General features: G+C 39.0%; 2 protein-coding genes across 2 annotated transcripts; both read right to left on the bottom strand.

Annotated features, from left to right (window-relative positions):
• Positions 1-37,833: 37,833 nt before the first annotated feature.
• LOC127102466 (uncharacterized) lies at positions 37,834-43,434 on the bottom strand. Its single transcript, XM_051039834.1, has 2 exons — positions 39,742-43,434; positions 37,834-38,496 (listed from the first exon to the last, which is right to left on the bottom strand). Exons 1-2 carry the CDS (start codon positions 43,432-43,434, stop codon positions 37,834-37,836), a joined length of 4,356 nt encoding a protein of 1,451 aa, XP_050895791.1.
• Positions 43,435-56,461: 13,027 nt separating this feature from the next.
• Positions 56,462-59,495, bottom strand: LOC127106950 (uncharacterized). Its single transcript, XM_051044244.1, has 6 exons — positions 58,911-59,495; positions 57,736-58,268; positions 57,429-57,487; positions 57,172-57,270; positions 56,894-57,070; positions 56,462-56,786 (listed from the first exon to the last, which is right to left on the bottom strand). The coding sequence occupies exons 1-6, from the start codon at positions 59,387-59,389 to the stop codon at positions 56,745-56,747; spliced, it is 1,389 nt and encodes a 462-aa protein (XP_050900201.1). The 5' UTR covers positions 59,390-59,495; the 3' UTR covers positions 56,462-56,744.
• Between the last annotated feature and the right edge of the window lie 9,919 nt (positions 59,496-69,414).

Raw genomic sequence — 69,414 nt, 5'->3', positions numbered from 1 at the left:
GGAGCATCCATCGGCAATGGGTGGTGGTTCGTCGAAACTGCTATGGTGTGCAACCTTCCCGTGGTGGTGTGCAATTCCACTTCTCCTTTTTTCTCTTCCTTTTTGTATTGTTTTATTTTGGTGTATAGGTTGTTTTTAGTGTGGTGGAATAATTTGTGTGTTTCGATAACCAGAGAGAGTATGGTGTGGGTGTTTATGATGATGATGAATTTGTAGGTGTAGTTTGAAGATGGAGATATGGTTTGAAAATGGTGTAAGGAGTTGATTTTGAAGAGGAATGTGATGATTCGATTTGAGAAGGAAATAGAGGGTGGTTTTGCTTGTTTTTGTGTCTCAAGTTGTGTATGTAAATTTCCCAGTTTTTTCACTTACCTATTATGAAGGTACAAATATATCACTGTGGATGGTTTTTTATGTATGAGTTTATTCAGGTTTTTTTAAGTGTGTAATACTTGTGTGAATTTTTTGGAGAAAAGGTGTAGTATATGAAGGTTATAGTTTGATTTTTGTCATGAGAGTCGTTTGGTAGTAGTTGTATATCCCAGAAATTAATTGGGCGACTGAGGTATGAAACCGAAATTTCTAACTTAGTCGAGATACCTATTTTTGGTCGAGATGGTCATATAGGAACCTCAAATCGGCACAAATAGGCCGACCCCTGATGTCAGATAGTCGAGCTTCTTAAAGTAATTAAGAGGCAGGCTAAAGTAATGAAGATATTTGAGTTGCTACTTATAAAACAAATAAAATACCAGGTCATAGAAGGCTCAGAGGCACTCTCCTGGACGATATAAAAAAATCGGTATAATAATTATAAGGTATATACATCTCGGGTTCTAGAAGGGATAATAAAAAGTCATTCTTCGGTTATGAAGTTAAGAATTGTCAGTTACAATAATCTTCCATAAATTATGGAGTGTTGTGATATCCATCAAAGGAACGGTTGTAACGGTTACCACACTAATGACCATCAAACCATACTTGTGTCATAACAAAATAAAATAAATAAGTCTCTTGGGTTCCTATGGGGAGGGGAGTAACAATATAAATAAGGAGGGTATGGAGACTAAAAGGGGAATCTAGACGATGAATAGAAAATTTTACCTCAGACCCCTACAATTATATCTATACCTCTACATTTTGTTAAAAATGTCAATTTTATCCCTGTTTGTTTTTAATCAATTTACCATTTCACTTTTAACCATTCAATTAAGACTTCTGAAAATTACATCCTTCAGCCTCGTACCGGAACACATTGGAAAAGACTTCCAGTATGTATTTTTTCTTAACCGGAACACTTTGTGGAAGACGTCCGGTTTAGTGTGAAATGTGTTCTGGAACACTTTCTTGAAGAGTTCCGGTTTAGTTTTAAAAAAGTACCATTCTGAAACACTTAACATATGTGTTCCAGTTAACACACTAATATATACCAGAACTCTTTCCTAAAGATTTCCAGTGTGTTATTTATGTGTACCGGAACTCTTTTATGTAGTCTTCCGGTTTGAATTGTTAATTTTTTTTGGATAATTTTTTATTGTGCAGATATGGAAATTCTTCCCCAAATATGTGTAGATACTTTTGATGCTTTTTCAACTACTCCAAGATTTGGTACACGAGAAGAAGTGATAAGATGGATTAAAGAGGTTGGAATCCATAATAAAGTAATCGTTATTATCACTCGTTCGATATTGAAATAGGCAAGAGAGAGAAGTAACAAATTAATATTTGATTGTGATAAAGGTGGGAAATACAGGGAAACTGATAGTGGAACCCAAAGTGCGACCGAAAAATGTGGATGCCCATTTAAAATCAGGTTGACTACGGCAAAAGATGGGTCTGGATGGAAGATTAATGTAAAATATGGAGTCGTAACCATGGTTTACCTGATAGATTAGAAGGTCATTCCTTTGTTGATAGGTTGACCACGGATGAGAAGCAACATATCGTTGATTTGACAAAGAGATATGTACCACCTAGGCACATATTGCTTTCCTTGCAAGACCGAGATTTAGAGAATGTCACTCAGATGACACAAATATACAAGCATAAGAGTATGAAAGAAAAAAGAGATAAAAGGTCCTAGTAGTGAGATACAACATTTGTTTAAGCTTATTGAGGATGCAAGCTATGTGTATTAGAGTAGAAAAAAAGATGACTCGGAAGTTGTGAGAGATATATTTTGGGCCCATCCCGATTCAGTTAAGTTGTTGAATATTTTTCATATTGTGTTAGTTATGGACAACACCTATAAGACAAACAAATATATACAACCTTTGTTTGAAATTGTTTGCATGACATCAACCGAGTTGACTTTTGCTATCACATTTATGTATATGGAGTCTGAGTAGACAAAGAGTTTTTGTTGGGTGTTGGAGAAGCTTAAAGAATTATTTGTGAAGAAATATTTGTGTCCACAAGTGATTTTGACAGATAGAGATCTTGCTTTGTTGAAAGCAATTGAAATTGTGTTTCATAGGTCGATTAATTTGCTATGTAGATTTCACATTAACAAAAATGTTGGTGCAAAATGTAAGCAATATGTGGCGAATGACATGTAAAGGACGATCGACACTTTATGGATGGAAGTTGCTTGGGCTAGTGATGAGGTTGAGTATGATCAACGGTTGCATCAACTTGAGCATGCATGTGTTGATTTTAATGGATTTATTAATTATGTGAAAGACACATGGTTGGCTCCACATAGACAGAGATTTGTTGGAGCATGGATTAATCGAGTGCTACATTTGGGTAACACGACGACTAATCGGTATGTGTTATATTATATTATGTCATTAAATTTTAATTTCATTTGTCTCATGATCACATAATTGATAAGAAATTAAACATAACTTTAAAAGTTAATACATAAATCAATGTGAACGAGAAATATGCAAAGGTTCAAATAAATCAACAAACTATGGGTCATCCTCTTCAGCATTAACTTGTCTGAGACAATGATGCATCAATGTAGAAACACGAGCCCAATTAGGATCAAATGGTCTTGCTTCATAAACAGGAACTGGCACCTCTCTTGGCGCATCACGATGAGGCGGGACCAAACGAGGATGCAAAACACAATAATACCACTCCAAGTATCCATCATCTATATCATATGGAATGATGGCCAATGTTGTCGGACATATCACAACAACAACACTCTGATGGTAACCAATCCACTCAACATCAATATCATTAGCCATCATACAATCAGGAGGTGGGGTGGAACATATTGCCTGTATCCAAACTGACATATACATTTGTCAGGCAAGTATGGAACAACTATGTCACCCCACTTCATACACATAATTTATGATCCTCGAATGGACACCATATGACGTCGGTAGGTGTCAGTTCGTCCAAAATAGTTCGCAAGTCATCCATCTTCAGGACTTCTTGCTTATAGGACCATCTCATTGCTCGTGGAAGACCAACATTATCAGCTGATTTCCAATTCTCTCCTCTTTTTCCAACTGTTGGAAAGTACTCGTGAATCCAACACTGTTACAATATAAAAACATAATAAACAAAATAAATTAAATTAGTATACTAAATAAAATTAATTAACATATAATAAACATAATTAAATTAAATATCTGTAGGAGAGTAGAATATCCATTGAGCTGCTTGCAACTGAACATGAAAGCATCTGAGGTATCTGTAAAGGGTAACCAATGTAGCTGCTCCCCAACTATATCCCGAACATCTCTCTAAGTCCATAAACAGTAAGAGGTATCGTGCCTCGACAAGCGTAAAGGTCTTGTTGGCAAAAATTATGGAAGCCACCAACATTAGCAAATACACTCTAGTTGCATATGCCCAGCTAGAAGCAGCTTTATGCGCTATGAATAAATCGTATAACCACTCCAACTTATAGTAAGAACCCCTACAGCTACGAACATGTGCTTGTGCCTCATTTTGTGGCACTCCTAAGCAATCAACAACAAGTTCAACAACAACCTCTTCAATGACATCTTGAGGGCTCTAGAGCACACCCCTTATGGGCAAGTGAAGAAGACAAGAGACGTCATCCAGAGTAATGCTCATCTCACCAAATGACATGTAAAATGAAGATGTCTCTAGATGCCATCTCTCTATAAATGCGGATACCAGGTTTGTATCTATCTTCGTTAATCTGGTTCTCTGAAGTGAAGATAACCCAAACCTAGAAACCCAACTCTCCATCTGTTGTGAAAGAGCTAGTGGAACCCTCGATGTCAGCTTAAGCCCGTGTTCAACAACCTTCAACTCTTTCTTTGGACCTCTATCCTGAAAACAATTAAAACACATATTATAAAACACAATATAAAATATTGAAATATTATTCAATATCAAATATATGTCCTTTACTTACCTCACTAAACCATAAATGCCGAGCAACATGATGCTCGTACTTTACCAAAAGAGACATATCGTAGGACCCTCCTGGAAAGCCAATCGGCTCTGCTGCGGATGTAGATACACCATGTCCTAAACTACGATCTGGAATCCAACCGTCTTTGCCTCGTCTTCTAGCCATAATAAAAAAAATTAAAAATAAAAGAAAAACAAAAAAATACACCAGAACACTTCTTAAAAGAGTTCCAGTGTGAAAATCAAACCACAAATCTGAAACACTTTTAATAAGACTTCCGGTGAAAATAATGAAAAACCGTAAATCTTTAAAGAAGAGTTCTAGTTCAAAGTTTGAAAATTGGATGTCTTTTACGAAGAGTTCTGGTGAACTGGAGCGGACCGAAACACTTACTAAATGTGTTTCGGTATGTTAATTGTGAACCAGAAGACTTACTCAATGAGTTTCGGTTTGCAACGACGAATGTGATGTTCCAGAAGTCTTGAAGCAAAAGTGAGGTGAAAATGGAAATTTCAGAAATATAACTTATTTATATGAGGGCATTTAGTCCAAAAAATTATAATGTAGGGGTAGAGGGATAATTGATGGGGTATATGTTTTTAACCTTGAAAATTAGTAAACAACCGTTGATCTTCCAAATTTCTAAATTTGGTTACTTACAGGATCGATCAGATTGATCCTAGGACATATACTAACTGTTTTTAAAATGAATTCTAGTAATCATGAATACTTCGATAGTGTTTGTGGGACTAGTGATTAAAACTTACGCTAAAAAGCTAATATGAATTAAAGAGAAAAATTGTAAAAGAATATGATGATAACCAAGTGGCAACGACAAGTGTTCGAAACAAAGAAATATTAAGACTGTTTGAAATAACGAAGTAAAGAAGACTGTTTGAAATAAAGAAGTAAAGAAGACTGTTTGAAATAAAGAAGTAAAGAAATGTATTTCTGGAAGAAAAGTAAAGGTGAATTATATTGCTTTAAAATAACTAACAATGGTGTAAACAAACGTACATTCTTTAATTTACGGTTCCTCTTCACACTGGTACTTGGTAAATTTTACAGACTCTGTACACACTTTGACACACCCCCAATCCTAGCACTAAGACTCTTTATTTATACTCAATCGAAATAACCGTTTCTAACGACCCTTCAATCATGTCGAGACACATGGCACCTTGCATGGATATAACTATCCATTATGCCCCACATGTACCTTCAACAGTTTCAGATAAGAGCAAAGTTCCCTCCTTTATTTGAATTTTGAATCTCCAATCGAAAACCGTCTTCAACCATTTTAAGAAATATTTCTAAGTTTCTCCAACTGTCTGGTGACGTCAGAATCATCATTACCTTTTTCCTAACCACGTCTCTTCATCCCACAACCGAATCTTTTCACTCACCATGTTTCTTAGACTCTAGGAAATCATAGGTTCAGACATTAATTAACATCTTCACCACACTGCCCAAGGAAGATACGTGTACCACTAACTCGTCAACCATTAATGCTGACTTGAAGCGTTTTCTCTTCCAAGCACGCCTATAAAACCCACAAACTTACCCATTTCACACTTTACGCTTTCTAAACTTCCAAACGCTCTAGCTTTTTCTCTTCAAACAATCTTCAACCAAAAACCCAAATTTCTCTCTTTCAATCTCCAACAGAAATGGAAACTTCAAGCAAAGCTCCTAAAGAAGTAAGTGTAGACATCAAGACCACAACTACCAAAACAAAAGCTCCCAAGAAGATCTCAGAGCTTCCTCCTTTCACTACATTGTCTGCTCCACTAACGGTAGGTAACCAGCAATACATACCAGAGCCTAAAACGGAGGAACAACGCATAATCTATGCTTCTCAGGTACTTATTCCCGTTTTTGTTTATGGAAAAAAATCATGCATTATCTGGGCCTCTAACTGATTTAGACATTGATTCTAGTAAGCTTAGAGAATATTTCCCCTCTTATCACAAATGCAAGCCTACAGGGCAAGCAAAAAACCCTAGGATTGGAATCACCACCACTGAAAACCCTAAGGCTAGTGAAACCGTAGATTTAAGGTTTATGAACAATGGATTCAGAGTTTTCCACGCTACACCCACATTCAAAGACCCCACTGATTATTTAGATTGATTAAAGAAAGTAGAGAAAGCTAAATCTCAGAACTGGAAAGACACAAGCATTTATGACCTAATCATGTTGTCGAAGATAGAGTTGGAGTATAGCACCTCTATGCTGATTTCTTCATTGTACTTTTGGGATAGTACACAATATACTTTTCACCTTCCTTGTGGTATGGTCACACCGACACTCTTCGACTTGGCTGCTATCACAGGGCTAAAACCTACTAGACGTACCTACGATCCTGAAATTGATGTTGCAGACACCATAGCCTTTTCGACCTCTCGAGCAGCATATTCGATGCACATCGCCTATTATCATGACAAAGATACTGACACCATATCCGACGTGGAGCACATAGCTTTCTTGGCCTTGTGGTTGTCTCACTTTGTCTTCTGCTCGAAGTCTTTGCAAGTTGCCAAGAAATATTTCACCTTGGCGAATCAACTACATGTTGGACATGATATTTGTCTATGCGAGATGATATTGGCAAGTCTCTATGAGTCATTGAGCGATGGAGTCGCTCAATTGAAGAATTTGGGCGAAAAAAGGAATCTTCTCCTCTCAGGCCCTTTTTGGATATTGCAACTCTGGCTCAATGCCACCTTCTAGGCTAGTCTACCGAACAAAGGCTCCGTTGACGGAGAAGTTGAAGAGGTTAAAAATAAAAGGGTCGAAGGCATTAGACTAGCTCAGCTGACTCCCAGTGACGAAGGACAAACCCTGCAACCAACTTTCATGAGCTACATAATGATGTTCGCCAAGCGCCATGTTTTCACTTCGAGCATGGCCCCATTTTCTTTCAGAAAGTACGATCCAAAATGGTTTACCAGGACTTTCCCATCTCTATCCAAGAAACAATAGACAAAATCTTTATTGATTTGGGAAGCCTTCTTAACCCCCAGGATCATTAGCCTTCGATTTAATCCTTCAAAGGTTCAGATTACTTTGATCACCTATCAACCCAACCTTGTCGCTCAACAGTTTGGGTTACTTCAGGTTCTTCCAAAATGCATGTATGACAAAAAGGGTAGCCTCCTTCTCTATAATGCAGTCCACAATGAAGCCACTGCACTCAAGCAGATAGCCAGATACACTGGCAGGACCCAACTTACTCCCTTTAACTTCAAGCCTAACTTCCTCTACACTCGAGAGTTTGGGAGATGGTGGACTAAATACTACATTGAAGAGTTCTGTGATGTCCCTTCCTTTATCCAACTTTTTGACAAAGCTTTTCTTCTTGTGCAGGAAAAGACCAGAAAAGGTACTTACACACTTATCAAAGAAATCCAAACTTTTCAAAACTACTTTGAAACTGCCTATAGGCCTGATGATCTTAGTCGAACCATCCGCGAAGTAGCTGTCATGCTCAAAGAAATTTTTCAAAGAAAATGGAAATTCTAAAGATTCCTTCGTACGTTCCTCATGAGAAATGCTATGAAATGGCTTTCAAACTATTTCCCCCAAAATTCCCTCCACTTCCTAATGCTGACTTTGGAGTGGCCCTTGCCCCTCCATTTCCAGGCTGGTTTATTTGTGGAGACTCCATTAAGATACTTCGACAACAGTCCTAGAAAAAAGCTCAGCGGGTGGTTGCGACTAAGCATACTCTAGACAGTTTCAAAGGGCGTCTTCATAAAGGGATCAAAGATGTCCGCATCAAATCAGACATATATGAAGGTGTGACACAAGAGGTTTTCCTCGAAGCAAATCCCTCTTTTAGGCTATTTACTCTTAGCTAACACTAACTGCTTTATGTTATTTTCATTTAGCCATCAGGGTTCCACCTAAGAAACCCACCATCAAAAGACCAGTTGAATCGAAGACTGTGGGAGGTAGCAAGCCTACAAAGGTATATTTTTGCCTTCTCATTTGTTTTTTCTTTTGTTATGTTTAATGATGTTGACATTCCAATTTTTAACTCAGACTGCTCGAAAACCTCCTTTAAGCCCCATCAAAATCCAAAAACTCGCAGAAACCCCTGTCATAACAGAATCTAACGAAGAGGATCTATCGCCGATTCTCGACCTAACTTCTAGGAAGAGGAAGCAGCAATCGAAGGTCACCGACACTTTGAGCCAACCTCCAACAAAACTCCCGAAGAAAAGGCCTTCTGCACTTAATATCCAAGAGCCTACTCCTCAAGAAATGGCAAAGATAGCAGCGGTCCAAAGTGGGAGTGACAACTCCAGCCTTGGGGTCGAAGGTGACAAGGTAAAACAAACTTCACAGTGCCTTACATAGTTTATTTACCGTCTTTCACCACTCATTGTTTCAATTGTGTTGATTTCAGGGTGGCGCAAGTATCGTCGTTCAAACCAAAATCATAACTTCCTCCGCGCCAGCTTCTATAGCAGATGTCTTAAATAGTGCCTGAGAACCCACTTATCGACCATCATCTGAAAAAGGCTCCATGAGTGAGATTAACCAAACTCCTTCTGGTGGCCTTGATACTTCGCCACCCAAGACTTCTACTCAACACTCCCGCACCAACGACTCTGATCATGAAACTGCTTCGATCGAAGAAGGTGCGGCTGGAGTGAACCCATAACCCATGGTGGTGGATGAATTAGTTGAAGATGGAGACAATCCTGGAGACGATTTATACAACGTTGAAGGAACAGTCAATCCCCAGGAGGAATGTGGCAACGTCGAATATACGATGATGGAGGAAGAGAACAAAGGCAACCAAACCCCAGTCCTTGATGATGACGAAGGCTCTGAAGAGAGGGATACAAGTGAAGGGCAGGCTCAGAACCAAACCCTTGTCACTCCAACTATTGCAGTTATTCCAACGAGCGGAGTTTCGACAAGTAGTACTGGGGGGCCTTTCTGCAGAAAGACTGGCTATTTATAAACGAAGCCAAACCCTTAAATATTTGAAGGCTATGTTAAGTTGTAGGGAAAGTTCCTCTAAAAAGCCTTAGCACTGCTTCGGTGTCTGAAGATCAACCTTCAAGCACTCCTGCAGATGAAGTGCTTTCCAAGATTAAAGACAAGATCTTTAAAGGTGACTTATTCCTGCTGCTGTTGGCTGATCCTTCTACCCTCTTAACCTTAAAGGTTCTTCTGAATCAGTTCGACCTACTATAAACTTCCCTTAAAGTTGCCAATGTTATATTGGAGATAGGTACTATGATCAACCAAGCTATCGCAGATCATAAGTTGCTACCTCAAACAGGGGAAATCGAGAAGAAGTCTGGTTCTGAGGCAGCTGCCTGGGATGCTGCCACCGAGTCCACCAACAAGGCGATGGAATTGGAGAAAACTAAACAAAAGAAAAAAGAAAAGATATAAAGCCATGATCGTGATATTGCTTCTTGGAGGAAGCAAATAAAAGAACTTCGGGCAAAGATTTCTGAGGCAGAAAGAAGCAAAAGCAAACTCTTAGAGTTTGATGATGCCTTAATGTCTAAAGAGCTAGAATTCAGCATGGAGTTCGTCGAACAGGCTCGAAAACTTGAGTCTGACCTCAAACTCCTCCGGTCGAAGAGATCTTTATGTGAGAAACACCTGGAGCTTCTTAAAGCAAAGTACCTTCAGATCAAGGCCAACCTTCCTTTCTAATTTTTTAGTTTCCTTTCCATTTTGTTTATTTTTGATGTAATGAGACAAATTTTAATTGTAATGAATATTAGACCTTTGGGCCTTCGAATCAAATGTAAACCATTTTGGCATTTTTACCATATTGGATTTGATTAACTTATATATAACTATCTGTCTCTTATTTTTATCTATTGGAGTATTGGTATATAATTTTTTAAATATTTCCCATTTACTCTCAGAGTCCTCTTGTCTTCATTAAGCTCTTCAATTTCATAGGCACCATTAGAAAATACTTGCAAAATCTGAAAATGGCCTTCCCATTTTGGAGACCACTTCCCTAAGGTTATATCCTTTCGATCCATTGGAAGGACCATTTTCCATACCAAGTCTTCAGGCAAAAAAACTTTTGACATTCACCTTCTTGTTATAACAGTTCTCTACTCTCTTCTTCTGGCGTTTTAATAACTCCAAGGCATTTAACCTTTCTTCATCTAAATCAACTAATTCATCCAGCATCATGCTCCAATATGACTCTATTGGAATTTCATGATGCCTTCAAATCCTTATGGATTGTAGGTGAATCTCTACTGGTAAAAAAACATCATGGCCAAAAGTTAGCCGAAAAGGGGTCAACTTAGTGGCTTCTTTAGGAGAGGTACGACATGCCCACAAAATCTGATCTAGAGTTATGTGCCAATTTCTAGGCTTCTTCCCCACATGCTTTTTAATCAAACCAATGATCAATTTATTAGCTGCTTCGACTTGTCCATTAGCCTGAGCATAATATGGCGTCGAAGTTAACAGTTTGAAACCCATTTCTTTAGCAAATTCTTGCATCTTTCGACCAGTGAATACTGACCCCTAATCTGTTGTGACAGTCTCTAGGATTCCAAATCTATAAATAATATGCTTCTGGATAAACTCGATCACATCCTCCTGATTCACGTTTGGTAAGGGTATAGATTCGATCCATTTCGTAAAATAATCAATGCCCACCAGGATATATCTTTGACTTTTAGATGATGGTGGTTGAATTTCTCCAATTAAATCTAAAGCCCAACCTCTGAATGGTCAATGCTTGATGATAGAGTGCAATTCGCTTGAGGGAACATGTTGTATGTCTGCATTTATCTGACATTCTTGGCATCCCTTTGCAAATTCGATGCAATCCTTCAACATAGTAGGCCAATACATCCCTTGGCGAAATAAAAGCCATTTTATCTTATGACCAACTTGGTGTTCCCCAGATGCCCCACTGTGGACAGTCGAAAGGGCTAAATACGCCTCTAACTCACTGAGGCACTTAAGCAAAACTCCCTCAGGAGACTTCTTAAACAACTCTAATCCCAAAAGAACATAACTTAATGCTCGATACCTGTTTTTTTATCAGCATACGCCGTTGGATTCTGTAGATATACCACTATTGGTTTCCTCCAATCTTCATCTGTCAGATTGTCTACTGCCAATATTTCGAAGTTTCCTTCATCAACATATCCCAACTTTGTCTTTTCTAAGTCTGAAGGGGTTAATCTGGTTGCCACGGCCTTTCCTATGACTTCAATGACTTTTTCCAATTTTTCTTTTGAAATTTTATACCGAGATGCAATCTGAGCCAAATCGTTAGCCACTTGATTTTCCAATCGGGGTATATGTCAAATATTAGCCATTTCGAATCTTTTTAGCAATCGACTGGCTATTATGAAGTACATAATTAAATTCTCCTATATACATATGTATTCCTTTGTGATCTGTTTTATGACTAACTCTGAGTCACCCATTATTTCGACCCGAGTTGCCCCCAATTCCAACAATATTTCAAGTTCGGCTATGAGGGCTTCATATTCGGCCTCATTGTTCGAACACAAACCTTCTACTCTGTACTTGAGTCTTGTTGGAATTTTATTAGGAGAAATAATTAGCATTCTTATGCCTGTTCCATCCTTGTGACTAGACCCATCGAAGTACAACTTCCAAGGTTCTACTTCAAAATAGTGTAGTGCATTTGCATCTATGGAGTGGTCGACTATAAAATATGCTACCACTTGTCCTTTGCAACCTTTAATGGCATGTACATTAAAGAAAATTCAGTTAATGCTAATGCCCATTTCCCAATTCGACTATGCAAAATCGGTTTGGACAACATATGTTTAATAACGTCGAAATGAGATGAAACATAAACATCAACAGGTTTTATATAATGCTTCAACTTTGTACAATAGAAATACAAGCATAAACACAAATTTTCAACTATGTTATACCTAGTTTCTGCATCATTTAAGACCCTACTGAGGTAGTAGATGGATCTTTCGACGCCATTATCATCCTCTTGAGCCAACATGCTCTCTAAAATCTTGTCAGACGCAGATATATACAATCTCATACTTTTATTTCTACAAGGTAACGCCATGATTGGTGGATGACTTAAGTATGCTTTAATCTTATCGAATGCTTCTTGTTGAGCCTGCCCCCATTCGAACCCTTCCTTGTTGAGTCGAAGCAATGGTGAAAAAGCTTGTGTCTTCCCACTAAGGTTTGAGATGAATCTCCTCAGGAAATTGATCTTGCCTAGTAGTGACTGCAATCTTTTCTTTGTTGATGGCGCTTTCGCTTCCATTATGGCCTTGGTCTTATTCTGGTTTATTTCAATTCCCTTTTTGTGGACCACAAAGCCTAAGAAATCCCCAGCCTGCACATAAAAAGGGCATTTTAGAGGATTCATTTTCAGACCATGCTTTCTCATCATTTCAAAAGATAGTCGAAGATGGTCTATATGACTCATTCCTGAAACAGACTTAATGATAATATCATCTATATAGATTTGCATAAAAGTCTCTATAAAATCATGGAAGATCGAATTCATTGCTCTTTGGTAGGTTGCCCCAGCATTTTTCAAACCAAAAGGCATCACTACCCATTCGTAGGTGCCTAATGCTCTAGGGTGTCGCATCTCGAAAAATACGACTCCTCGCGATGGTCGCGGAAAAAATTTACGTTCGAACAGAGTCGCCACCGAACTTTATTTATCCCAATAAAGGGATAGGGAAATATCGATAAAACCTTTAGGTAATGGAATAATGGTCATCGCAACCATATTCGGGTTCGAACAATGAGGGCTTTTTATTGATTCCCTTTTTTAGAATGTGACTGCCAAGTCATTGGTCATTGAAGAACAACCGTCATAACTTTTTTATTTTTCAAGGTTCCTTCGACACTTTAGGATGTGTGCAAAGAATATCATGTAGTTGATCCACATACTGGATATTTCATCTTGTGATTTAAATGCATAGTCAGATTAACTGAACACTACCCTGCCCCAGGTTAAGCATAAGGGTTTTTTTAGATCTGAAAGAAACTCCTACTTCAGGCTCGAAGTGGTTAACTAGGGATTAACTCCTTATCTCTCCAGTGTTTGGGATTTGAAACAATGCCTGTACATCATTAGTAGGATTTTATCCGAAAGCATACAGTCAACAATTATGGGTATTTTGTTTTCGTCATCCTCCCTCAAATCTTTGCTAAAACAAAAGTTATGATAAAGAAAAGTGAATGGGAGAAACACTGATGTCTTTTTTTGTTTTTGATATAAGAGAAGAAAAAAAATGAGCGAATGCGAGATAATTAATTCAAAATATGCACCAGTACTTCATTAATATTACCATTAAAAACAACAATGTTTAAACACAAGCAGCTTTTAACTACAAATGCAAAAACAAATCAGTCCAACGATTGCCAGTGTTGAGGATGTCTTCTTGTCTGAACAGTAGAGTACAGTAGAGTTATCAACTGGGGTTTGCACAAGCTGAGGTTGGGTAAGACCATTTACTGTAGCTAGCATAACATTCTCAACAACTGCAGTCTGCTGAATGTTATCTTCCTTCTTTGCTAAAACTATCATAGCTTCCACAAGTTGGTTTAGCTGATTTTTCATCGAGTCCACATCTCCTCTCAATGCGATATGACTTTGCTCCAACGGATACATGATCTTTCAAGAGCTACTTCAAGTCTGATATGAGTATCGGAAAATCAACTACAGGTTATGGACGAAGGACGAATGAGTTTTTTTTGTATTTATTTTTTGGTGAAATGTGATATGAAATGTATGATGATGAATGCAAATGCAATGATATGTGTATGAGTGTAGTGACATGTTTAGGATCACAAATTCAAGGTGTTCTCATATGGATCAGAATAATGGGTGAATGACAGGTATCTCTGAATAATGGAACCCCATGGGTAGGCTCTACAGTTGGTAGGTTCCTAGAGTCACGAATATTTCTTGAGAACGTCACTGCCGTGACGAAGACTCGTCGGACAATAATATCCTTAAGAAGATCTCGTCTAGGTGAGGTCTTCGTATTATCCCAACAAGGAAAACTCCATGAGGATTCTACTACACGACTCTCGAGTCCAGGGTTCTAACAAGGTTCTCAGAGTCATAGATCGAGGTTGGAAATATTACTGTAAGATAGTAATACGTCCAAGGGATCTCATCTGATTGGGGCTTTCGTATTAACCCAACAAGTCTGAAACTTCGTAGGTTAATACTACATAACCGCCTGATAGAGTGGGTTAAAAGGTCCCTAGAGTCATTGATCCAACTTGAAAATACTATCCTCGTGACGAAAACTCGTCGGACAATAATATCTCAAGAGAATCTCCTCTAGGTGGGGTCTTCGTTTCTTCCCAACAAGGAAGACTCCTTGTGGGCGCCCACTACGCAACCACCAACTTAATCTTATGGTTTTTCTCAGACTCGGGTGGAGAGTCTATCTCACAAAGCACCCCTAACAGAGAGCCCAAAATAAGACATAGTCAATAAATCACAATACAATAATTACAACACAATAATTATAACAGAATAAAAATAACAAACAAACAAGCAAGATTAACACGCAATACCGAAACTGAACTAAATTAGGCTTCACTCTCTTTTGCATGGAGCTTTTCCCCAGCAGAGTCACCATCTGTCGCATCTCGAAAAATACGACTCCTCGCGATGGTCGCGGAAAAAATTTACGTTCGAACAGAGTCGCCACCGAACTTTATTTATCCCAATAAAGGGATAGGGAAATATCGATAAAACCTTTAGGTAATGGAATAATGGTCATCACAACCATATTCGGGTTCGGGAGTGGATTACGTAAGGGGAAGGTATTAGCACCCCTTACGTCTGTTGTACTCAACGGGAACCTTTTAGTTCTAATATGTGTTTCGTGTGTTAATTTATGTTTGTTTGTTATCTTTGGGTTATAAAATATTAGAAATTGAAATGGATGGGAACCTCGGAAAAGGAAAGGGGAGGTTTTTTATTAGTGTGCTCGCGAAGATACAGCAATCTCCTGCCTACGTATCCTTATGGTATAATAAGGAAATCAGAGCATTCGTAGTTCGGGGAACTACGGTTTGTTGGTGTCTTTTAGTGAACATATGTTTAGGTCGCATTCCAAAGGCTAAACGTTGGCTTGTCTACTCTCGGCGGAGGCTTAAGCACTAGTTTGTTGTGCGCATTAGAAAGGATTAAATAATGTTCTTTCTGAAAAGAGTTTTGGTCACACGGGGGTGACAAGTTGGATTAATATGTCGGATGTTTTGATTGGTCGAGATGTTTTTGGTCGGATGACGATTACTCGGATAGTCGAGTAAGACAACTCGTATCCTAACAATCGGGAAAGGGAATAGAAGACTCTAGACCACTTTCTTTTTCCATCCTTAATTATATAAAGGATTTGATAATAATTAAGGTATTTTGAACGGATGACGAATATTCGGATAATCGAGTAAGACAACTCGTATCCTAATAATCGGGAAAGAGAATAGAAGACTCTAGACCGCTTTCTGTTTCATCTGAATATTTATGAAAATAAGGTTGTATATGGTTGATATTTTTTAGAATAAACGACAAGTACTTGAGTGACTGAGTAAAACAACTCATATTCAAGCATTTGAGAAGAGGAATTGAAAACTCAAGACCATCTCCCTTTTCGTATAGTTTTGATTTGAGAATAATTTGACTTATGGTATAAGTTGATGGAAAAATGAAAATTGTTCGACTGACCGAGTAAGAGAACTCGTATTCAAACAATTGAGGAGAGAAGTTGAAAACTCAAAGTCATCTCCCTTTTCATTTAAAATCTCAATTTAACACAATACAATGGAAACAAATTATATTTACAAAGTTCATAATAAGTTGGAAAAAACCAATGATGCCATTATATAATCGGGTCAAAAATTTATGTACACTATAATGTTTCAACAAACAACTAACAACATAATTACAATTTTTTTTAGCAATCGATTGTCAATATAATTAAAATATTAATAATTAATTAACTTAGAATTTTGAATAAATACAAGAAAATAGGCTTTAACTTTGAGGTTTTGACGCAGTAGGAGCTCACGTTAAGTCCAGCTTATGCAGTGTTGATAAATTAATAATATTTACAAAGCTGTATCAATCCAAGATTATTATACAAGCTGAACAGAACAATAATATATTAGTTCAAAATCAATGTAATAGTCCAATTCAAATTACTATGCAAAATTAATTTATCATTCCAATTAATATACTGTAACTAATAGCTGCCAGAATTAATATAATAATCCAAAGTCAACATTCTCATAATCCAATACCTTAAAACCGAATCGGAAGATGACGAGATAAAAAAACATCAACCCAATATCACTTACATCCTAAGCGTGTCCAAAAGCTAACAACGAAGTTTAGTTAGTAATCCATTAGTCTAATAATGAAATTAAGAGACTATTTAAACTAGTCAAAGAAAAATTAGTGACATAATTGGCAAAGGAAGTGGAGGGGCATAATTTAAATAATGAGACTATCTTGAGACATATGCACATGCGGGTATGAGGACCAAATTGCCATATTACTAATCTAATTTACAAACTTGAATAATACATAATAGAAGTAGGAACAAAAATAGAAAACAAGCCCAGGAAAAATAGTGACGTGGGGATAACATCCCACCTGTTTAAACCACTTCTAATTTGGTGATAATAAAATGTTAAAATAAAATTGCAGTACTCAAAAGCAACACTTATTCCTCATCCATTTTCCAAATTTACAATGTACAAAATGGAAAATTACGACTCTGTAAATTCTTTTAAAAAAATGAAACAAAGCTCTTCACGCCCTACCCTACATGTTCCTTTTTGTTTATTCCCCATTCAGAAAATAGTTGGGAGTTTTTAGGGTAACAACAAACTGAACATTTTCGTGACTAATGCAGGATCTATTAAAACTCAACAGAAATCGCAATAATCGATCTTGTTTGCACACTATAATAACGACATTGAACCAATTCAACAGAAATGCTTGAAAGCAACAGAAACGCAGCACAACAATAAATCTAACAAAGCTGACGAACATCCGAATTTTTTTGAGTTAATTTGAAAACTTTTTAAAGAGACGACTTAAAACAGATATTAAACAATGAATAACATGAGTGAAACCAACCGAATTATTATGGTTATTGTGAGTCGACAATGCCAGTGCAAACCGTGATGTTTAAGAGGATCTTTCTCTGATAGTGTATCTCGCAATATTCAGCGGTGGACTTCAGCGCCCAAACCTCGGTTGGACCGTGGAAAACCCTTGGATCGATGAGCGATGGCGGGACGAGATCGCGGTATTTGACGACGGCTATTGTTGGAGCGACGCGAATGTTTTATGGTAGTGGTTCTTAATCTGCGGTTGCTTTGTCGGAATAAGGAGATCGGAAGGATTTGTGAGGAGTAGCCGTTTGAGAGTTGAAGAATAAGGAGGGTTTATGGTGGTGACGAAGGTTCGGCGACGGAGATGTTAACGGCTATAGTCCAAGACGGTTGTTGGTTTTGATGGTAAGTATGAGGTGTCGGAAGTGAAGGTGATATGGTGTTTGGACGGTGGTGTGCGGAGTGTTTACCGGCGAAGGTGATGAAGAAAGTGTGGTGGAGAGGAAAAGCTAAACAACTTTTCTTTTTCTCTGTTTTCTTTTCGTGAGTGTGTAGTAGGGAGAGAGATTCGTGAGTGGGTCTGTGAGGATGTGAGAGGTATATGTGGATCATAAATGAGTGGTGGTGTGTAGTGTTAAGAGAGAGCAAGCTGGATATCATTACCGTTGGAGATATCCGTTGGTACCAGCTGGCAATTTTAGAAGGGATCCAATGTGCTAGCTGTCAATAATTCCTTGGACCAATCTATTTTATTATTATTTCTATTACTATGTTTAAATAAAAAAGAGTTTAGAAATAAATTCAAAATCAAATAAGATAACCTCAAAATAATTGCTTATTTACTTTTTTTTAGCTTTATTGATTATTTTGAAAATAAAAATGACTGAATGCAACTAAAAAAATCGGGCAAAAAAGTGTTCAAAAAATTAAATCGGATGTACTAAAATGATCAGCGCAAAATATACTTATTGAAAAAATACAGCGTTTCTTCAAATTCACACGGGTTAGAAAGCTCGGGCGGGTCAAAATGCAATCGAAACAGTCGCTGGAAAATATAACGAGTATACCAGGTTAAACTACGCGAACCGTAGATTAATACAACTGATGTTTGCAAGTTTAATTTCGAAATTTTTACCCGCTGATTTTGCATGTTCTTGAAAAACGAATTAACCAATTTGTCTGTGTTTTCAATAAATTTATCCTGACTGATACTTTAGGTATTATTCATGATGAAATGCATGTTATGCGGTACATATGATGTAAACTGAAAATTAAATCGAATTTATGAAAATTTAAATATGGCCGGACAAAATTAGGGTATGACAGCTGCCCCTATTTTATTATCTTAAACTAGAAGGTAAGAATGACAACAGTCTTCATACATTCGTAGTGGAAGGTAATTAAATACGAAAAGACCCAAATTTTGTCCCTTGAAATGCAAGGAAGAAATGCAGACACATAATGCAGTGAAAAATACAGTAAGAAAAGGTTTTATCAAAAGGTAAAATGAAATAGTCAAGACTCTCTGGGAATTGTCAGAAGAGTATCTTGGACGTCATAGCCGAGATATGTTAGTAATGGAGTGACATCCCTAGCTAAATCTCAAGACTTTTCCAGAATGCTATAGCAGTATCTCTAAAAAGTCTGGCATGAGACTCTTCATATTGATGAAGCAGCATCTCAACAGTTATAAATGAGATTCTCTGTATCGAGTCGAAACAGCATCTTATATGATAGAATTAAGATATTCCAGCAAGGGAAATATACCTTAATTGAATCTAAGACTCTCCGAGGATATTAGAGCAGTATCTCTAAAAAAATCTGAAATGAGACTCTTCATATTGATGAAGCAGTATCTCAAACAGTAAAGATGAGATTCTCTGTATCGAGTCGAAGCAACATCTTATATGATAGAATTAAGATATTCCAACAAGGGAAAGATACCTTAATTGAACCTAAGACTCTCCGAGGATACTTAGAGCAGTATCTCTAAAAAATCTGAAATGAGACTCTTCATATTGATGAAGCAGTATCTCAAACAGTAAAAATGAGATTCTCTGTATCGAGTCGAAGCAGCATCTTATATGATAGAATTAAGATATTCCGAACAAGGGAATGATACCTTAATTGAATCTAAGACTCTTCAAGGATATTAGAGCAGTATCTCAAAAAAAATCTGAAATGAGACTCTTCATATTGATGAAGCAGTATCTCAAACAGTAAAGATGAGATTCTTTGTATCGAGTCGAAGCAGCATCTTATATGATAAAATTAAGATATTCCGAACAAGGGAATGATACCTTAATTGAATCTAAGACTCTTCGAGGATATTAGAGCAGTATCTCTAAAAAAATCTGAAATGAGACTCTTCATATTGATGAAGCAGTATCTCAAACAGTAAAGATGAGATTCTCTGTATCGAGTCGAAGCAGCATCTTATATGATAGAATTAAGATATTCCGAACAAGGGAATGATACCTTAATTGAATATAAGACTCTCCGAGGATACTTAGAGCAGTATCTCTAAAAAATCTGAAATGAGACTCTTCATATTGATGAAGCAGTATCTCAAACAGTAAAAATGAGATTCTCTGTATCGAGTCGAAGCAGCATCTTATATGATAGAATTAAGATATTCCAGCAAGGGAAATATACCTTAATTGAATCTAAGACTCTCCGAGGATACTTAGAGCAGTATCTCTAGAAAACAAATGAGATTCTTCAAATTGATGAAGCAGTATCTCAAATATTCGTCCGTTGGGGGAAATATTTAAGAAAAGACTCCTTTTGAGGGAGATTTATTGGAAATGCTCTGCAGGGGGAAAAGCTCATAAGAGACTTTTTAGGGTAACCCCTACTTGGGGAGCAATGATTGTAAAGAAAATGCTGGGAATATCATTATTAATCATAAAGTTGAAAAATGATTTCCTGAGAAATAATCCCATGAGCATATGCAGGGTAATAACTTTATTTGGAAATGAGAAATATCCACGATATACATGAATGACCTTGGATCCTGATATTTTAATGTGATTTTTGTATGATGTTCCACTTTAGGTGGGAATACCATGCATGAGATGCATGTAAGTATGTAATTGCTAGGGATATTTGGCTATGCATGTAGGAATGCGAATGATTTTTGTTTTGTTGAAATTCCCATTTTGTGGGAGTGTTATGCATGAGTATGCTGATGATTGATATGACTGTGTTTTTTTGAATTTTCTGTTTGGTAAGAAAACCATGTATGGATGATTCGTGTGATGCATGTGGGAATGCAACTAGGTAATTGGATATTTTTGTAGGGTTTTATTTTTGACTGTCAATGAGGTTGGACTTTATATGGGAACTGCCATATGAGAGCTGGTGAAGGAGGTTGAATTGCCAGATGAGGACAACACTTGAAGGATATGTTACCAGACGTGAACTGGTGAAAATAATTGAAATGTCAGACGGGACTGAATTTGTTTTTGTTTGTCAGACAGGAACCGACTTTTTTAAAATAGGCTACCAGACGAGAACTGGTGAAAATAATTGACTACCAGACGAGAACTGGTATCGAAATAAGTGACCTACCAGACGAGAACTGGTATTAAGAGATAATTTACCATACGAGATCTGGTATTTGGCAAATGATTTGTCATGCAAGAACTGATTTTTGATATAGTTCTCCAGACGAGGACTGGACTTTGGAAATAAATCGTCAGACGGGAACTGGGCTTTTGGAAAAGGTTGCCAAACGGGAACTGGGCTTTGAAATAAATTTCCAGACGGGAACTGGACTTTGAAATAAATTTCCAGGCGAGAACTGGACTTTGTAATAAATTGCTAGACGGGAACTGGGCATTGAAATAATTTGCCAAACGAGAATTGGACTTTGGCGTCAGATTTTGGGTTTCAAGGCTTTTTGATGTCAGGTTCATGTTATGGGTTATGCCTGATAAATGATATGATATGCATGGCTTTATGCTAGAGCAAAGCGACATGACTAATGCATGATGATGATTTATGTAATGATTGGAATGTTTCCAAAATGCCCCTGCGCGGGTATTGGAAGAGGAGGTTTTTTGTAGAAAGGCTTCTGTCAGCCATAAGGTTTTTTTTTTTTTTGGGTGGTAGCATGATTCCCCGACACTCATCTTGAACTCTGCAGTTGATGACGTGTGAAAAAGCTTTCGCTTGAACAGCTTGAAGTCAGGGAGATGACTTGCTCCTGTATGGCTCATCTTGCCCCAATGTGACGGGTCTATGCAAAATGTTTACCTCGAAAGGATTTTGAAAGCAATTGTACCATAATTTGGAGATGGATTGCCCCAGAATTTTGATCCATGAAAGGATTTATCCTTGGTTAACCGACTCTTGGAATGGTTGAATTTTCTGTGCTCTTGAGGTAGCTTGCCCCGATATGAGCGTTGAAGCGACTTAACTCACCCTAATTGAACATTGAAGGGGTCTGCCCCTGGCCAACAAAACCTCTAGGTGATCTGCCCCTAGTTAATAGAGTCCTGAGATGATTTGCTCTGGATCAACTGATTCTTGAAATGATTTGCACATTTATTAACAGATGTTGGAGACTGTTTAAGACTGACCAATTCTTGGAGTAATTTTCCTATGATCAACTTGATGTTTTGGGTGGCATGCACCTGATTCGTGGGTTATGAGGTAGTCTTGATTCGGGTTAGCACCAACGAATGTCCAAGTTCCTCTAATTGTTCCTTATTGTTGGAATTTCCCTGGCGTCAAGTACTGTCTTGCAGTTAAAATTGTTTGTTCAGAAATGGTAATTTTAATGCGATACTCATGCAAGTTTGAAAAATCATTTATTGGAGGGATGTGATAGTGTGTGACGAGTGGACCATGAGTCCAAATGTAATGCTGATTTAGCAATTTAAAGTGTGAAAGACACAACGAGAATAATGACATTGATGTTGAATATTAGCAAATCTTCAGGAGTCGGTTTACACAACTTTACTGTAATATGCTTTCGGAAATAACCCTGCCTCAATTAGGTCTTTTGAGGGTTGTAACGTGGCTTGGTTCATGGTTATTGAAACAAAAGGATATAAGGCTCAAACTTTATTTTAACCCACCCCTTCTTCATGATGATCTCCAATCCTACGTTCAATTAATTCGACACACACTTACTCTTACGAGACTTCAGCAGTGTAAGGTCTTTTTGAAATGACAGTCACTTATTTCGCTCTTTATGGATGTTGGTGACCTTTTGATTTGGATATGGTGATCACTAAATCTTGTTTTTATTTTGTTGAGGGTTTTTGTGACCTCCTTTGATTTTTGTTTTGATCCCTAACTTTTGCATGGACCGCTTTTTGAAGCTTTAGTCCATCGGGATTGCCCCGGTTTTTGCCTAAGTCTCCTTTTGGGGTATCGACTTAGCGGGCTTTTTATTGGTTCCCTTTTTTAGAATGTGACTGCCAAGTCATTGGTCATTGAAGAACAACCGTCATAACTTTTTTATTTTTCAAGGTTCCTTCGACACTTTAGGATGTGTGCAAAGAATATCATGTAGTTGATCCACATACTGGATATTTCATCTTGTGATTTAAATGCATAGTCAGATTAACTGAACACTACCCTGCCCCAGGTTAAGCATAAGGGTTTTTTTAGATCTGAAAGAAACTCCTACTTCAGGCTCGAAGTGGTTAACTAGGGATTAACTCCTTATCTCTCCAGTGTTTGGGATTTGAAACAATGCCTGTACATCATCAGTAGGATTTTATCCGAAAGCATACAGTCAACAATTATGGGTATTTTGTTTTCGTCATCCTCCCTCAAATCTTTGCTAAAACAAAAGTTATGATAAAGAAAAGTGAATGGGAGAAACACTGATGTCTTTTTTTGTTTTTGATATAAGAGAAGAAAAAAAATGAGCGAATGCGAGATAATTAATTCAAAATATGCACCAGTACTTCATTAATATTACCATTAAAAACAACAATGTTTAAACACAAGCAGCTTTTAACTACAAATGCAAAAACAAATCAGTCCAACGATTGCCAGTGTTGAGGATGTCTTCTTGTCTGAACAGTAGAGTACAGTAGAGTTATCAACTGGGGTTTGCACAAGCTGAGGTTGGGTAAGACCATTTACTGTAGCTAGCATAACATTCTCAACAACTGCAGTCTGCTGAATGTTATCTTCCTTCTTTGCTAAAACTATCATAGCTTCCACAAGTTGGTTTAGCTGATTTTTCATCGAGTCCACATCTCCTCTCAATGCGATATGACTTTGCTCCAACGGATACATGATCTTTCAAGAGCTACTTCAAGTCTGATATGAGTATCAGAAAATCAACTACAGGTTATGGACGAAGGACGAATGAGTTTTTTTTGTATTTATTTTTTGGTGAAATGTGATATGAAATGTATGATGATGAATGCAAATGCAATGATATGTGTATGAGTGTAGTGACATGTTTAGGATCACAAATTCAAGGTGTTCTCATATGGATCAGAATAATGGGTGAATGACAGGTATCTCTGAATAATGGAACCCCATGGGTAGGCTCTACAGTTGGTAGGTTCCTAGAGTCACGAATATTTCTTGAGAACGTCACTGTCGTGACGAAGACTCGTCGGACAATAATATCCTTAAGAAGATTTCGTCTAGGTGAGGTCTTCGTATTATCCCAACAAGGAAAACTCCATGAGGATTCTACTACACGACTCTCGAGTCCAGGGTTCTAACAAGGTTCTTAGAGTCATAGATCGAGGTTGGAAATATTACTGTAAGATAGTAATACGTCCAAGGGATCTCATCTGATTGGGGCTTTCGTATTAACCCAACAAGTCTGAAACTTCGTAGGTTAATACTACATAACCGCCTGATAGAGTGGGTTAAAAGGTCCCTAGAGTCATTGATCCAACTTGAAAATACTATCCTCGTGACGAAAACTCGTCGGACAATAATATCTCAAGAGAATCTCCTCTAGGTGGGGTCTTCGTTTCTTCCCAACAAGGAAGACTCCTTGTGGGCGCCCACTACGCAACCACCAACTTAATCTTATGGTTTTTCTCAGACTCGGGTGGAGAGTCTATCTCACAAAGCACCCCTAACAGAGAGCCCAAAATAAGACATAGTCAATAAATCACAATACAATAATTACAACACAATAATTATAACAGAATAAAAATAACAAACAAACAAGCAAGATTAACACGCAATACCGAAACTGAACTAAATTAGGCTTCACTCTCTTTTGCATGGAGCTTTTCCCCAGCAGAGTCACCATCTGTCGCATCTCGAAAAATACGACTCCTCGCGATGGTCGCGGAAAAAATTTACGTTCGAACAGAGTCGCCACCGAACTTTATTTATCCCAATAAAGGGATAGGGGAATATCGATAAAACCTTTAGGTAATGGAATAATGGTCATCGCAACCATATTCGGGTTCGGGAGTGGATTACGTAAGGGGAAGGTATTAGCACCCCTTACGTCTGTTGTACTCAACGGGAACCTTTTAGTTCTAATGTGTGTTTCGTGTGTTAATTTATGTTTGTTTGTTATCTTTGGGTTATAAAATATTAGAAATTGAAATGGATGGGAACCTCGGAAAAGGAAAGGGGAGGTTTTTTATTAGTGTGCTCGCGAAGATACAGCAATCTCCTGCCTACGTATCCTTATGGTATAATAAGGAAATCAGAGCATTCGTAGTTCGGGGAACTACGGTTTGTTGGTGTCTTTTAGTGAACATATGTTTAGGTCGCATTCCAAAGGCTAAACGTTGACTTGTCTACTCTCGGCGGAGGCTTAAGCACTAGTTTGTTGTGCGCATTAGAAAGGATTAAATAATGTTCTTTCTGAAAAGAGTTTTGGTCACACGGGGGTGACAAGTTGGATTAATATGTCGGATGTTTTGATTGGTCGAGATGTTTTTGGTCGGATGACGATTACTCGGATAGTCGAGTAAGACAACTCGTATCCTAACAATCGGGAAAGGGAATAGAAGACTCTAGACCACTTTCTTTTTCCATCCTTAATTATAGAAAGGATTTGATAATAATTAAGGTATTTTGAACGGATGACGAATATTCGGATAATCGAGTAAGACAACTCGTATCCTAATAATCGGGAAAGAGAATAGAAGACTCTAGACCGCTTTCTGTTTCATCTGAATATTTATGAAAATAAGGTTGTATATGGTTGATATTTTTTAGAATAAACGACAAGTACTTGAGTGACTGAGTAAAACAACTCATATTCAAGCATTTGAGAAGAGGAATTGAAAACTCAAGACCATCTCCCTTTTCGTATAGTTTTGATTTGAGAATAATTTGACTTATGGTATAAGTTGATGGAAAAATGAAAATTGTTCGACTGACCGAGTAAGAGAACTCGTATTCAAACAATTGAGGAGAGAAGTTGAAAACTCAAAGTCATCTCCCTTTTCATTTAAAATCTCAATTTAACACAATACAATGGAAACAAATTATATTTACAAAGTTCATAATAAGTTGGAAAAAACCAATGATGCCATTATATAATCGGGTCAAAAATTTATGTACACTATAATGTTTCAACAAACAACTAACAACATAATTACAATTTTTTTTAGCAATCGATTGTCAATATAATTAAAATATTAATAATTAATTAACTCAGAATTTTGAATAAATACAAGAAAATAGGCTTTAACTTTGAGGTTTTGACGCAGTAGGAGCTCACGTTAAGTCCAACTTATGCAGTGTTGATAAATTAATAATATTTACAAAGCTGTATCAATCCAAGATTATTATACAAGCTGAACAGAACAATAATATATTAGTTCAAAATCAATGTAATAGTCCAATTCAAATTACTATGCAAAATTAATTTATCATTCCAATTAATATACTGTAACTAATAGCTGCCAGAATTAATATAATAATCCAAAGTCAACATTCTCATAATCCAATACCTTAAAACCGAATCGGAAGATGACGAGATAAAAAAACATCAACCCAATATCACTTACATCCTAAGCGTGTCCAAAAGCTAACAACGAAGTTTAGTTAGTAATCCATTAGTCTAATAATGAAATTAAGAGACTATTTAAACTAGTCAAAGAAAAATTAGTGACATAATTGGCAAAGGAAGTGGAGGGGCATAGTTTAAATAATGAGACTATCTTGAGACATATGCACATGCGGGTATGAGGACCAAATTGCCATATTACTAATCTAATTTACAAACTTGAATAATACATAATAGAAGTAGGAACAAAAATAGAAAACAAGCCCAGGAAAAATAGTGACGTGGGGATAACATCCCACCTGTTTAAACCACTTCTAATTTGGTGATAATAAAATGTTAAAATAAAATTGCAGTACTCAAAAGCAACACTTATTCCTCATCCATTTTCCAAATTTACAATGTACAAAATGGAAAATTACGACTCTGTAAATTCTTTTAAAAAAATGAAACAAAGCTCTTCACGCCCTACCCTACATGTTCCTTTTTGTTTATTCCCCATTCAGAAAATAGTTGGGAGTTTTTAGGGTAACAACAAACTGAACATTTTCGTGACTAATGCAGGATCTATTAAAACTCAACAGAAATCGCAATAATCGATCTTGTTTGCACACTATAATAACGACATTGAACCAATTCAACAGAAATGCTTGAAAGCAACAGAAACACAGCACAACAATAAATCTAACAAAGCTGACGAACATCCGAATTTTTTTGAGTTAATTTGAAAACTTTTTAAAGAGACGACTTAAAACAGATATTAAACAATGAATAACATGAGTGAAACCAACCGAATTATTATGGTTATTGTGAGTCGACAATGCCAGTGCAAACCGTGATGTTTAAGAGGATCTTTCTCTGATAGTGTATCTCGCAATATTCAGCGGTGGACTTCAGCGCCCAAACCTCGGTTGGACCGTGGAAAACCCTTGGATCGATGAGCGATGGCGGGACGAGATCGCGGTATTTGACGACGGCTATTGTTGGAGCGACGCGAATGTTTTATGGTAGTGGTTCTTAATCGGCGGTTGCTTTGTCGGAATAAGGAGATCGGAAGGATTTGTGAGGAGTAGCCGTTTGAGAGTTGAAGAATAAGGAGGGTTTATGGTGGTGACGAAGGTTCGGCGACGGAGATGTTAACGGCTATAGTCCAAGACGGTTGTTGGTTTTGATGGTAAGTATGAGGTGTCGGAAGTGAAGGTGATATGGTGTTTGGACGGTGGTGTGCGGAGTGTTTACCGGCGAAGGTGATGAAGAAAGTGTGGTGGAGAGGAAAAGCTAAACAGCTTTTCTTTTTCTCTGTTTTCTTTTCGTGAGTGTGTAGTAGGGAGAGAGATTCGTGAGTGGGTCTGTGAGGATGTGAGAGGTATATGTGGATCATAAATGAGTGGTGGTGTGTAGTGTTAAGAGAGAGCAAGCTGGATATCATTACCGTTGGAGATATCCGTTGGTACCAGCTGACAATTTTAGAAGGGATCCAATGTGCTAGCTGTCAATAATTCCTTGGACCAATCTATTTTATTATTATTTCTATTACTATGTTTAAATAAAAAAGAGTTTAGAAATAAATTCAAAATCAAATAAGATAACCTCAAAATAATTGCTTATTTACTTTTTTTTAGCTTTATTGATTATTTTGAAAATAAAAATGACTGAATGCAACTAAAAAAATCGGGCAAAAAAGTGTTCAAAAAATTAAATCGGATGTACTAAAATGATCAGCGCAAAATATACTTATTGAAAAAATACAGCGTTTCTTCAAATTCACACGGGTTAGAAAGCTCGGGCGGGTCAAAATGCAATTGAAACAGTCGCTGGAAAATATAACGAGTATACCAGGTTAAACTACGCGAACCGTAGATTAATACAACTGATGTTTGCAAGTTTAATTTCGAAATTTTTACCCGCTGATTTTGCATGTTCTTGAAAAACGAATTAACCAATTTGTCTGTGTTTTCAATAAATTTATCCTGACTGATACTTTAGGTATTATTCATGATGAAATGCATGTTATGCGGTACATATGATGTAAACTGAAAATTAAATCGAATTTATGAAAATTTAAATATGGCCGGACAAAATTGGGGTATGACATAGGGCATCGAAATGCTATTTTTGGGACATCCTCTTCTGCAATAAATATTTGATTATACCCAGAATATCCATCGAGGATGCTTAAATATTCATAGCCTGCATCGGAATCAACTAGCATTTCTGCCACTAGCATCGAATATTCATCCTTGGGGTTGCAGTATTTTAAATCTCTAAATTCTATGCAAACCCTCAAAGTACCATTCTTTTTTACAACAGGCACAATATTAGCTAACCATTTTACATACCTGACTGTACGAATGAAATTACAGTGAATGAGCCTTTCGACCTCTTCTTTGATCTTCGAAAGTATTGCTGGTGCAATTCTGCTTAACATGCTTCTTTCCAGGCTTGATTGGCAGCTTCAACTTGACCTGATCTCTGCTCAAATCAGGCATCTCATCATAATCCCATGCGAAACAGTCTTTGAACTATTTCAACAACTAGACTACTTCGACTTTTAGTTGAGGGTGGATATTGGCGCTAATGTAAGTTGGCATTTTTATCAATCACTCTCCCAAGTCTATTTCCTCAAGTGGATCCTGAGCCAACATTTTAATGTTTGTTGCTAGCGGATCCTTCTCGAAACCCAAAGGCTCATCGTCGTAGATAGCATCGAGCCTCTGGCCTTGCTCTTTGTTCTGACCCTTGTCAGGTGGCATCGGGTCAAAGTCCTTCCCAGGACCTATTTGATGAGAAAATTCACTGGCTTCGACAACCATGTTTTTTTACTTCGGCCTTTAAAGCCAATTGTTGTTTGTTTTCGGCTATGTAAGCCGAAATCCTTTTTAGTGCTGTGAACTCAGTCATCAGCACTGAATTCGCTTCCCCAACCAGTGGGTTTAATTCCAGACGTTCCTAAGTATCCAAAGTCGTCTTCACCCACTACCTCTCTGTCCCAGCAAAAGCCATTGTAAGGGTGCAACGATAGAGAACAATAAGCGTTGTTATCAGGAGTAAATGCAAAATTGACCGAATCACAGGGAGCGATATTGGCCAAATGCTTGTCGAACTGGCGTCTGTCGGTATGAATGAAAGGGGTTTTGAAGTACCCTTGATCTGCCTCTATATTTTCCATAATACCATATGGACACCAAATAATTATCCTCTGGTGCATTAAGGATGGGACAACTCCGACCCCATGTATCCACTCCCTTCGAAGTAACAGATTATAGTTGGCCTTCGTCTCCACAATCATAAACATTGTGGATCTTGTGACCGTTCCTACGGTTAACTCGACTTGGATGACACCAAGGGTGGAACCCACTTTACCTTCGTAGTTGGTAAGCACCATATTATGAGGTTTGGCATCAGTGTCATACTTGCCAATTTTCCTCAGCATGTGATGAGAAATCAAATTCACGGTCGCGCCACAGTCCACCAAGATGTTATTAATGGGAATATCTTCGACCTTTCCAGTAATGAAGAGAGGCTTGAGATGACTCTTCATAGCCTCGTTGGGTCTCTTGAAGAAGGCATTTTTCTCTTCAACGCAACCATTATTCATCACGTAGTAGTATACCGACTTATGAGCAACCATTTCTTTTTATGTAATGCTGTCGGTATCTTCAACCTCTATGATCCGGTCGAACTCCCTGGGCATCACAGACACCACACCGACTAAAATATCTAGAGAAGCCTCAAATCCTGAGTCAAAATTATCAGTCAATATTTCATCGTCAACAACCACTTGATTATATCTTTCTCTGGCCATCTCTGCTGGATCATTGAATTTTCTTTTGTCAAAGCTTGATTCTTCCCTTTGCTTCGCAGGCACGTTGGTGCTAAACTCAACTTTGTCTTTCTAACCAGCATCCCTCTAGGCTTTCCTTCTCCTCTGCTCCCTTCTCCATTGAGACCTTGTCATAGGGTTTTTTCCTTTATAATTTTCAGAGACATGGGAGGTTCTTTTGTCGGCCTGAAATTCCCTACGGTAAGCTAACGACGAACCCCGTTCGACTTCGAAGCTCTGCCATTTCCCTTGACCGGGTTTCCTACCATCAACTGGATTTACCCACTTCCCATTAGAAACTTCAGCACTAGGTTTGAAAGAAATGGGTTTAGTAGTCGGCCATATTCGCTTGGCTTCACCAAGTTTCACCATTGACCGTCTTGGATCATAGTATCTCCTAGGGTCGAAAGCCCTTGTGGGCTGAACAACCTGATGATTTTGAAAAGCTTTGCGACCCTCTTGATGATTCGCTCTCCTTACCCCTTCGAGATTTTGGGCCGCCTTCTTGTCGAACACAACACTGCACCGAGGGCACAACATGACTTCCGATTGCTTCTTCTGGCACCTTCGAAGGAAGTCAGACAGCATTTCGTCCTCTTTAGGGAAGGCGATTTTGTTATATTCTTCCTGTCGACATTCATCGTCAACTTCCATGGAGGTCTCCTGGGATATCTCGACCATATTAACCTCCATGTTTACATCTTTAGTGATATCCAACTTTTGGAATTGTAATTGAAGGCCCTCAGTGGCCTTGTCTATATGCACGAAACCATCAGCGATTTCCTTGGTGATTATCATCATCTTGGAATCTTCAGCGTCCCCAGCGTCAGAGGCATCAATGTTTTTATTGGTGGTATCTCCCACAGCTTTTTGAATGAAGTCATTAAGAGATTCCTGCTCAAGGTATTCAGAAACCTTAGCCATAATAGGTTCATTGACAAAGTCTTCAGTGACTTCAGTCATGTCGAAATCATCAGTGACTTCAACTAGGTTCACTTCCTCTGGCTCCGTGTAATGGGCATCAACTACTTGCAGAGGATCACAGTCGATCTTCATTTGGCTCTGTGTTTTATCTCCAAATTTGAGTCTCCTTTCTTGGATGACATTCTACACAAGATCCCTAAAAAGAAAACATTGAGATGTTTTATGACCCAGAAAATCATGGTATTTGCAAAACCCTCTTTTCTTTCTTTATTTTAAAGGAGGTACTTTAGCACCCGGGGGTACTATCATTTGATCATCCTTGACTAACAAATCGAAAATTTCGTCACATTTTGTAACGTCGAAAGTATAAGTTTTCTTGGGAAATTTATCATTCTTTTTTGGTTCGATAAGGTTTTTTCCATTCGAAGGGGCCAAAACTTTACACGCGTACGATGGCCATGCTTCAATTCAGCAAGGTCGATCTCGTTATCATCGAAGTCTGAAAGTCCGTGACAGGACCCTTCATTATCATTTATGAAATCGACATAAGCTACCCTTTTACTTTTATTTTCCCTAGGCTTTTCTTCCTTCAAACGTTCTAACTGTTGAACCCTATCAGCCAGTTGGGCCATATCTCTCAGATACTGGGTATCTAATTTCTTCCTAATCGAATAGGCAAGGCCCCCAGCGGCCATTTCGACTAGTTCATGCTCTGGAACTTGTGTAAAACATCTAGCTTTGAGTAATCAAAACCTATTTAGATAGTCATCAATTGGCTCAATAAACTTTTGTTTGATACTAGCCAGTTCCTTCAGACTTATCTTCGTTTGTCCCATGTAAAACTGCTAATGGAACATTCTCTCTAGTTGGTTCCAAGTATGGATCGAACTTTGTGGCAAGGTGGTGAACCATGTGAAGGCATTCTTTGTGAGAGAACTTGGAAAAAACTTTATCCTAAGGCTCTCATTGTTTGACATGTCTCCTGCCTCAATTAAATATCTAGCCACGTGCTCGACAATGGATTCAGTGGTATCCCCAAAAAACTTAGTGAATTTGGGGATTTTCGTTCTAGGGGGTGCTTTTGCCCGTAAGATATACTCTGACAGAGGTGATGTATAATTTGGCCTTCGGAGGCCAAAATTTACCCCATTTCAAACCATAATCCTCTCGACCATGGCTGCTAGATTATTATCTGCTGCCAAATCGTCATATCGAACTTGTCGTATGATATCATGAATGTTTTGGTTTCTATTTACCATTACTACCCTCTGTTCCCTTGGTTACATGGGTATTTGTGGTTCGATCCTAGGGGGTACTACTCCTACCCCCTGATTCGACATCTCTGGTTGCAGTTGATTTTGTGGGATCTGGTTGATAGTAAGGTCTTCTTCGAAGGTGGCCCCCTGATTTTCTCTTACACAATCCCTATGAGGGTGCCGCTGGGGCTGTGCTACACCCAGGAATTCAAACATTCGCGCCACGTGCGCTGTCATCTGTTGATTCGACTAGGCCATATTTTGAATCAGAGGATTTAATATGGTGGTCAATGTTTGGGTCAACATTTGGATCATATCATGGTTACTTTCCTCCATTTGTTGTCTCCACACTACCGCAGAGTTATTGGTAAGACTAGGTAGTTGTGTCTGGTGTACAAACCTGAAGATTGGTTAGTTCGACCCATGTTAACCCCATACCCTTGTACTGGAGAGTTTACGTTAACCATTGGTTCTGAGAAAGTCGAACCAGCATTGTGTAAACTGGCCATCACTAAAGTTGGCATTCCATATGGCTGTTCTCGACCACCAAATGGTATCGAGAAACCAGGGGGTACCAAAGGCCTGTTTGGAATGTCTCTAATCGGTGGGGGAGTATGTGGAGGCCCCATAGGCCCGATGTAAGTTAAAATCGGTTCAGTATGGAAGATCTAATGCATCAGCATCGAACTCACCATAGATGAAACTATTTCAGACACGTGCACTGTGGCCGTGTTAACCCCCATCGAAGAAGAATGGAGAGTTATGTTACTAGTTGACGGATTTTGAGAGTTTTGGTTATCTGACACATTTAAATTTGCCATCCTCGTATGGGATTCTCTCCTTGGTCGTTGTTCGTTGTTTATGGCTACTTTACCACTCCTTAATAACATACAACAAATTCTTTCCGAAGAAAAGGAAAAATAACTTAACAACCAAAACTAAAAACAATTCCAAAACGCTAGCACTGTCCCACTAGGCGTGCCAATTTGTTTACCTTGAAAATTTGTAAACAACCGCTGATCTTCCAAATTTCTAAATTTGGTTACTCACAGGATCGATCAGATTGATCCTAGGACATGTGCTAACTGTTTTTAAAATGAATTATAATAATCATGAACACTTCGACAGTGTTTGTGGGACTAATGATTAAAACTTACGGTAAAAAGCTAATATGAGTTAAAGAGAAAAATTGTAAAAGAATATGATGATAACCAACTGACAACGGCAAGTGTTCGAAACAAAGAAATATTAAGACTGTTTAAAATAATGAATTAAAGAAGACTGTTTAAAATAATGAATTAAAGAAGACTGTTTGAAATTGATCTCACCTGATCAGGAGGGCCTTCCAAGGTCTTGGTGAATGGGCCGGAGAATGAAATGAGAGGGGGGTGTACCTGCAAGGTGCTCCAACGCTTAAGTCAGAAAAGGTACAGAATGAGATTATCAGAGTGTGAGTTAGAATACCTGCCCCTTTGCCATGAAAGGGGTATTTATATTGAGCCCCCAGCGCTGGGCCAAGGCTCCTAATGGGCTGGATTAGCTAGGCCCAAGGAGGAGCTGCCAGGGGACGCGTAAGAAGCGTTAAGACCTAGACCAAGGTCTGCCCCCTGGTCCAACTGCCCCTATCCCTAAGGAGACAATATAGGGGAGTTGGGTGACGTGGTGAGTGGGATGCCGTTATGGCTCTGCCCGACACAACTTAGGTGCCCGCGGCGTGGGTTGGCGATGAGTGGATGGAGATCATATGAGGAGGACCCGCTCGTTGTCCGACACGTATTTAAGGGGCCGGGGAGACATTCTCCGGGCGGACGGTCGTTCACCTGACGTGTCCTCGTGGTCGCTTGGATACGGTCGTTTGGACGTGGGCTTGGCGAGCATTGGGCCGTGCCGTGCTAAGTGTCGTGGCCCAGTCCAGAACAGGAGCCCCCCAAGTCGAGTCTCTGAGCCAGAGAGATGACTTATGTTTCAACTAAGGGTTCCCCGAGACGATGGGGAAGCTTGATCGTTAGACAGGTGAGGTCGTAACAGACCTATTCATGACTGACATTTCTCCGGGAATGTCGGGGATGGAGGTGATCGGTTGATCTGCACCTTCCTTGTAGTGAACGTGGGTATGGCGCGGGGAGGAGGTGTCTTGGTGAGTCGAGGAGACGGACAGGTGCTCGGGTCGTTTCAGCTTCTTGTCTTTGATAGACGTGTCTCACGATTAGTGGCGTCTCTTCGTTTCGCGCGCAAAGACGGCGTAGGCAGGCTAGGCAATGATGACCTAGCGTGTTGGTCCACGTGCCAAGCCCTATAAAAAGGGGTTGAGTAACTTCATTTCTACCTTTTTCTCGCTCATACGTTCACCGGAGATCTCCACCTTCTCTCTCGTTTGCTTGCTCAACCGTCTGGACCGCCGTCTCCGCCCGTCCTCCTATCTGAACCACCGTCTTCTGTTCGGACACCACCGTACCCTTTCAACTTAACTATGTCAGGTATGATTTTCCACTGTGACCCATTCTTTTTCCTTGTTGTTTTCTGTCAAACGCATGATAATGTTGTAGAAATGCGGTTAGGTTTAACTTGGGAACAGTGTAGTGGACTGTAGGTGTATATTAGATGGTAGAAAATAGGGTTGGGATCCTACTGTACCGGGCACAAACTTCATATGCCGGGCAATACTTGCATAGGCTGTATGAAGTTTGTGCCCGGTCTCCATAGAATGCGCGCGCCACCGAGTTGAGCGCGGTTAGTGTCCGTCGCCGCTACGCCCTTTCACTTGACCTGCGGTGGAAGGGTGGATTTGATATGACGTCGAATTCACTCTTTCTGTCTGCGTTTCAGGTGCTACCGGGCGCTTACGACCGAGGAAGGAAGATTCTGGGTCCTCCACCGAAGACGCGACAATCGCTCGTCTCCCTGTCGGGGATGGGAGTGTCCGAGATGGTACCGAACACGCCTCCTCTTCCGGGCAGGTCGACTTCTCATGGGTTGCGGACGAGCCCTTGGAGGAGGAATCAGACTTCTGTGACGAGGCCATCACTGCTCACGCTATGGTCGAGACCATAAGCCGGGAGGATCCACCAAACTGGTATTGCTGCGCCCCCAAGGAAGAAGACCGCATTTGTCATCATTTCCCGGGGAAGCAGTTCACCATGTATGAATTTGCTTTTCGTGAGGCGGGGATTAGACTGCCCTTCAGCTCCTTCCAGATGTCGGTCTTCAAGTGGCTCCGGCTGGCGCCGTCCCAACTACATCCTAATGCTCTCGCATTTATGCGGGCATTCGAGTTAGTTTGCCAGTTCCTCGGCATTGGTTGCACCCGGGCTCTCTTCTTCCACGTTTTCCATCTCCAGAGGTCCGGTTCCCGTGGTCGCCACAGTTGGGTTTCTTTCAAGCAGCCCGTGCGTCTGTTCAAGACGTACGAGGATTCTGTTCGCCATTTCAAAAGCCGGTGGTACGTGGTGATGCCGATTACCCGGGCTGCCCTTCACTCTCTCTACTACTATCAACGGGAACCCAACGGGGAGGAGACGCTGATGTCGAAGATACCGCTGAGGTGGCAGCGTGATCATTTCGATCTCTCCACAGCGCATTACCGGGTCAAGTACGCGATGCTCGGCGAGGAGGATAGGCTCGCGTACAAGAAGCTGGTCGATTACGTGCAGAGCTTCAGCTTGGCGTTCTGGGCGAATCGACAGGGCGTGCCCTACCTGGATGAGGCCGGGGAGCTAATCACCGAGACGCGTTATATCAATACGAAGGCTCTGCTCGAGTGTGATACCGAGGAGGAAGCTCTGGCGTTATTGAGTAGGCAGACTTTGTTTAGCTTTTTATTTCTGTTTATGACTCCGGTCGCTAACGTTTGTGTGTAATTTATTTGCAGGTGCCATGCCCAATGCTCGTGATCGGGTGCTGAAGCTAGCGAATCAGGTCGGCGCTCCTGACCGGGTGCCCAAGAAGAAGAAGAAAACTGCGGCCCGTGTCTCGGAGACTGCTGGTGATGCCGGGGTCGGTCCCTCGCAGGCGGCGAGCGTGATTCCTTCCTCTCCTCCTCGGCTTAACCCGATCAACATTCCTGATAGCAGCCCGTCGCCAGCGGCTTCTCCCCTCCATAAACGGAAGCGTCCGGCTGGGGCCCTTACCAGGTCGTCTCCAGGAAGTCCGAACGGATCGGGGAGCTATCTTCTCCCTCCCTGCTATGTGGAACGGTCGTTCTTCAAGGCCGAGGAGTCGATTGTTGTGCCCGCGCCTGAGGCCAAGGCTATTCTGGACCAGGATGCTGCTGCTCGGAGAAAAGATCTGGCCAGGGATATTGCTGCTGTCATCCGGGTGATGGAGACGGCCATGGTTTTGACCGACACTTCGGTCTCCACTGCCTCGCTGGAGGGTGCCCTTTTGCAGGTCCGGGCGGAGAAGGAAAAATTATCTAAAGATCTGTCGGACTACAAAGAAGAGCATCAGCTACAGGAAGGGCTGAGCCGGAAGCTGGAGGAGGTGGAGAAGGAGAGGGACCAGTTGAAGGCTGCGACGGCGAGCTTGGAAGAGCAGGTGGCCGACCATCAGAAGCTGACCGAGGACAACGCTGGCCTACGGGCTCAGGTTGCGTTTCTCGAGGGGAAGGTCCGTCCCCTGGCAGATGAGACCGAGGAGGAACGCGCCCTTGGTTCGCGCGGTGAGTTGCTAGGGCATATTCGGACTCTCAACCAAGATCTCGTGGCCTGCTTCAAAGAGGGTTTCGACAATGCTGTCGAGCAGCTCGGGCTTCTGAACCCTGAGTTGGTGACAGCAGGGTCGGCCTATAACTACTGCGTCCGGGATGGTGAGATTGTCTGCCCGTTTGAAGTGGAGGAGGAGCTGGGGGGAGAAGAAGAAGAAGAAGAAGAGGATGAAGAGGTGCTCCGAGCGGAGTCTTAGTTTATCTGTTTTTCTTTGATTCTAGTTATCATGGCCTGCGTGCCTTATGTATTTTGGCCTTCGGGCGTTGTAATATGGCCTTCGGGCGTACTTGGCTTCGGCTACTGTTATCGTTTTTAATGTATGAATATTTTCGTTATCATTCATTGTGCTCGTTTGTGTCTGATACTTGTTTGTATGAATTCGTACTCTGCTCGACTTTGTTAATCTCCTCGGTTTAGGGAACCGACGAAGTGTCGGGCTTTGTGCCCGTGGGTATCGAAGCCCGGGTCCGTTGTTCGAACCCTGGTCCCGAGGCTTGGGTCCTCCCATCGCGAGCTGGGTGCCCTGCCAGTCTTGGTACTTCGACGTTGAGCCTTGGTCAAGATCCCAACCGTCGGGGAGGGTTGTGTTTGTTATGTGACCCCGGATCGTTCCCGGGTCTCGTGGTTCCTCCCTGGGGTTTTGGGGACGAAGAGCGTGGTCGTACCTGCCACGTCTCCCCGTGGTGTATTTAGCTGTAATATTGTCTAAGTTTTTCTGCGTTCCATGGTCGAGCGAGTTGTTCTCCTTGTAGGTTTTCTAGGTAATAGGCCCCGTTGCTCGTTTTGTCGCGGACGCGGTAAGGGCCTTCCCAGTTGGCCGCCAGTTTGCCCTCTCTCGGGTTTTTCTGGTTTCTTCTGAGGACCAGGGTGCCGACCTGGAACTCTCTTTTTATGACTTTCGCGTCATGGCGTAGTGCTATCTTTTGTTTGAGGGTTGTTTCCCGGAGAGCTGCTTCGGAACGTATCTCCTCGACTAGGTCGAGCTCGGCTCTAAGGGTTTCATCGTTCATTTCCTCGTCTAGGGGCTCCTCTGTCCTCCTCGTTGGCGTCCGTATCTCTACCGGGATGACTGCCTCGGTGCCGTAAGTTAGTCGGAACGGGGTTTCCCCGGTGGTAGAATGTGGTGTCGTGCGGTAGGCCCATAGGACGCTATGTAGCTCCTCGACCCATGCCCTCTTTGCCTCGCCGAGTCTGCGTTTGAGGCCACGTAAGATTACCCTGTTGGCCGCCTCTGCCTGCCCGTTCGTCTGCGGATGCTCGACAGACGTGAAATGCTGTGTGGTGCCCAGGCTGGCGATGAAGTCCTGGAATCCTCCGTCCGTGAACTGTGTCCCGTTGTCTGTGACAAGTGCCTGGGGTATACTGAACCGAGCGAGGATGTTGCGTTTGAAGAACCGGAGAATGTTCTGCGCGGTTATTTTAGCCAGTGCCTCCGCCTCGATCCATTTGGTGAAGTAATCCACCCCGACGATGAGGTATTTATTCTGATATGATCCGGTGACGAAGGGTCCGAGGATGTCCATGCCCCACCACGCGAAGGGCCATGGGGAAGACAGTGATTTGAGGTCGTTCGGGGGTGCGAGGTGCATGTCGGCATGTCGTTGGCATTTGTCACATCTTTTGACGTGCTCTTTCGAATCGTTTTGCATGGTCGGCCAGTAGTAGCCTGCTCGAAGGGCTTTTCGTGCGAGCGATCGTCCGCCGAGGTGTTGAGCGTTAATTCCCCGGTGTATCTCTCCAAGTATGTCGGGGACTTTCTCTTCCTCGACGCATTTGAGTAGTGGGATGGAGAATCCTCTCCGGTAGAGTTTGCCTTCGAGGAGTACGTACGAGCATGCGCGTCGTTTGACAGTGGTCGCTTCTTTCGGGTCAGCCGGGAGTTCGTCTCGTGTGAGGTAATTGTAGATGGGTGTCATCCAACAGTGGGCATCTCCAATAGCGTTGACCTCGAGTGGGGGCGGTAGTTTGTCGATGCTGGGCCGCGGGAGAATTTCTTGGATTACTGATTTATTCCCACCCTTTTTCCTCGTGCTGGCTAGTTTCGAGAGAACGTCTGCCCGTGTGTTGTGCTCGCGGGGTATGTGTTGAACTTCCCATTTTTCAAATCTATCAAGTTTTTCTTTGACGAGGGACAAGTACCCGAGGAGGTTGTCGTTCTTGGTTTGGTATTCTCCTCGCACTTGTGAGGCCACGAGCTGGGAGTCGGTGGATATTTTTACCTCTTTTGCTCCCAGGTCCTCGGCTAACCTCAGGCCTGCGAGGAAGGCTTCGTATTCGGCTTGGTTGTTTGATGTTGGGAACGCTAGCGCTAACGATACCTCTATCAGGATCCCTTCTTCATTTTCGAGGATGATCCCGGCCCCGCTGCCTGATGTGCTAGAGGCGCCATCGACGAAGATCGTCCATTTGTGGGCGCTTTCTGCTGGGGTCGGGCAGTGGGTCATCTCCGCGACGAAGTCGGCCAGCGCCTGAGCTTTCAAGGCTTTCCTACTTTCGTATTGTATGTCGAATTCGGAGAGTTCTAGTGACCACTTGAGCATCCTCCCGGCCATATCCGGGCGCCCGAGCAGCTGTTTGATTGGCTGGTCGGTCCTCACCTTTATCGTGTGTGCGAGGAAATAATATCGTAGTCTCCTCGCTGTGTTGATGAGGGCCAGGGCGACCTTTTCGATTTGCTGATATCGGAGCTCGGGACCTTGGAGTGCTTTACTCGTAAAATAGATGGGCTTTTGTCCCTCGTCGGTTTCTCTTATTAGAACGGCGCTGACGGCCTCGGTCGCCACGGATAGGTATAAGTATAGGGTTTCCTTTTCTAATGGCCGTGATAAGACTGGGGGTTGGGACAGAACCTTCTTTAGATGGAGTAGCGCTTGCTCGCATTCATCGGTCCAGTCGAAGGTAGCCTCTTTGCGAAGGAGTCTGAAGAATGGCAATGCGTGCTGGGCGGACTTGGCGATGAAACGGGAGAGTGAGGCGAGCACTCCATTGAGCGACTGGATCGATTTTTTGGTTTTCGGGGTCGGAAACTCCGAGAATGCCCGGCATTTGTCGGGGTTGGCCTCGATCCCTCTTTCGGTGAGATAGAAACCGAGGAACTTGCCTGCCCGGACCCCGAACGTGCATTTCTCGGGGTTGAACCTCATTTTACACTGTCTCGCCTGCTCGAATACCTTCGTAAGGTGTCGAGCATGGGTTATCTCCTCGTGTGATTTGACGATCATGTCGTCCATGTATACTTCGAGCATGTCCCCTATTTCGTCCTTGAAGACTTTGTTCATCATGCGTTGGTATGTAGCGCCAGCGTTCTTGAGCCCGAATGGCATCACGTTGTAATAGTAATTGCCCGTTGGGGTCATGAACGCTGTGTGTTTCTTGTCTGCGGGCGACATAGGGATCTGGTTGTATCCACTATATGCGTCCATGAAGGACAAGAGTTTAAAACCTGCAGAGTTGTCAACGAGCGAGTCTATATTAGGGAGGGGGAAAGCATCTTTCGGGCAAGCCCTATTAAGATCAGTATAATCAACACACATACGCCATTTTCCATTATTTTTCTTAACGAGGACTACATTAGAGAGCCAGGTTGTGTACTGGGCTTCAGAAATAAAATTTGCCTCTAAGAGGTCTTTTACAGCTCGCTCGGCAGCCTCTGCCTTTTCGGGCGATTGCTTGCGTCTACGCTGTGCTATGGGCTTGGCTGCCCGGTCTACAGCTAGCTTATGACACGCGATCTCGGGGTCCAGCCCGGGCATTTCTGCGGCATTCCACGCGAAGAGGTCGGAGTTCTCTTTGAGGCATGCTACTAGCTCTTCTCTTGTTTCCTCGGGTAGTCCCTTACCTATCTTCACCGTCCTTTCCGGATCGTCTCCAAGAGGAATGAGTTCGAACTCCCCGTCGGGGATTGGTCGGACCGGGTGTTCGAGAGAGCGTTCCTTGGGGAACCTCCCCTCTTCGGTCTCGTCCAGCCCGACGCGACAGTCGAGGTCGATGGCGTTGACTCCTCGGGCGGGATCCTCGGTCTTGAGTTTTTTGTTGTTGCAGTTGCTCTTCGTGCTGACTACGGCCTGTCCTTTTACTGCGGCGTCGTAGCATCGCCGGGCTGCTTCGATGTCGCCATGGATGGTGACCACACGTCCCAATTTGGTGTAGTATTTCATCTTCAGGTGGACGGTGGATGGGACCGCAGTGAGTTCGGCCAGTGTCGGGCGTCCAAAGATGCAATTGTAGAGAGACGGACAGTCTACGACCAGGAATTGGATTTTGACTTCCCTGGCCGTTTCTTGTTCGCCGAAGGTGACGAGGAGCTCAACATATCCCCACGGTCTGGTTGTTGCTCCGTTGAATCCTTGGAGATCTGATCCGACGTAGGGGGCTAAGTTGGTCTTGTCTAGCTTCAGAGTCTTGAAGAGGTGGGCGTACATGATATCCACTGAGCTGCCTTCGTCGACCAGGATGCGTCGTACGTCGAATCGGGCCATCTTTGCTCTTATCAATAGTGGGATGGCCGAGTTCGGGGATCCGCCCGGGAGTTCCTCCAGGAAGAAGGATATTGGGTTGGATTTTCCCCGGTATTTTGTCAATGTCGCTTTCTGCTCGGGGGCAGTCAGTAGGAGTTCGTCGAACTTACGTTTGACGGAGAGGGCCGCGGATTCCCCGTTAGTTCCTCCTCCTGATATCACCAGTGTGGTAGGGAAGTCTTCCCAGGGGCTGAGTGCAGTGATCTTGCCCTCGGGCAATGGTTCGGGGAGGAAGAAATCTTCCGGTCGTGACACGCAGAGGGCCACTTGATAGGGAGAGTTGTCGGGGGGTGTGTTTTCCCGGGGTCTCTTCTTCTCTGGCTCGTCGTGTCTGGGAGCTTCGTTCTTCCTCGTGTACTGCTTCAGGTGCCCTTCTTGGATTAAAATTTCAATCGCATCTTTCAGGTGGACGCAGTCTTCGGTCACGTGCCCGTGACTTCTGTGGAACCGGCAGTACTTTGATTTGTCGGTGTGGGGCTTTGGTGCAGACGGTTTTGGGAACCTGACCCTGCCCTGCTTAAATTCAGAGTTGATACATTCCGCGAGGATACGCTCTCGAGGAGCTGTCAGTAAGGTGTACTCGCTATATCTGCCCGCGGGGCCTCTTCCTTCCCGGAGCTCGCGAGGTCTTTCTTCTCTTCGTTTGTCTCCGTTGCGACGGGAAATGCTCGTGTCCTCGCGTTTTGAGTGCTCGGTCTCCCCAGCGTTACGTCCGCTGCGGGCATTGTGTGCCACCTGCTTTTCCTCGTATCTGATGTAGGCCTGGGCTTTATGCAGGAGCTCGTTTAAGGTGCGGGGAGGCTCGATCCCTACGGCTCTGCTAAGTTCACTGCCGGGTAGGAGACCTCTCTCGAGGAGATACTTCTTCATGTGCTCGGTGGTATCTACCTCGACAGCTTCCTGGTTGAATCGCTCGATGTATGAGCGCAGTGTTTCATTCTTCTTCTGCACTATGGCTTCAAGGGTCGCCTCAGTCTTGGGGTGACGACGGGAAGCTGTAAAGTGCCGGGTGAACATGGACCTCATGACTCTCCATGACGTAATGGACTCAGGGGCCAAGCTTTTGTACCAGGCCATGGCCCCTTTCCTGAGGGTCGTTGAGAACAGTCGGCATTTGAGGTGCCCGGTTATATCATTGCGGTAGTCGAGCATCGCGTTGACGTTGTCGACGTGATCGTCGGGATCTGTAGTCCCGTCGTACACAGCTAGGTTTGGCGGTTTCTCCATGCCTTTGGGGAGCGGGGCTTCCATTATTGCCCGAGATAGGGGGCAATGCAAATCTTCCTCGTCGCTCCTTAAGGGAGACAGTTCGTTGTTGTCGGGGCTGTGCCCGCGCCTTGGTGATGTTCTCGCTCGACCACCGTCACGATGGGCGCGTGCCCTGCTGGCGTGGGGTTCGGGAGAGCGACGTCCTCGCTTCTTCGTTGGCTCCGAACGTTGTTGTATCCTACTCACCGGCTGGGGCCGGGCCTCTTGTCGTTCGGCTTCGAGGGCCATGATTCGTTCGTGCTGCTGGTGGAGCATAGAACCGGCCTGATTGAGGGCATTCACCATGGCAATCATTACGGCGTCTCCTTCAACGGGAACGGGAATGGGATGAAATGTCTCTGCCCCTAAATTGTGGGCGTGAGAGGCATCTCCGTTGTTTTGGGGCTCTGGAGACGGGGTGGATGGATGACCGTCCCGAACGTCCGCTTCATGGGATGACGGGCCGTCGTCCATGTTATAGTTGACGAGGGGACGGCTGTGATCGCTATGTTGTTCTCCGGCCATGTTGGAAGGACAGAAATAAATGAGCTTTTGATCCTCGTTTGATGAAGATGGGGATAGCCAGTTCCCACAGACGGCGCCACTGATCTCACCTGATCAGGAGGGCCTTCCAAGGTCTTGGTGAATGGGCCGGAGAATGAAATGAGAGGGGGGTGTACCTGCAAGGTGCTCCAACGCTTAAGTCAGAAAAGGTACAGAATGAGATTATCAGAGTGTGAGTTAGAATACCTGCCCCTTTGCCATGAAAGGGGTATTTATATTGAGCCCCCAGCGCTGGGCCAAGGCTCCTAATGGGCTGGATTAGCTAGGCCCAAGGAGGAGCTGCCAGGGGACGCGTAAGAAGCGTTAAGACCTAGACCAAGGTCTGCCCCCTGGTCCAACTGCCCCTATCCCTAAGGAGACAATATAGGGGAGTTGGGTGACGTGGTGAGTGGGATGCCGTTATGGCTCTGCCCGACACAACTTAGGTGCCCGCGGCGTGGGTTGGCGATGAGTGGATGGAGATCATATGAGGAGGACCCGCTCGTTGTCCGACACGTATTTAAGGGGCCGGGGAGACATTCTCCGGGCGGACGGTCGTTCACCTGACGTGTCCTCGTGGTCGCTTGGATACGGTCGTTTGGACGTGGGCTTGGCGAGCATTGGGCCGTGCCGTGCTAAGTGTCGTGGCCCAGTCCAGAACAGAAATAAAGAAGTAAAGAAATGTATTTCTGGAAGAAAAGTAAATGTGAATTGTATTGCTTTAAAATAACTAACAATGGTGTAAACAAACGTACATTTTTTAATTTCTGGTTCCTCTTCACACGGGTACTTTGTAAATTTTACAGACACTCTTTGACACCCCCCCGATCCTAACACTAAGGCCCTTTATTTATACTCAATCGAAATAACTATTTCTAACGGTCCTTCAATCATGTCGAGACACATGGCACCTTGCATGGATATAACTATCCATTATGTCCTACGTGTACCTTCAACAGTTTCAGATAAGAGCAAAGTTCCCTCCTTTATTTGAATTCTGAATCTCCAATTGAAAACCGTTTTCAACCATTTTAAGAAATATTTCTAAATCTTAACTGCACGCGGACCCTTATTACCCATGAACTTTCGACTGAGTCTTTTTAATATCATATCCAGTTGAAACATCTCTACCCTGTCGAAACGTCTCTTCATGGTCGAAACATCTCTACATATGATTTCCCTTTTGGTAATTTTCAGTGGGCGTCGAAATTATGAGCTAACAATATGATGTAAAATTTTCCAATGAATAACATAGAAAAGAGTAAACTTATGAGAAACTTTGGACCACCAACAATGATAACCATGAACCATATACATAAAGAGACACTGACATTTCAACTACACATTTGTGATCTTCCCTAACTAACATCAAAGAATGTATTTTGCAAAAATATATAACACCAACCAACCCTGAGGTTCTAGTAAAAGTAACCCAGACCGCACCTTCATTTCCACCTCTATCTTTCATTATACTTAACATTAACCATGAGGATAACCCCAATGCCGTCAATGGTCATGATATAACGTGACATCTCCTCTATTAAGGTTTTTCAGGACTTTCGGCAAAGAACTGTTAAATCTGTTTCCATGGGCGTCGCCTAAAGTCTCTGACATCTCTCTTGCTCCATTAAGCTGCTCGCGACCTTGCAACACACCACGACGCATAATCCAGAACCGCCATGGGTGAATACTATCCCAATTTGCAAACCATTCTGTTTGATTAATTCGAAGATGCGGTCAAATTTTTAATAGCCAATTATGATGTTTGGGAGATTCAATCAGAGGTCCGATCCATAGTAATCGCCTCCACTACAGGCAAAGTCCACGCGGAGAGGCCATCCGATGCTAGCTTTCAGATCGAGGCAACATATACTAACTTTTTGAATGATGGCAGAAGAATAAGAGATCTTAGCTGAAACTTGTCACCACTGTACAGAACCACAGCGCCACCACGAAGTTGAGACCGACGATAAGGGTTGTTATTATGACTCGAAGGTTCGAGTAAGAGTGATCGCATCACGGTACCGATGCTGCCAATGAAAGATAAGTGATCCTTTAACATTGCTCTAATTTATTACCATGGCTAATGTTTCTATTTAGACTCAATCATAACATATCCTTGTTGTTTATCACCAAAATTTCCATTTAATCACAATATGTTGGTAATTCGAGAGGTTCCTCGAGGAGAATTTTTGCTGGTGTAATAAAGTTATTCTGATGCAAATTGATATTATGTTTTAGTAGCATCATTTGTTTCTACAAGGAATATTTTGATTTCATATAAATTGTTCAGAATACATTTGACAAGTCATGTAGGTTCTCTCATTCTGAGAAGTCAGGATAAAGCAGAAAAGGAATTCAGCGGTAGTGATACAGCAGAAGGTTTTGGTGCTTCAATAAATAAATTAGGTGCTTCATAACATAAAATAAAAAAAGGGGCAGCCTCAGGTAAAGATTTAGTGAGCTCGCGGTTGATGATGTCGGATTACTTTCGGATGAGATCAAGAAGAAGTGTGTTGGCGCTAAAAGATATTGAAATGAGACCGGCAGAGTCAAACTACATCAAAAGTAACAACATCACAAGATCTATAATAAATTAAAGTTTATGTTTTAATTAAATATTTTTTATTGTTGCAATAATCGAGCTAATTTCTCAATCGTTTGTAAATTAATATAGAGCTTATATTAGGCAAATAAGTGTCGCTCCTTTTCCCTACAAGGACGGGGGACATCTCTTCTTTTCTAAAATTTGTAAGATTATGTAGGATAGTAGTCAGAACAAAGATCAGACAGAGACTTACCCTCCAATAAAACAAAGGGATTGAGAATGACGAAGACCTCCACAAGGGGCATAAATCGACTGCGACCGAGCTAAGTTAATTGAAACCTCTGGCGTTAAATTGAAGTACAAGCAACTTGAAGCTTTTGGCATAATCGACTGCGACTGGGTAACGTTTAATAAAACCTCTAGCCTAACTAAAGTCCAAACAACTTGTAGCATCTGACATAATCGTCTGTGGCCGGGTAACGTTTAATAAAACCTCTAGCCTAACTAAAGTCCAAACAACTTGAAGCCTCTGGCATAATCAGTTACGGTCGGGTCATGCAAAATAAAATCCTCTGACCTCCATTTAACGTTAACCCCAATGGGGCTATGAACGTCGTTCATGCAAAATAAAAGTCTCTGACCTCCATTTAACGTCAATCCACACGGAGCTCTGAACGTCAGTCATGCAAAATAAAAGCCTCTGGCCTCCATAGGACTCTGAACGTCGGTCATGCAAAATAAAAGTCTTTGACCTCCATTTAACGACAACCCTCATGGGGCTCTGAACGTCGGTCATGCAAAATAAAAGCCTTTGACCTCCATTTAACGTCAACCCCCATGGTACTCTGAACGTCGTAATGCAAAATAAAATCCTCCGACCTCCATTTAACGCCAACCTCCATAGAGCTCTAAATGTCGGTCATGCAAAATAAAAGCCTTTGACCTTCATTTAACGTTAACTCCTATGAGGCTCTGAACGTCGGTCATGCAAAATAAAAGCATATGACCTCTATTTAACCTCATCCCCCATGAGGCTCTGAACGTCGGTCATGCAAAGTTAATATACCTCTGACTTTAATTGGTTTGGTTAACTTATCATTGGCCAAATATCCGACATGATCTACTCAAAATTAGCCTGTCTGTGTTCGAGATTAACAAGACCCTTTAAGTCATTAAGGCCCGACTCGCTGGGGCTTCAAACCTATACGATACAAACTTCAGCTAAAAGACAAGCTGACTCGCTTGGAGACGATCATTTTTTCTGATTTCCATACAAATAAATAAGTTGTTCTCAAGGAGATAAAACATATTAGGGCTACATAACCAAAAGGACTAACACAGTCACAACTAAAAACAAACTCATAAGAGCTTGAATATTATTGTCAAAAGATCAGGAAGGCGTCCAAACATTACGAAATACATCCGTAAGGGATGACTGAAACGATTATGAACCAATGCTCTAATGAAAGATCCCTGATTTTAATCACACTACAAGATTCTCAGGCATTAGAACCCAACTCATTTGGGTCATATAAAGAATAAAGCAAGACATACTCAAAATTTTCCAAGACATGTGATCATCTAAAAACTATCAGGATTTGGTTGTTGTAATTCGAAAAAACACATGGGCTATCACAATACTAAATGACAAGGATATGCATTGACATAGTTAAATCGAAACTACAATTAATCGAGACCTACTAGGGCTCTCCGACTTATATATCTAGAACCTGCCGAGCTCTATAATGATCACAAGTTAAGAACCCATCAGGGGCTCTCCAACTTTATGTGTTAAGAATCTATTGAGTTCTATGATGACCATAGATAGAGATTCCACTAGGGATCTCCGACTTCTTTATTAAGGACGTAATGTTTTCCAACATCATTAAAGTCATAGATCTTCCCAAGATACCCTTAAGGCTTACCCTTCTCCTTAGCAAGACGAAGTACAACATTTTCATAAATCCAAGGACCTCAAAAGGATCCAAACATAATTACGGTGTGAGAGAGAGAGAGAGAGAGAGAGAGAGAGAGAGAGAGAGAGAGAAAGAGAGAGAGAGAGAATATGGCAAAAAGAGATGTCCCGTGTTATGAAAGAATTGCCACATCTGGTCACGTCATTGTGCCAGTTTAGAAAGTGCATGCAAGTAATAGTAGGTCGAGTTGTACCTTATCTACAATAGAGAATAATGTTCCAGACTTCTTTTGTATGGACATTTCATCCTTTCAGGATTCAAGTTAGGGGGGCTTATGTACACCCCGAAAATTATTTGGCCAACCGAGGTATGAAACCGAAATTTCTAACTTAGCTGAGATATATATTTTTGGTCGAGATGGTCATATAGGAACTTCAGACCGACACACATAGGTCGACCCCTGATGTCGGGCAACCGGACTTCTTAAAGTAATTAAGAGGCAGGCTAAAGGTCAGACATACCAGATACTTGAAAAGATATGTGAGTTGCTACTTATAACACAAATAAGAGTCCGAGTCATAGAGGTCTCAGAGGCACGCTCCTGGATGATGTAAACAAATAAGTATAATAACTATAAAGTATATACATTTCGGATTCTATAAGGGATATCCAAAAGTCATTCTTTAGTTATGAAGTTAAGAATTGTCCGTTACAATATTCTTCCATAAATTATGGAGTGTTATGACATCCACCAAAGGGACGTTAGTAACCGTTATCTCACTAATGACCATCAAACCATAATTGTGTCATAAAAAAATAATAAAATGAGTCTCTTGGAATCATATAGGGAAGGGGAGTAACAATATAAATAATGAGGTCCTGGAGACCAAAAGAGGGCATCTACACTGTAGCGGAGTATTCGTTACCATTAGAGATATTGACTAAATCCAAGGTAAATCATACAAGTCGAGTCGCCACCACACTTCTATTTATCCAAAGGAATGGTTAGAAAGCGAACAAAAACCTAATAGTTTTAACAAAAACTAGTAAAAGAGAACAGAGATCTGGGTAAGGGGGTTGGTTATGCAATGGGAAGGTGTTAGGCACCAAAAACATCCTAGGTACTCCTAGGGAGCCCTTTTCATACTTGTTGTAGAGGTTGTTGTTTTTGTGAAAAAATTTGTTTGTGCAAACATGATTGAAGAGATGAGAAAAGAATATACAAGGTTATTTACATTTTATATTTGGATGGATAAACCCATTGCCTACGTACCATCTTAAAAAAAAGATTAGTATCAAAAGCTCGTAGTTCGGGGTAAAAATCTCAAAAATGAGTTGGTGAATTGATTGGTCCAAAAGTCTTAAGGTCTTTTGTTATCCAAGGGAGAAAACTCAACCTAAAACCACAAATCTACCATGTGAGGATAACTTCAACATGCTAGTGAGGGGTTAACCCTATAATAAGCATGGAAGACTCATTGTCCATCACTAAGCATATAGGTGAGCATTATATCTACCACAAGGATAACTCAAACCTAATAGCTAAAGGTTATGAAAAGTTTGATTAAGAAAGTGGCCATTAAAACCACAAAGGCATTTGAATGAGTTATATTTATCAATTAGAAGTATACACAAAATGGTCAAAGTTGACTTAAAGATTCAATTCAAAATAAGTATTATGAAAAGAAAGTTTGAAAATCAAAAGCATAAGGCTTAGGTTTCTAATAGTTGAAAACAAAGGTTAAATGTTTGCACAAAAAGTTTTGGCTTGGGTTAGAGTGGAGAGAAGAAGAAGAATGGCTAAGTCCTAAGTAAAGCAAAAAGATGAGGGATGAAGAAACAAAACCACAATGGAGTTCCTCTCTTGAGATCATATAGATGATCCAAGTAGCTCTCATCCTTTGGAAAGCAATCACACAAAGCATAAGCAATCATCAAACAAGCCTCTTAAGAGATCCTCAATGTATCTTGTATCTTTCACTTTGGATGAACATGGCAATGATCCTTCAACTTAGCTCAAGTGGGAACCCCCTAGCACAAGAACACACACATCAAAAGTTCCATGAAGTAAATCAAGAATGGACAAGAGTGAGTTTTGAGATTTGGTCCTTCTAATCCATCTTCACATTAGGATCCTTTTACTCCAATTTTGCACAAGGAAAGTCCTAAGATCTAAGTCCATTTCTCCATTCTTTGCATAGGGAAGGTCCTAGAGACTAAGTCCATTTCTTTGCATTTGGTTCACAACAATCAAAACAAAACACAAGCATAATAATATATACACAATTATGTGCTCAAGTGAGCAAAAGGCAAATGGCATTAACATAAACATGTGCTCAAGTGAGCAAAGAGAAAAGCAAATGGATAATATGTGCAAGAATAGTAAATTGCAATAAAGGTAAAGTGCATAAAGTAAATGTTAATTGTTAGTGGTTAGTGTTGGTGTGCCATAAGGCAAATTTAGCGCTATGTTAAGCAATCGTAATTGGACTTATGTAGAAGTCACAACTATCTGAGGTCGGTCAATAATAATGTAGGCAACAAACACAAGTTAGGAGTCTTGATTAGTGAACCAAGTCCCAACAACTTGCCATGCCAAAAAGAAGAAGAAAATTGATCTTGTATTGGTTTAAGCCTTTTGCATGATTTAGGAAACAACCTATCCTTAATGCAAAGTCATTCACTTGATCAATTGATCAAGATGAATTAGATTTGGATCAAGGAAGATTAAGTCTCCCTAATCAATGCTAACTTATCAACCTTCAACTCATTGATCAAAAAGAAAGAGAAGAAGAAGAAGAAGAAGAAGAAGAAGAGGAATAAGAGAAATGGAAATGGCAAAATTAAAGTGCATTAAATGAAGTAACATGTACCAATCCTCATATGTTGACCAATGACATTGAAAGTCAAGGTCAAACAATCAAAAACAGAAGTGAGATGAAGATTGGAAGTTAAGAAATGAACAAAATATTTTTGGCATTTTTTATATTTAATATTAAGCTTGAATTAAAAATAAAAGAAAGGTTAAACTTCAAAATCACTTCAAATTAACCTTGAAAGGTCCAAGTAATTTATCCCAAGTTCAACAAGGTCAAACAAATTTTGACAAAAAATTTCAGCATTTTTAAAAGTCAAAAACTATTTTTAATCAATTAAAAATGAATAAAAAAAACCTAATTGCACTAAAATCTCAAATAAATCTCAAATTAATTTAAAAATTGATGAGAATATTTTTCATAGATCCATCATCACTCAAATAGGTTAGGAAAATATTTTTGTATTTTTTGAATATCAAAAACTATTTAAAATGAATTAAAAATAACCAGAAAAGAGAAAATTCCCAAAAAATAGCAAATGACAAAATAAAAAATATTAAAAATAAAAAATAGAAACTAGAAATTATTTGGAGACTAATGCAATTAGTCCCATAATTTTTGGATTAAAAATAAAAGAGATATGGATTTTAGAAAATGAAATGTAATTAAAAAAGAAATAGAAAATAAAATCAGAATTAAAAAAAGGGAAAAAACACGAGCCCTTGGATCTGAGCTCATTAATTGAGCTGGCAGATCCAAGGATCCACAAGCGCGCGCCTAGTGTAGTCCACAGTCAATGCAACCACATGGAGCCATTAATTAGGTCATAACATTGAACAGATCAGATCGAATCTGGAAATGGAAATGCACGGTTGTGATTTGATCTAGAGTTGGGATGGCCACCGGAGCCACCGTCTTCTCCGGTGAGACCTCCAGTTCCGGTGAGAATTGCAGACATGGCAAACTCAACCAAATGGAGCGATCTATACATCAATCGAAAGAGGAAATGATGTACATCACTCCTATACCATGCACTTCCACTCTAGATCCCTATAAATGGAGAAATCAGAGCTGGAAGTATGATGGTGTTCATCATGAACTTCATGTTTTTGCAAAATTGAAAGCACAAATCAAATGTCTCTATTGAGAGGACTTCAGCCAGACCAAGGAACTTAAGAAATAAGCAAGGATCAAAGAGTTTCGAAGAGAAAAAAGTTCTATTATCCACCTTTGGAATGCAGGTATGGAGAGCACGATTCTTCACAACCAAGGCTTGTAATGAGATCTAGTGATGAAAAGGAAGCAAGGCTGAGGAATTATAGGTCTGAAAATCAACCAAGGAAGTTGAAATTCAGATCTAAATTTTTTGGAAGAAAATTGAAATTCCTTTAGTGATGGCTATGGAGAGAATTCTGCAGCATTTCAGGTTGAATCAGGGTCAAGAATAGTGGAGCTGAGCACACTTATTTATAGCAAATGGCAAGGCAAACAAGGTGAATTCTCGTGTGCATGCATGAAGAGGGCCTCCATGCATGGGCCTGTACAGGCGCATGGAGGGCCCAAATCTTATTGGAATGACAAGCTGAAGTCAATTTGATCTGAAATGTACGTGTAGATATGAGGTAATTGGAATGTGCAATGAGTTTGAATCAAGTTTCCATAAATGCACCAAAATATTCCCTTCTTCGAAAGTGCCATTTGCCAAATCCAAACATGATCATGTGAGTAATGGTTGGAAAGGTCTTGATGTAAGGAACAATTGTTATGTTGGGAAAAAATCCATTTGAAGTATGGAAATTTATGAAATTTGAGTTTAAAGTGCAAGGTGCATGACATGTCAAGGCAAGGTTTCCAAATTTGGCCAATTTTCAAGCCCCTCTGTTTTGATGATGCAAGCCTCAAATGAAAAAATCTTAGACATAAAAGTTGTAGATATTTTCAAGACAATCAAAATGGACTTAAATTTTGCATCATTTGGATTTTTGATGAAAGAGTTATGGGCACTTGAAGTTGGACTTTTTTGACTTTTAATGCCTTTGGTCAAAAAGGACCTATAATGTCTTGCATTATCACATGTATTTACTTTGAGATTTTGAAATTTTGTTCAACATAACATTTGAATTAGACATCTTAAGCTTTCCAATTCATTTTATCCCACCTCAAAATCATAAAAAATGAATGAGTTATGTCCTTGGGAAGTTGACCCAAAATTAGGGTTTTAGTCAAAATGACCTATAATGTTTTGGAATGGATGATGACTTTCCAAGCTTCACATCAATTTTTGATGAACATGAAAGTTGTTCATATTTCCCTTAAGAATATTTTTTATTTTGGAATCATCTCCATTTGACCAACACATCAAAAGTTAGGTCTCAGTGCATTTCAAAATAGTCAGATGAATTGACTGATCAACTTCTCAAGTCCACAACCCATATCTTGATGAATTGATGATTGAGGACACTCAAATAAGTTCAAATATGCATGAAATGGTAAATTAAAGAACTTCCCTTGATTGTATTTGACCATGGGCTGAGGTTGCTTCATGAGCAAGGCATTGTGGTACACAGATGAATTAGGGTTTCCTTGAGAAACAAAACCTCAAACCCTTTGACTTGCTTTGATAAAAATGATGAATTGAGGTGCTAGGGAGGCATATTTGATGGATGAGAGCTTTGGGAGCCATTACCATGCTTGCATTCATCTTCTCTTGACCATATCTTTGCACAAAGGATCTCCTTGAAGCTTTTGACCTTGTGATTGCTCAGGCTACAAACAAGAAATGTTAGTGACATATTTTTATGCTTTTGGTTAGTGAACAAAATAAGAAAAGCAATGATATACAATTCAAGTATGTTTGGTGATCTCAAACCACTCACAAGGAGTCCCACCCAAAGGCAAAGGGAACCAAGATGCTCATGATCCTTGAGGCTTATGCAAATGCAATGTTATGATGCCATGAGGGATCTTAGGGACAAAAATGGGGTCTTACATACACGATGAATAACATAGAAAAGAGTAAACAGACGAGAAACCTTGGACCACCAACAATGGTGACCATGAACCCTATACATAAACAGACACTCCAACCAGACATTTACGACTTTCACTGACTATAGCATCAGTAAAGTTACTATTTAAATATTTTTTACAAGAACAACAGTGATGAGGTTTTTTATGTTGGATTGTGAATATGAGTGTATATATGTGTGTATATTTTTGTAAAAGAATGGATTTTTTTTTATATTTAAAATTGGTCTATGTGTACGAGATTGTGAGATTAGTGAATGTTGTATGTTAAAACAAAGTGATATTTCTCTGTGGTAGAAATTGGGTGAGAATTAGGGATAATTTTACGTACAATAGTAGATGGGTTTTCTTGTGAGAATTTGGAATATGTACAATATGAGAGTGGTTTCTAATGTCCATGATAGCGAGAGATATGTAGTGTATTTATACTAAAAGGAAAAGTTAATAAATAAGAAAAATAAAAAAAGTTTTAATCACATAATAAAAAAATCAAATTAATCTTTGTTCAATTTTGATTTATTTGCCATGTTGAGAAAATAACTTTCAATTTTCTTTACTTGTTTCCAAAGAAAAAACAAAAAATTAATTATGAAATAAAATGCATTAAAAGTATTTTTTTATAGATGAATATAAATGAAAAAATAAAATTTAAAAAAATGCATTATCTAAAAATATGAAAATTGATAATAAAAAAAATAAAAAATGTAATTTTTGATTTTTTTTTGTGATTTATTAACTCAATGAATTTGACTAAACACACTAAAGATAATAATACTAATAATGAAAACTAATAATTAAAACAATGAAATAACTAAATGAGTAATGATAGTAGTAATAATGCTAATGATACTAAATAAAATACCTTAATAGAATAAGCTAATATTTACTTGCAATAATATTAAAAAAATATTAAACAATGCTAATGATGAAACTAATAATAAAAATGGTGGGAATAGAAATAAAAAGAGTGAGAAATATAAAAACATGATAAAGTTAAAAACAAAGAGATAAATGAACTAAAAAGAGAAATGTGGAATTCGAACCCAGAATCTTATGCTTGTACATCTTTGAATTTTCACTTCAAAATCAAATGAACTATCTCATTTCTTCAAAGTAAAATGCAGCTAAAACTCATAGAATAGTAAAATGTCCGAACAAAATTGGAGTATGACAGAATCAAACTGGACGGTGGCTAACATGAACTTATGTGTTTCGAATCATGTGCAACTTGTGATTCGAGTCACATTGTTGCATGATTCAAATTAAGTGAAAGCTTTCATTCGAGTCACAAATACAAAATTCTTCTTGTTTTTCCCAGTTTGATTTAATTCGAGTTATGATTTATGAGTGATTCAAGTCACACACGAAATCTTAATTTCTTAAAATTTTCAAAATTTTCAAACTAATTTGAAATTTCACTTCCCACATAACTTGAATCAACATCAAATATGGTTCTTATTCCATTAACTCAATCAATTGACCTAAAATATAATGATCATACTCAAATGCAAACACTTGAATTATGCATGCTAAAATATGTGGAATCAAAACTTAATATAAAGATGTACAATTGAAGAGGAGACTCAATAAACAATAATAACGAAATGAAAGCTTAAAAGACAAACAACATAAATATATTGAAATTTCCCCTTAATACATTAGAGACACACAACTTCGGTATAATAATTAACTTTAAAAATATACTCTAATGATCAAAATAAAAGTGAGCTTCACATAATCTTTGTCAATATCTTTAATTTAAAACTATTTGTGATGACTAAATTAAAAAAAAAGATAGCGTGATCATCGACATTTGAGAAACACAAAAATTAGATACTCTTTTATATATTGACATCGTAAGAGAAGAAGAAAAAAATACATTTTTCATTTGTAAATTAAATAGAAATATATTTGTAAATAAATTATTAATGCATGCGATTTTGAAAAGAGATATATATTTAAAAAAAATCCTTTTAATTTCTACTCTAAATTAATATTATGTGTACTACTTTGAAATCGTTATACTTGACTATATTATAACGAGATTAACAATGGATAAATAAATTTGAATTTAATTGAAATGCATTGTCATTGTCAGGTAATTACAACCATTGATTTGTTAGAAAAGTTTGATTTTTATTATAATCACATGTAAAGTAACACAAACGGGTGATTATGATGTATTGACAGTGTAAAATTTTTTACACCGACAGTGCATAACAATTTATCTCAATAAATTTTCATATTAAATAATAATAATTAATGAAATTAAAAAGTATACACTCTTTCACATAATTTTGTTTACCCTTTTAACAGAAATAAGTATTTTCTAATATTCTATAAAGTCTAAGTTAAACATCGTCTTGATCACTTTGATGTTGCCAAATTATTTATAGAATTTTCTATTTTATGCTATTAATTTGATTTGTTGTTTTATTCATCTTTAGCAAAATTGAATTTGTAATTAATTTTTTATGCACTTCAATCAATTTAAATAAATAAATATAATTTTTAATATAAATAAAGTTTTGATCCGCCACTAATTCTAATATGACTTTTGACTATGATATTTTCTTATTTTTCTTTTATCAATGGAAGCAATAATGAAATTCTAAATGTTAGTTCTTCTTTGGCCAAGATCCTTGCCGCATCAAAGCAATAAGTATTATGATAGATATCATATACAAATCAGATGTATTAAATTAAAACCAAGTTCTTATTTTTCTAATTTTTTGCTTCCATGTCATCATCATATACAAACAAATACTAAAACCAATCAAATTATTTCATATTAACTACTTCAAAAATAATAATACTACCTACTAAAGCATTAAATAACATTATGATATACGCATAGACAAAAATAATGGATCCATCCATCAGTAACTATTTGTACAAAGGAGCTCATGTATTAAAATCTCCAAATGTAGAGCCAGGTGTTTGTCCATAACTTTCAAGACAAAACTGAGCCATCAAGGATTGATGTCAAATTGAAACATCTTCAGAAATGAATGCAGCCCATGCATCCTGTTCATATTCATATGTTACTTTTTTTTCTTTCCAGTATTTGATTTTATCTTCATAATTCAATGCTAGAGCTTAACCATCTATGATGTAATTTATATTTCACATACCTGAAGAATGGAGAAAGCTTGCTCTGCTACATACTTGTGCAGGAATGTTGCGCCTTTCTGTTGTAGTTTGTCTGGATGTAGACATAACCTTGCTTTCTGATAAGCCCTTTTCACCTGTGAGTTTCCTTTTAGATTCACAAGAGAAACCGTATACCAGCCACTCTCCTGCCATAGAATCTGGTAATGGAAATATGCAACAAATGGTCGAATTTGTAGTTAGAAATGCAGAAGATTTCATAAATTGTTAGTTAAGAATTTGAAAACAGAGAAAATCTAACATGGTGTAGTGTTGAGAGCAGTAGCCTGATGTCAGTTTCTTTGCCATATGACCACATTCTTATGTTTTCATCCAACTTCTCTGTTTCTGTCTGTTGCTTCTGCCGAAAAATAATATTAGAGATACTAATCAAAATCTCTGTTCTCAGGATAAAGAAACAACAAAAAAAGAAAATATAAGCTACTTCAGAAAATACATAAGCTAAAAAAATCTGATTAAGCTTTGTATGTTATTGAGTACTATAGTATATAGTTTTACCTTAGGAGGTTCAACTTTCCCAATTCCATTATCATGGTATTCATTTGCATCAGAGCTTCCTGTATCATATATCATAACATACAAATATGAGGTGGTTTGCTTTTGTCTCTTTCATTAACAAAATTTGTTAAACTTTAAGATCAAAAGTGTGTTTGTGTCCTACACAGTGTCTGACACCAATAAATGTAGATATATTCGATCGCTTTCATTTTCTTAAATCATTTACGTGCCTACATATCAGTGTTGTGTTTGATGTGCGTATTTGTGTTGGTGTTTCGTAGATTTTTTGGTTAAGATAATCAATTACCTTGTCTTTGAACAGTCTGCTCATTGCTATCGTTTTTCATTCTTGACTCTTCGTTAGGGCTACCGGACTGAAACTTCTCTTTGGCCCATGCAATTGCTTCATCAATGTCTGATGCTTCACATTCTCCCTTTCTGAGGTCGGAGTTAATCTCGATAACATAAGAGCTCATAAAATCATCATCATCATCGTCGCTGTAATCATCATCGCTTTCATCGTCATCCTCCTCCTGTTGCATAATTTGTTCTGAAAGCACTTGATCATGAATAGAACATTTTGATTCAGATGGAGAATTGAACTCGGAGTCATCTGGGAATACTTTGACACCTTGATATGAACTGGATCCAAGACTAATTGTTTCCGGGGATGAGGCTCTTTTTGAGAATCCATGAGCAGAGCTTTTGATGTTTGTCTTGTATTCATTGTTTTCAAATGAGTGGACATTATTGCATGGAAAAAATGACACCTCTTCTTTACTTGGGTATTGTTCAGGTACCATAGTTGATGAGTTCCATTTCCATGGGAGACTGCTTGGCCTATTGTAATCAGAACACAATTTAATCATCAATAGAATGTTTACCATGAAAGTCGATTTAATTTCACCCTCTTTAAAGTAGAATATCGCGGATTTGAAATCGTATTTTATGAAGCACAAATACCAAAATCACCTATTCCTTGAAACCATTAATAATTAAAAAAAAATTAATCATAAATTTCAATATTAGTTTGGGACCGGTGGACGCAAACACATTTTTCTCATAAGTGCCGATGTTAAGGAGTCCGTTTTTGCAATGTCCTATTTATTCCAATCTATAATGAATAACTCATTTCAATTTTCAATATATATTTTTCAATTTAATCCTCTAATTATCATTGCGAATACATTATAAGAAAATTTTAATAAAAATATAATTATCTTTCTTTCAATTTTTTTAATTTGTACTCTGAATTATTTATTCTGAGGCACTCCTAATAATATTTTGATGCAAGTATCAACTCATGTGACTTAATGGTCGAAATAAATATATATTTTTAGTAATTCAAAATAACTGGCAAAAAGAATTTAAAAGTACTAAAATAAAACTTTAGAATGTTTTTAAAATAAAGAACAAAATTTAGTGGTAAAGGGTATATATGTCAATTAGAAAAATGAAAAAGAAAGCCGTTAGTATCAGTACCTCAGCTTTGAAGCAAGAACAGACAGTGGCACGTCGTCTCCGTTAATCGGCCGGCAAGGGCTTAGCTCCTCAGAACTCAGTGCCGACGAAGAATTTGCTTTCGAGAGGGACCCAGACCGCTCTCTTGACTTCCGGTCGTCGTCCGACCCGAAGATGTCGCTGAAAAATCCCTCGTTTCTCGCCGGAATCTTGAACACGGGCAAGGTCATGTCACACTTCTCCACCGGAGGTGTGAACTCCGGCATGCGGATAATTTCTTCGTAGAACGAATCGGAGTTAGAGATTTTGTGGACGAGGAGTGATCTAGGTGGGCCTCCAAAGACGTCGGAGTAGTCATCTCCATCAACAGATTTGGCATGGGAAACGCCGGTGACGGAGAAAATGGACTGGCTACTCCGGGAAGATGGCCGGCTCTCCACTGATCGCCGGCAAGGGTGGCCCCGGAATATGCTCGAACCAGTTTTTCGTGACTTGTTCATTTCCGGTAACGTTTACCGATAGAGCTGCCGGAGATATACAGCCCGGAGCTTTTGCCTTTTATTTATTTAATTTTTTAATTTGTATAGTGTTTTATATGGCGCGTACACCAGTTATATAGAGGTAGAGTTGAAACATGAAAGATAAAAACATAAAAAGGGAAAAAGATAAAAAAATCAAAAGTTGGACAAAAAGGAGATTTGTGAAAATATCATTGATTGACTTTTAGTACTTTCTTCCATACTACTTTTTATTGAACTTATATTATGCCTCAGGTGAATTCTAACCTGAAACACTTATATAATTGATTAGAGGGTGCTTTATTATTTTTATTTCGTTGGGCTGATTTTTATTTTACTTTTGTTCCTGTTCGTCTGCCAAATTCATGGTACGAACGTTCGATAATAAGCGTTGTACGAAAAAACATGAACAATAGATCGGACCTCATCCTAATCGAGCACATGTAATTCGAACTTCCAACATATTTTTCATCGTTAGATTTGACCGGATAACATCTCGCGTGAGGTGCTGCATCTCATTCTGATGGTTTCACCGTCCACATTATATAAAATTCAACATGTATGATTATTTTCTCTCTCATTCAATGACTTGGATATTTAAATGTTAACGTTGCAAATTCACCCACGCTTGTCGTATTAGAAGCTCACTCCATCGCGTCGAAATCCTATCCCATTCGATCTAGTCCCACATTGTTTGGGAATTGAGGTTAAGTGTAGTTTATATACACTCATACATCTCAATCCAACGATATGTCTTTTCTAAAGGACAAACCTCGGATATAATTTGTAATGCCTCATGCCTCACTCATCCAAATACTACTCGAAGTCAAACCTCCTTAACTATGGAGTTCTTATTAATTAGGCTATCAAAAAGAAAATGCATCTCATTAGTATAGGTAGTGTGGCGGTAAATATTTTGGGATTAAGTTATTGATTAACTTAACTCACAAATCAAGAGTCGTCACCGCGCTTTTATTATTCTCAAAGGAAATAGATAAGAGTCTGAAGGCTGGTTATGTAAAGGGAAGATATTAGCACTCTAAACATCTATAATACTTTATAGGAACCTCTTTGAAAATCTGTGCATTTTGGCTTTAAAATGGTGTTGTTTGCAAAAGATTGGGGAGATAAGAATAGAGATGTTTTTCTATAATTTGTGTTTGCCAATACTTTCTGAGTCTCATGCCTACGTACCAACAAAGTGCAATGGAGGATTAAAACCTCGTACTTCGTGGTAAAGATAACAAAGATGTTTGTTTTGATTCATTTTTAATGAAAATACATTTTGTCATTTTTAGGAGAACACTCAACTAGTCACCCATAAATATGAGAACTTTGCATCACCATGAGAAATGCTCCAACCAGGATAGAGATCAACAAGTATGCCACTAGCTATATTAGGTGAAAAATAATTATCATCAATTCTATGGGGATAGGAGAATTACATCTCAACTATGGAAATGACTCATGTCTAAACTTTGAGGAAATTTTTTAAAAGAAAAAGTGCACAAAGGGCACAAAATAGTTTGAATGAGTTTATGCATTTTTTAGTCTTTTGAAATTGGTTTGAATATGCTTAAGATGTATTAGCATTTATTAAGAAAAGATTTTGAAAATCACTTGACAAAAGTTAAAGTTTATTGAGAAAGTGGTTCAAGTTTTAAAGCAAGAAGATTTTTGAAAAAAAGAGAGAAGATTTTGAAAATTAAAGAAGGGGAGCAGATGAAGAGACTATCCTAGAACATCAAGTAAAAGCTAGGGAGGAAAGATCTAACCAAGAGATAGCAAGCTTTATGACATGAGCCAAGCAAGAATTTGATCCTTTGGATAAAGCCTCAAGCAAGCCAAATAAGCAAGAATAATCCATGTATCAGATGAAACCAAAGTAACCAAACCAGTCAAAGGTACTAGATGAATCCCAAGGTCTCAAATCACAAACTCCCAAATCAAGGGTCAAGATCCTAGTTCTAAGTCCATAACTCCATAACAAATGCCAAGGATATTAACCTCAAGTCCATGAGTCAAGAGAACCAATTTTTTAGGTGTCTTTTTCTTTATTAATATCTTTAAAAGGAAAAGAAGTTCAAATGGACAAAGAGAAAATAACATAAACACAAATAATATGATATGAGATGCTAAAATAAAAGTATAAAGTAAATAGCTAGAAATAAAAACATAAGATAAATGATATTAAGGTAAAGTTAATACAATAATATGTTGGTAAGTTGTGTTAGTAATAAAAAATGGAAAGACAGTTGATCATTTTTGGGAGAACACTCAACTATTCATCCACAAATGGACCTTTACATCACCATGAGAAGGACTCCAACTTGGACAAAATCAGCAAGTATGCCACTAGCTCTCATAGGTGAAAAGGAAACAATATTTTTCACACAATACCACGGGGAGTATGAGACTTACAATCTCAGTTATGAAAATGACTTACTTTCGGAATAAATTTAGCGCTATATTAAGCAATCGTAATTGGACTTATGTAGAAGTCACAACTATCTGAGGTCGGTCAATAATAATGTTTGTGTTAATACATGCTAGATAAATGATATGTAAATCATTCTTCTAAAGCTATGTCACACAAACAAGAAAAGAAGGATGGATCAAACACAAAGGCTGGGAGAATGGTCCATTACATTAATCCATATTTCACGATACTTATGACAAACTTATGCATCAATCCAAAGTACCTTAAATGATCCATGATCAATTAGGAGGTAGATTTGAAGTGATGAAAGTTCATCAAGCACCAATCCACACATCATGAAGAAGACGGACACAAATCATCCAATTGATTAAGAAAAAAAGAAAGAGAAAGGGAGAAGAAGAAGACAAGAGGAAACAAACCCAAATTGGATCAAAGGTTTGATCAAGTCATCATCAAAATCAACCATCCATTTTGGTGGATTAGGGTTTTCACCCCATCATCACCTAAGATCCATTGAGTTTGATGAGACCTATGATCAAATCAACTAAGATCCAAGACCAACAGAAGTCAACAAAGATCAAACAAACATAAAATGAAAAAAGATAAATAAAATACATCAAAAATATTTTTTAAATGAATTTTAAAAGGGAAATAAAAGAGAAAATCCATAAAGCCCTTCAAAACACCAAATAAATGGCCAAGAAAATTATGGAAGGTTGGAAATAAAATAAGAAGCATAAAATAAAAATTTTAGAATTTTAAAATGCATAAAAGTATTTTTTAAACTAATAAAACCAAAGGAAAAAAGAAGAAATTCAAGAAAAATAGAAAATCATAAAAATAAAATGTGAAAAAAAAACCAGTTGAAGAAAAATAAAAGAAAATTTTATAAATTATTTTGGGATTTTTTGGATGAAAAATGATTTGTTATGAATTTAAAAAAAATGCAATTTAAAATGAAAAAAGCAAAAGAAATAAAATCATAGAAAACACAGAGCATTGGATCCGGCCTCATTAATTGACGTGGCAGATCCAACAATCACAAGGCTAGGATGCACAATGGAAGTTAGCAAAACTGAAACACGAGATCTAATTCAAAACGGACCAATCAGAACATTTCAAATTACCAACGTGTATGGCCAAACTCAGATGACCTGAAACACTCCAGGCATCTTCCCCGATGATCCCTCATCTGAGTTTCATCATTTGGCAAATTCAGAACATGAGACTACCACCAATATGATTGCCTCCTCATCACGAATTCAACCTCATGCTCCAAATTCATTTATCTAAATTGGTCATGGAGAATTTTAGAGAAGTTTCAGAAGCAAGCAAGCCACAAAATATAAATTAAATGATGAATACGATCAATCAACACCGGATAAGTTAGGGGAAAGCATCAGAGAGTGAATGACTACATTGTAGTAACTTGTTTGAGTTCAAATGATGCTCAGCACTATCTTGTCCGAAAAATGATCAGAAGTTGATGAAGCTCGATCTGGTTAGGGCACCACAGAAGGTCTCATATCTTGGGAATTGTTGCAAAAGCTTTAGAGAAGGCCGAAAATGCTAATTGAATCAAGAAATTGGATTGAAACAAGTTGAAATTCAAAACACGATAGTTCAATTTTCTAGAAAATTTTTAGATTGAAGCAGGGGTTTCTTGGCTCTCAAAAGCTTGGAAATGAATGCAGTAGCTTCCTCTATATATAGGGAATGAATTGGGATCCAAATATGTGTGGAATGATGCTCAATTCGTGCAAAATATATTGGCTCTTGATGTGAGAAAGGTGTCACTTCAAAACCCATAAAAAAATCAGTCAAATCATGCATTTTAAGAGTCAATTAACTTCTGGAGACTGGATTAAACATGTTTAGGTCCAAAACACGTGGTAATTTGGCTTGTAATTGAGATTAGTGATTTTCAAAATTCTGATCATAGTTATTTCTTCAGTTCTAAGTCACCATGTTTAACTCAATGGGGCGTGTTTCCCAGGAGGATTTTTGATCCCATTCTTCTTGTAATTTGTTAACATGATACCAAAGATCACAATGTACCAAGAAAGGTTTCATTTGGATGCTTGAGCATAAATTTGTGACATGTTGAAGTTGGCACGAAAATCTGGTAATGTAACTTAGAAAATTCGAAGTCCTAAATGGCTGAAAATGACCTATAATGTCTGTAAGACCCTAATTTTGACCCTAAGATCCCTCATGCAATTTCATCATATGCATTAGCATTGGGATCATACCTTGGCATCCTCCTTACCCCTTTTCCATTGGGTTTGTTTTGGGGGAGATCACCAAGCACCATGAGATTGTATAATACTTATATATTATCATTTTACTAACCAAAAGACCAAAAATATGCCTTTGCATTTGCCTAACTCTTTTGTAGGTAGGGCATGATCCCCATTGATCTATCAAGTTCATATTTAGGGTTTAAGACCCTCATGGATAAGAGTAAAACCAAGGAATGGTCCACAATGTTTCAAAGCAACATATATGAGTCCCAATGATCTTTACATGTTATTTTGGTCAAGATTTCTTCAAGAGTTTGGAGTTGGTTTGCCTTGGAAACCCTAGTTTGTCTGGGTATCTTGTGTAACTTCTTCAACAAGCTTCCTTACCAATTGATCAAATTTCTCAAAGGACTCTTCAAAATTCATAATATTATGCATACATGATCTACCATGAGCCTAAAAATTCAAGAGAATTGCAAGTTAGCAAGATGGTTGATGGTGGTTGGCCAGATGAATTCATCTGATCAAAACTAGGTCTCCCTAGACTTTATCTCCTACAATTTTCACCATATGAAAATGATTCCAAGAGAAACGTTACTCTAAATGACATTCCAAACAACTTTCATGTTGAGACCTAGAGCTAATTTTGCTTGGAAAAATCATTTTCTATGTTGAAACATTATAGGTCATTTTGTCTAAACCCTAATTTGAAAGTCAACTTCCCAAGGCCATAACTTGATCAATTTTTATAAGATGAAATATTTACAAGTTTCAAAATTAAATTCAATATGTCTACTTCAACTTTGATGTTTGGAGTGAAAGCTAAATCAACTTTTATGAGCATGTGATATGAGGATACATTATAGGTCATTTTGGACCAATACCATTGAACAAGTGATTTTCCTAAACTTCAAAAATACATAACTCTCTCATTATAAATCCAAATGATGTAAAACTTATGACCATTTTTAAGGTATTTGAAATATCTAAACTTTGATTAAGACACGTTTCTCATTTGGAGCTCACATAAAAAGTTTAGTAAGGTGGAACATTGAAGTATATGACTTGACACTTAGATAATTTTTCAACATGTTGAAATTTCCAAACTTCCACCTCAAAATTAACTATGATCCAAGTTCCAAATGGAAACATTTTCAACATAAGAGTTGTTTCTCTTGATCTAAGCTTTCAAAAGAGTCCTAATTCATTCATTTTGGATGAGGTTTGCTAGGGATGCACATGGTGTTAACCGACCTGCATCATTGGTAAAAATCAAAAGTTCAAATGATCACATAAGATTGCCTTGCCATTCAAGCTTCATTCCAACTTCAGAGCAGTTGCATTTGGACCTAATTGGATTGCTTTATGGGCCTGTACATGCCCATGCAAGCTTGTGCATGACATTTTGAATTTTGGAAGAAACTTCAAGTGTGCAAATAACACTACACATTGCTATAAATAGAGATCCTCTGAGCTCATTTCAAAGGACCCTTGCGCGCCAATTTTGCCCCCTCTCTTCAAACCCTCACAATTCAAAGGAAAACCTGATAATTTTCACTTGAAAATTGAGTTTGAATCTCACTGTTTGGAGATTCAAAAACTCCAGGATCCAAAGCTTCTTACCTGTCCTAATCGACTTCTGCAAGTCATTGGAGCAATATCAAATAAGAATTGGAGCAAGGAAGAGCAAGTTTTGCACATCATTGAAGGTATTTTCCATAATTTTTCTTCTCTTCGATTCACACTTAATTCTCATCAATTCTCTTGGATCTTTGGTTGTCTGAAGTCCTACCAATGTAGGCAAGAAGATTGAGTTACTTTGAGGTCAAATCGAAGAAACTCAGTTGACATACCTCAAAATTCAACTCCTCGTATCTTTCTATATATTTGGAGTTAATTAAAATTAAGGTCAGATTCGTGCTATACGCCATGTTTTCTTTCAGATCATGTCCTCCTTTTTCATTTATCTCATGGTAATGATTGGACCAGTCTGGCCAAGGTCGCTTGAGAAGACGACCGGCGCTTCGCTTCGACAATGATGTGGCGTGGTCCTGAACCATTATCCAGTTTGAATTGTTTTAATCCTATGCGTTGGTTTTAAATACCATCCCTGCAGCGCATTGACTAGTGTCCATTGTGGAACGCGCGTTGAGGACCACTTGATCTGCCACCTCGATTAATGAGGGAGATCAAGTGGTCTACGTTTTTTTTGTATTTTCTGATTTTTATTTTATTCCTTTGATTTTCATTAATTCATATTAATTTTAATATTGATCCAAAAAATATGAGAGTTTCACCAATTTTTTTTAAATAAAATCCTCTTTCATATTTTGAATTAAAATTATTTTTTGGATCATTATTAATATTTTTCATGATTTAATTGATTTTGTGAATATTTTTAATTGTTTAAAAATACTTTTAAGTTTCTAAAAATTCTAAAAAAAATTCTTCAAGGTCCTTTGACCTTGCTTGACCTATGATAAATCTCATGGCCATTTCTTTGCTGTTTTGATGAGGTTTTAGGAATTTGACAAATCATATTTAATTTAATGCATTATTTTTAGTATTTTTAAATTGAATAAATGCCAAATAATTATGTTGAGCCATTTTGATTGACTTTGTAAGTTTGACTTGTATTGTTGGGCCTTGGTCAAGGTTGATTTGACTTTGCCAAGTTAAGATCATTGGATTTAGGGGATTGATGGAATGTACATTCCATCTCCCAAAATGAATGAATGATCTTAATTTGGTAAAAGTCCTCCTTTATCCAATTTGAGTTTGATCCACTTCCCCTCCCTCTCCATCTCATTCCCTCTCTTTATGCATTCATGTCATGGACCTATGATATCTCTACATCGTAAGGCTAGTTGATTGCAAAATCAACATAAGTATGGATGAGATTAGGTCACCATTTTTGCATATTCTTTTTGTGTGTGGTATGTTTCATGAGTATAGTCCATTATACTATATCTCTAACATGCATTAACACCAAAATTCTATTGCCCGACCTTAAATAGTTGTGACTTCAACATAAGTCCAATTACGATTGCTAAACATAACGCTAAATTTTGACACAAAAGGCATAGCATTCTAGTTAGTGAGATTGTAAGTCTTCCCTCTTTCATGGTATTGTGTGGAAACTTGGCATTTTTTCCTTCCTTTGGAAGATGTCTTGGTTCAGGGATCCATGCTTGTGATAAGTGGGTTGAGTGTTCTCCAAAGGATGACTTAAAACAAAACCAAAAGCAAAAGCAATACTAACTTCTAACTCATTAACAACTAATATTTAATTTCAAGTCATTTACTTTTAATGCAATTTAATTTCAAGTCTTTATTCATTTGTCATTATTCATACCATTCTAATTGTTTATGTTAATGCCATTTTCACTTTGTCCACTTGGACCATATTGTGTGATATATCTTGTTTGTGTATATTGTGTTTGTTTGTATGGTCTTGGACCATTAATGTACATAATAAGAACAAAAACCTTAAAAAATATCTTGTGTGGCCTGTTGGGTTGATCTGAGACAATTGGACTTAGAATTTAGGCAACACTCCCTATGAAAAGGACTTGGCCAATGCCAACTTTTATGAAACCAAGTACTTGCAAATTTGAAACTTCATCTGATACATGATTGAAGATCCATTTGAGTTCATCTGCAACATGATCATTGTGAAGCTGTTATTTTAAACCTGTGATTTGTGGAATTCACCTGCTACATGGGCAAATATGAAGAAGATCATGGAGTTGCTACGCTTGGATGTGGCTATCTTTATTTGATGCCTTTCTCTTCAACTTGTTATATTATGTATTGTTTGTTGCTTGATTCTAATGTCCAAGGGAATTTGGGTTTCTATATGACATTCTTGTCTATTGGATTGTAGCCCATCCGTCAGATCTTTTCAACTCTCAACTTTTAAATTTATGCGTAGGACTAGTCTCTTCATCTTCTCCCCACTTCTTTAATTTCAAAATCTCTCCCTCCTTTTAAAAAAACTTCTTTGCTTGTGCTTGTTTTCTAAATTTAGACTATATTGCAAACTATAAACTTTGACCTTATGTCATTGCATTTTTAAACTTCTTTTCTTAATCAAAAAATTATAAATAAACTTAACTATGCTTGAATTAAAATTTTCAAAAGCCAAAAAGAACTAACCCATTCAAACCATTTTAGGCCTTTGTGCCTTTCGAAACTTAATTTTTGTTAAAAAAGCAATGCATCCACTTTGAAATTTATACCACGAACTACGAGGTTTTGATCCCTCATTTTATGTTGGTACGTAGGCACAAGTCCGAAGGTCTTGTCAAACACAAAAATATAATTAATGAATTCTTTTGTCATCCCCCCATTATATTTGCTTGCAAACATCATTTGTAAAAAATACATATGCACACAAAAAGGGCTCCCTAGGAGTACCTAGGACACTTTAGGTGCTAACACCTTTCCTCTATGTAACCAACCCCCTTACCTGTAATCTCTGACATTTTATTAGTTTTGATTTGAAAACTTCTTATTTTTGGGTTTTGTTCGTACTTTTCCCTTTTCCCCTGGAAACAATAAAAGCGCGGTGGCGACTCTAGTTTTATTGACGTCTAGCTTATCCATAGCTTGATGATCATGAATTTACCGCTACAAAAATTAAGTGGCGACTCTACTGGGGAGTAGTCTCCAGTGGGTTTAGCCTACTTTTTTGTGTGTATATAATTGTATATTTGATATATGTATATTTGTTTGTGTGATATAATCTGCTTGTTGTGCTTGGTGATCTCTGAGTGGTGAGATAAGTTCTAACCCGAACTTGAGTGCAATTAAGATAGGAGGATGGTATAGTCATGTTCGACTTATGTGGAGTAGTCCTTAACAAGTTGGCTTGAGATCCATCTGCTCAGTGGAGACCCTTTTGGAATAGGAAATGTCACACAAGTATTTGTGGTTAGGCATTACTATCTCTAATTTGGGGTCCGAGAAGCTGAGGACCGTAGAATATTTACCCCTATTGGCCTATTTTAGGACGTAGTGCGGAGACTGTTCAAGTGTAGACTTGATAATAGTTATTACGCGATACTACACTCAGACGAGTTTCTTTTGAGAATATTATGGGTCGATGAGTCAGTCATCTTAACCTGTAATATCCGATAGATGGAATTAAGACTCTGGGAACTTTTTAGAACATGATCTATAGGTTTTTATTCTTAGTTCACTCTTTTGGGATGGTTCTTACCCAGACTCCATGCTCGTGACTTACAACAAACCCTTGATTCTTGGTTGATCCAATCAAGTCTTGTCAATATCAATGGAACTTGGGTGTTGATAAGGTGAAA

The sequence above is a fragment of the Lathyrus oleraceus genome, chromosome 7 (genome assembly GCF_024323335.1).
Source record: "Lathyrus oleraceus cultivar Zhongwan6 chromosome 7, CAAS_Psat_ZW6_1.0, whole genome shotgun sequence".
NCBI classification, from domain to species: Eukaryota; Viridiplantae; Streptophyta; class Magnoliopsida; order Fabales; family Fabaceae; genus Lathyrus; species Lathyrus oleraceus.
The sequence above is the reverse complement of the archived record's forward strand: the minus strand, read 5'-3'. Positions and strand labels throughout refer to the sequence as shown.

Bases quoted from the DNA above. Each gene is read 5' to 3' on its own strand.
- LOC127102466 (XM_051039834.1), bottom strand. From the start codon at position 43,434: ATGGCCGGAGAACAACATAGCGATCACAGCCGTCCCCTCGTCAACTAT. The intron at 38,497-39,741 runs GTGAGGACCGAC...AGTATACCCCAG, and splicing joins TCCTCGCACACACGATAAAG to GCACTTGTCACAGACAACGG.
- LOC127106950 (XM_051044244.1), bottom strand. From the start codon at position 59,389: ATGAACAAGTCACGAAAAACTGGTTCGAGCATATTCCGGGGCCACCCT. The intron at 58,269-58,910 runs GTACTGATACTA...TGATTACAATAG, and splicing joins GTTCTTGCTTCAAAGCTGAG to GCCAAGCAGTCTCCCATGGA. The intron at 56,787-56,893 runs GTATGTGAAATA...GAATATGAACAG, and splicing joins AAGCTTTCTCCATTCTTCAG to GATGCATGGGCTGCATTCAT.